The 72,089-nt window shown below is 37.1% G+C and overlaps 4 protein-coding genes across 7 annotated transcripts; 3 read left to right on the top strand and 1 right to left on the bottom strand.

The window, feature by feature from the left end:
* Positions 1-13,145: 13,145 nt before the first annotated feature.
* On the top strand, positions 13,146-23,301 carry LOC104111318 (ras-related protein RABC1). The gene is made up of 7 exons (XM_009620994.4): positions 13,146-13,284; positions 13,406-13,594; positions 17,734-17,802; positions 19,145-19,210; positions 19,997-20,118; positions 20,830-20,958; positions 22,946-23,301. Exons 2-7 carry the CDS (start codon positions 13,459-13,461, stop codon positions 23,051-23,053), a joined length of 630 nt encoding a protein of 209 aa, XP_009619289.1. The 5' UTR covers positions 13,146-13,284; positions 13,406-13,458; the 3' UTR covers positions 23,054-23,301.
* Positions 23,302-30,460: 7,159 nt separating this feature from the next.
* LOC104093287 (probable protein phosphatase 2C 11) lies at positions 30,461-40,632 on the bottom strand. Of its 2 annotated transcripts, none has more exons than XM_009599015.4 (9): positions 40,258-40,632; positions 38,704-38,846; positions 38,432-38,530; positions 38,179-38,337; positions 34,753-34,839; positions 34,070-34,161; positions 31,902-31,973; positions 30,967-31,107; positions 30,461-30,820 (listed from the first exon to the last, which is right to left on the bottom strand). In XM_009599015.4, exons 1-8 carry the CDS (start codon positions 40,467-40,469, stop codon positions 30,979-30,981), a joined length of 993 nt encoding a protein of 330 aa, XP_009597310.1. In that variant the 5' UTR covers positions 40,470-40,632; the 3' UTR covers positions 30,461-30,820; positions 30,967-30,978. The 2 variants fall into 2 exon arrangements, with proteins under 2 accessions (XP_009597310.1, XP_009597311.1); XM_009599016.4 differs by having other exon boundaries at positions 30,962-31,107; positions 40,258-40,535.
* A 1,348-nt stretch (positions 40,633-41,980) lies between these two features.
* LOC104093288 (probable galacturonosyltransferase 10) lies at positions 41,981-47,417 on the top strand. Its single transcript, XM_009599017.4, has 2 exons — positions 41,981-42,424; positions 45,733-47,417. The coding sequence occupies exons 1-2, from the start codon at positions 42,272-42,274 to the stop codon at positions 47,182-47,184; spliced, it is 1,605 nt and encodes a 534-aa protein (XP_009597312.1). The 5' UTR covers positions 41,981-42,271; the 3' UTR covers positions 47,185-47,417.
* A 980-nt stretch (positions 47,418-48,397) lies between these two features.
* On the top strand, positions 48,398-53,101 carry LOC104093289 (F-box only protein 8-like). 3 transcript variants are annotated; one of them, XM_009599019.4, is made up of 3 exons: positions 48,406-48,550; positions 49,996-50,050; positions 51,482-53,101. In XM_009599019.4, the coding sequence occupies exon 3, from the start codon at positions 51,514-51,516 to the stop codon at positions 52,708-52,710; it is 1,197 nt and encodes a 398-aa protein (XP_009597314.1). In that variant the 5' UTR covers positions 48,406-48,550; positions 49,996-50,050; positions 51,482-51,513; the 3' UTR covers positions 52,711-53,101. The 3 variants fall into 3 exon arrangements, with proteins under 3 accessions (XP_009597313.1, XP_009597314.1, XP_070056070.1); XM_070199969.1 differs by having other exon boundaries at positions 48,418-48,550; positions 49,278-50,050; XM_009599018.3 differs by lacking the exon at positions 49,996-50,050 and having other exon boundaries at positions 48,398-48,550.
* The last annotated feature ends 18,988 nt before the right edge of the window (positions 53,102-72,089 follow it).

Below are 72,089 nucleotides of genomic sequence, written 5' to 3'. Positions count from 1 at the left end.
TTTGAATGGAATATTGAAGCAACTACGTTGCTAAGATGATAAGCAACTTTGGTTGAATTCTTATTAAAGATTCGCTGCTAAACATATGCACTTCCCTTTTCCATTTAATGATTGAATGGAGGTTATTTCTTTGTCAAATTGAGTGGGCCCCACGTTTTGGATTACTTGGCCAAACAATTCTCAAATCTTTCCCCCTAACTTTCAAGACTTGGCTTTGTCATTATTTAATCCTTACTTGCTGCCACGTTTTTGTCTCTTAGGCTTATCTAATCCAAGATCCTAATTAAGTATTCACTAATTATTAATCTCCCACTAAAATTAATAATTATCCGATTATCTACATAATTAAGAATTATCTCAAATTATATAAAATACTACTTACTTTTACTACACTTTATACACCTTACTACCATAGCCGTATGGTACTAGTCCATAAATACTGGGTATTTTAGTTCGGGCCGTATTTTATCCCAATATATCAAACTTCAATGAAATTTATTTTCTTCGATTTGCTTACCCTCTCACCTTCACGAATTTACTCATCACTTGTTTGAAATAGCGTAATACTTATAATCCCAAAATAATTTCATTCCCGAACTTACGTCGATTAACTTACGACGAAACTTTAACGTACAAAAATGCGGGATGTAACATCTCATTTCCGAACTTTCATCAATTTATTTATGGCGTACTTTCACGTACGAAAACATGGGGTGTAACATCATCCCCCCTCCCCCGGAATATTCATCCTCGAATGTTGACTGATGCACTTATCATTGTCGTAATCCATAGCTCTTGCGAATACTTTAATACTTTTCTTTCCATTTAGGCAACTGTTCTTTGAATAAATTCAAAGGCCAGGGCATTCCCCCTTTAGGCCCCTTTCTCACACCACGGTCTGTGGTCAGAATTCTTCCAATCTCGTAACTCTTGCTACCTTTTGTCATGCAGCATGTACGACTTTTTTCTTGTGTGTGCGCCTATGCGACTCTTCTCTCTTTTTTCCTCCAGTTTTTAGTCAATATCTAGGCCTCACTTTATAAGCATATACAGAGCTTGATGAGATGTCTCTCTGGCATCTATAGGTATACTGAAGTTCTTTGCTCCATACTTTGTTGAACTTACGAATATTGCTATATCTTATTTCGTAGACCCGGTTATCCATTCGTATGACTTTACTGCATCTAGGTAGGTCATACTATACCATAACTCTTACTTAGATTTATCATTACTGAGGTCTGCTACCGAACTCCAGGTTACTTTCGTTGCTTATCCCATATGTATAGATCTAAGTCATTTAATGCTTCCTCATTACTGTTCATCTTAAGAATGACAGCCTAATCTCTTCTCATACTTTGTGACTTTTGTCCATCCACTGTTGATTCACCTCAATATTGATCTACAATATACCACTGATAACTTGAAACTTCTTACGTAATACCTTACCACTAGGGCTTACATTGCATCGTGGAACATTTGAAGTAATTAGACTGATCCACCTAGGGGCGATACTATACTTTAATAACCGTATTTCATAGCATCCCAATGTGATTCACCTTACGTGGGTATTTTAATCATGTACAATTCATGAAATCATTACTCAATCGAAGGCCCAAATGCCATCCTTCATCTGTCATAATTACACCCTCATTCTACTACCAGGGCAGTATTCCATTTCTTCTAAATTCTACTAGTCTTAGACTCCTTTGAGTTCATTCAGGCTATACTAAGCTTTCTATGACTTAGAGAAACCATAAGCTCTCTTGTTTTCATGGGCTTAATCCGGAGGACTTATCCATTCTCGTCACCTTCTCACTCGCCCTTTTTTATCCGTATTCCTGTCTTCCTAAAACCTTGTCGCTTTACCATACTTTAGATTGCGACCTACATATATTCGTTTATACTACTCGCAACCTTCCTTCAACTTGCTTGCACCACAGATTTTCTTATGTTATTCTGGAACATCAAGTGAGATATCACATCGTCTCTAACTCTTCTTTACTCTCTTAATTAAACTTCTCGATACCTAGAAACCATAGACTGGAAGGTATGCCACTGACGACACTGCTATCATTCCTGGATACTGAATCCTAGCACTTCTAGCCTTGTATCGTAAGTATGGACTATTCACAACCTTCCTTTACCTTACTTGCATTAAAATCTCGCATCATATCTTTTATCTCTTTCATAACCTTCCTTCCACATAGCTATAATTCACATCCACAACTTGAAGCTCTATTATAATACTTGCACCTTTGGTGCATATCCAATCCAGTGAGAGTTTCATACTGACTTCTTATGAGGCCGGTACTCTTCTGACTTGCTTTATCATAGAGCCGTTATGGAATATGGCTATTGTACTATCTCTCTTGTACCTCTGATATTTAAGAGTGATCCTGCAATGTTCTCAATCGAGAGGTCTATAATTTTCTCGGTCCAATAATCAGACTCCTGATTTACTTAGTTGATGTAACTCTTTAGTTTCCTCTTCCTTCTGATCATCCTTCATGTAGGCTTAAGCTATCTTTCGATATGCGGCTCCTGGTATTAGTTATTACTTTAGCCTTTCATGGGAGCTATGAAATATCCATGACACAATCTTCTAACAATTCAATCCTTTGTCTATGCCCTGGCTCAATTCTTCTTTTAACTTATATCAGAGTCTTCTACGGTTGTATGATTGTCAACATATATGCTGCATGGATAATACTCCGAAATCTTAAGTGTGTTTATAACGTAACTAACTCTGGATCATTGATTGAATAATTCCTTTTGTTCCTTCTCAACTTTCTTTAAACGTAAGCTATTACTTCTCCTGGTTGTTCTGCCACTTATTGCGTGTATACTTAGCTTATCTTAGTTCTCATACATGTCTAAATTTTGTGCAATTCATATGGTCTCGAATATTACTTTTGATATTTTTTTTACTCCTTGTTCATTAGCCACGGTAGGTACCACTTCCTTATGGAGAGCATATAATGTTGTTGTGAGACTGTTGTTACAAGACTATTTCCTCCTTAGGTTACTGGGCTTAGATTGAAGCCTTCTTCCTTACTTCCTCTTCTAGTCTTTCATTGTAGTATTTAGGGAGGACCCTCTGACTCTTGTAAAGCTGCGAGCTTATTACGTCGTATACTCGACGGAATTTTTTATGTCCTTCCTCGCCTATAATTATCCGTAGTTACTTACCTCCACGCCCTAGTACTTGTAGGGTTACTTCTGAACTAATATTTCGACTATATTCCTAGTGGCATTCTCTTTTATTTCCATAACCCTCATACGGTACCTTTACTACCATCCATTCTATCTTAATATTTCTCAAGGTTACGATGTCATATCTGCGAGATTGAATGCCTCATGTTGGGGTTCACTATGTTTATCTTGCACGATCTGTTGATTTGTCTGTATCCTCTTGTCTAGCCATAACTAGGCTTTTCCTGAATCAACTACTAACTACTCGTTGGCCCATTCTCATATCAATATCCCGAGTAACCTTTCTTGGGTTATTTCCTTTGTCTTAACTTACATCTTGCGTTGGCTATTTATTTATCAATATCCTGGCCGGAATCCTTGCTTCTTCTCCTTGGCGTCGTGCTTGCTTAATGCTCTGGAATCGTAGTATATACGTAGGATTTGAATATGTGCAATTTCATCCCTTTCTCATTTTTATCGCATTCTTCCTTTACCATTCCATAGTTACTAGAACCACTCAATTCTGACTTAATGCCAAATCACACCATATTCCCCCATTTAGGGGATCACTAAGATTTAGTGCTACGATGACCTACATATAGATGTTTTACCTCTTCATCTTTGGCGTCTTTTCACATCATCGATGATCCTTACTCGCATTGCGGTAATCCTTCTGTACCAAGGATAACAAATTTCCTTACTCGCGAGGGTGACACTTAGTATAACTGGCACATACAGTCCCTTAAGCTTAACTTTGCTCACATTGCTTGCTTTAGGGAAACGTCTTCCTGAATGATCATTTTCTGAATTTCTGATGAATCTTCTTCTGTTGTCTATTCTATTATCACCGGAAAAAAATCTAAAATTCTTATGATGTCTACCATTCTCAAATCACTCAGTCCCTAATTCATGTTTAGTTTATCTTGTTCACCAACCCATACTGATTTCTATTACTCTGGGGTCTAACTTTCCTTCAGGCAGTCGCGTTGGAATCACGAACTTATTTCTCGAAATGAGGATATGACTTTATGACCTATACTCTTTATTGTCTCAAGGTCTGTCACATCTCGTCTCTTCCTTCACTTAACTATAGACTCTGTAATACTGTCATTTTTTTAATCGTTGTCATCCATGTATCACATCTTACTCGTAATGCTTCATTAACTCTCTTCTTATTTCCCTACTAACATCTATGTCTATCACTTTATTTTGAAAATTCTAACAAGACATTCTTTTGCTTCTAGCTCCCCTTGCTCCATCACCTAGCTCTTCGGGTTGCCTAACATTCTCGCTCTACTAGGGACGGGAGCCACACTAAGGCAATATTTATCCCTTCAAGGCTTCCGGTGCTTATCCTTGCAGTACTCATATCTAGTTGTACTACTTTAGAGTGCACCATCTGGGTGTCTCACAAGGAGATCTATTATCACATTTGTAATATCCTTCGAAAATGTCAACTAACACAAACAATCCATTCACCATTTTGGGTTACTCTAACCCCAGCCGGATCCTGATATCCCTTCATTCTCTTAAACTACACCTGTCAGCTCCCATAGGCATAATTGAGATGGGTGTGGTTAATTGTGTATAACTCCGTTACTATTGAAAGTAACTCAAAATGCTTATATTTCTATGCTTGAATTGTAAAAATTGTTAACCTTCATTAACTGGGTACCTCGTATCCTTCGTCACCTTGTTTCTTTTACTTGCTGAAACTTGTGTCTACCTTTCGATTCTCTTATTCTTTTTTACCGTAAGAGTTGATAGATATTCTTGCCTTAGAGAGCCTTATCAAGAAGCTTACACATCTTAGAATACACATGATCTGCTGAATACCTCATCTTTATCCATCATAAGCATGATGCAAAAATTGAGTTCCTCTGACTCTACTCTTCCACAGCTATATCCCTTATCAATCGTCTTTCTGGATGTAGGCATCGTCGTATTATGAATAAGATAGAGTTTAGGAAATTGAGTTCCTACAACTGAGCTCTACCACACGATCTAGAGTAAAAAGAAAGAGTGACAGTCCTAAATGACATGTAGCCTCCTGCTTATAAGTGTGGTGCACAACACACCCGTAAACAAGACTCTACAAGACACGGCTTGTAGACTCCCTAGGACAGAAATGCTCTGATACCACTTTTGTCACGACCCAAACTGATGGGTCGTGACCGGCACCCGGTACCTTACTCAACCGAGTACCAACATAACGTATCTTTCTTATTACATCATCATATACACGTGACATATGTGCCTAATAAGCCAACATGATCATTTATAAACTCTAAACATAGGCCGGCAAGGCCATACAAGCATTCGTATACATGATATATGTCTACAAGCCTCTAAGAGTATATACTTATCACAAAGGTCGGGGCAGGCCCTCGCCATACCAAACAATACACGTCTAAATCATACTGACCAAACAAGCAACTCTAAAGCAAATGGAGCGCACCAACACCTTCGGCTGATTTGATGGCCTATTTGGAGGACTTTCGACCTGTCTATCGGAACCTATGGGCATGAAACGCAGCGTCCCCAGGCAAAAGGAACGTCAGTACAAATAATGTACCGAGTATGTAAGGCACATAAATAAGTACATAACAGACATGGAAGAAATATAGAGTAAATGACTCAACCTGTAAGTCTGGATAACTCTGTAAATCATGAAATAATTATAGTGTCATGCATATGTGTATAAATGTCATGTCGTGCATAGGTACATGTTTCATAACATCATCAGGCCTCTGAGGGCATCCCATCATATCATCTCGGCCACTGTGTGCAAAATCATCAACGTATACCAGCTGATCAGGTGGTGGTGCATAAATAATGCCATAACCTTTTTTCATATCCCATATACATATAATATATGCGTATATAACGCCATCTGGTCATGGGTCAATTTACATGTATAAATGCATGAAATGCATAAGAAATACTTTAATAAGATTTCTCGAATATCATAAAATCCATATGCCTTTCGGACAAACTTTATCAAATACGTATTTTTTTAAGACCCGTGAACAGAGGATATAATAATAATTCACACGGGGAATCAAGAATATAGACACCCATAGTATTTCTATGAATAGAGTCATTTATGAAAGTTACGTATTTTGCTCGTTTCATTTGTATCATTTGGATCATGCCAAAAAGAAAGAAGGGATAGCCTTAACATACCTGGAGTAGGGAAAAATCCGTATGATATTCTTGAAAAAGGTTGCACCGTACTCCTTTAGAACCGCAAAATTTTACGTTGCTACGATTCTAACAAATTCTCGTTGGAATTGTTTGGTTGCAAAAGGTTGGTTAAAATCTTGTAAGAATTGCTTGAAGATGCTATGAAATCTCCCGTTTTGAATGGAATATTGAAACAACTACGTTGCTAAGATGATAAGCAACTTTGGTTGAATTCTTATTAAAGATTCGCTGCTAAACATATGCACTTCCCGTTTCCATTTAATGATTGAAGGGAGGTTATTTCTTTATCAAATTGAGTGGGCCCCACTTTTTGGATTACTTGGCTAAACAATTCTCAAATCTTTCCACCAAACTTTCAAGACTTGCTTTGTCATTATTTAATCCTTACTTGCTACCACATTTTTGCCTCTTAGGCTTATCCAATCCAAGATCCTAATTAAGTATTCACTAATTATTAATCTTCCACTAAAATTAATAATTACCCAATTATCTATATAATTAGTAATTATCTCAAATTACATAAAATACTACTCACTTTTCCTACACTTTATACACCTTACTACCATAGTCGTATGATACTTTGTATGGTACTAGTCCATAAATACCGGATATTTTAGCTCGGACCGTATTTTATCCCAATATATCAAACTTCGACGAAATTTATTTTCTTCGATTTGCTTACCTTCTCACCTTCACGAATTTACTCACCACTTGTTTGAAATAGCGTAATACTTATAATCCCAAAATAATCTCATTCCCGAACTTACGTCGATTAACTTACGACGAAACTTTAACGTACGAAAATGCGGGTTGTAACATCTCATTTTCGAGCTTCCATCAATTTATTTATGGTGTACTTTCACGTACAAAACCATGGGGTGTAACAGGAAGTAGGAGAGCCTACTTTAAGATATTTCTAGGCAAGCAAAGAGACGAACAACGAAGCGATGTTGCTCAACTTGGAGTTACTCGATGAACGCAGGGAATTGGCACATATAAGAATGGCGGCCCAGATTAAGAGAATGGAAAGATCTTATAATCAAAAAAACCAACCTATGTTATTTTAAATTGTGAGGGTTGGTTCTTAGGAAAGTAACTCAAAACACCCGGGAACTCAACGCAGGGAAGCTAGGTCCAACCTGGGAAGGCCAACTATCGGGTTTCATCTATCACCGGGAAAGGTTCATACGAGTTAGAGAATTAAGATGGAGAAACGTTGCCAAGCAACTGGAATGTGACACACCTCTAGAGATATTATTGCTGAAAAACATCGCCTTTACTGAAAGTATGTGCTGCACTATTTTTTCCTTTGTCCAGTTTTTGTCCCAATTGAGTTTTTTGGCAAGGTTTTGACGAGGCAGCAACGGAAAACATACTACGAAAAAAGTTTCAATGGCAACAATAAAACCTTTAATAGCAAGGCACACAAGCGAAGAACCACTCCGGGGCAGTTAGATAATCTTTGGCTCGATAGCAAAATTCCCACCGAGAAAGTTTGCTATCAATCAAAGGTTACTAGACCGTTCACAAGTGCAAACCACTAGAAGATTGTTAGATAGTCTTTTGCTCGATAGCATAAATTCCTAATGGGAAACGAAGTTTGTTACCGAGTTGAAGATTGTCTAGCAATTCATTAGTGGGATCCTCGAAGGTGAAAGATTTCTAGTGTTTCAATTCACATTCTTCGCATTTGAACACTGGGGGAGGGGGGATGATATGAGAATACGACAATGATGACTGCCACATCAACCGGAGCATGAAAATCGGGAACATAGTTGTATTATCTAGACCGAGGATTACGCGGCCAGCCCCGTAGAAATAAGTTGTACGAATTAGCCACAAGAAATGTCAATTTCTTTTTAGCATAAAGAATGCTTATGTACTTTTTGAAAACAAAAGGAATAAAGTAAAGTCTTTTTATTTTCCATCTTGTTTCTTGTCTGATCGATGAATTGATTTTATCATTTGAAAGTTAAACAAGTACTTCAAATGCTAGTGCCGTAATAAACATGAGACGTCCTATTCAAGAGCAACGTAAACATAAGAGGGACCTCTCTTATAAAAACTTTCACGATAAAGGGTTGATTTCGGAAGGATTTGTGCCTGAAATCCAAATGCTTTCGAAAACAATACACCCAAGACTTTACATAATAAGACGCAAACAATAAAACTTGCGCAAAACTCTTAAGCAAAACGAAAAGGAAAATGCAAAGATTAAAACTTGCATAAATGTTCAAATGAAAGAAAGACTCAAACAATACTTAAGCAAAAAGATGTCTTTATTTACAATAACGTGCCAAAGCGGCACAGATACAAAAGTTGGAAAAAGAAAAGAAAAGCTAAACTGCTGCATCTTCGGAACCCAGAGGAAGAGAAGTGTCCGCACCCCTAGGGGAAGTGGGTAGCTCCGCAGATGGCTCAACATTTTGGCCCTCATCAGTTTGGTCTTCAACATCTTCGCCTTCCGTTTCCTCTTCAGTTCCCGAAGCTTCAGTACCAGAACCGGAAGCATCAGGCTCTTCCGGGAGACCCCATTTAGCAACTAACTCAAGCTCACAGGCCTTAGCGATTTCGGTATCAAAGTCAATGATACCCGCTTTAGCCTTTTCCAAGTTTTTTCTCATGATGTTGTACATAACGTAAGTTTTCTTAACAACAAGGGAAGCCGCTCGGCGCTTAAGTTCTTATTTTAGTTGGGTTACCTCGGCAGAAAGGTTTTCCCGGGTGGATCTAACGGATTTGAGGCTAACATCAAGGTCACAGACAGTTGAGCTAAAGAGCCTATTATGCTCGATAGTTTTCCTATACTTCTCCTCCACTGGGCATGTTTCACCCCCGCAGCAGCAAGTTCTTCAGTTTTGGAGTTCAAGGCTGCCTTTAAGTTGGTCAATGTTTCAACGCAGGAAGCCTCACGGCTGATTGCAGTAAGAACGTCATTATGGACTTCAGCCTATTTGGCCCTGGCTTCGTCAAAATTTACCCTCAGCGGGCTGATCTCTTGGCTAACGGTTACCACTTCTTGCTCGTTTTGTTGCAAATGAGTCTCCAATGCAACGGCCTCAGCAGCTTTGGCTTCCAATTCTGAGAGGCGAGCGATAGTTTGCTCCCGCTCAGCCAAAAGTTGATCCCATGTGGAAGTAAGTTCTTCCTTTTCTCGAATCAACCTTTGGAGGCCCTCGGAAGCAAGAAAGCTAGCCTACAAAGCAAGAAAGGCAAACTCAGGATATTTTCAGAAAAAAGTAGAAGAAATAACAAAGGAAGTAAAGAATGTACCTATGGGGCGTTGTGCATGGTATTTTTCAATAAGCACTCTCCCGAGAGAGCATGTATCTTTTCCCAATCTTTCTCTGAAGCCAAAGGCTTCAGATAGCTAGCAAGTTCCACTGGTCGGAATAGCAAATTGCATCTGGTGGATACCGAGAGAGTAATGCTCCTCCTCCTTTGCGGATCCTCTGAAGGGGGGAGCATAGTTTTGCCCCTAATTCCCATGAGCTAGGGACTGGGGGAGAAAGACACCCTCTTCTCGGGCAGATGCGGCTGGTAGAGATGATGTAGCAGTTGCTGGTGGAAGAGTTGATGAAGGTGGAGATGATGTAGCAGTTGCTGGTCTTTGTGAAGATGGAGATGAAGCTGATGGTGTTGAAGGGTGAGAAGCAACTACGACAAACGCAGTGCTGGTTGTTGGTTGCTCGTCAACCAAGGACGGAAGGGACCCGGTACTCAGCCCCAAAATACTGGGTGCAACGACTAGGACCCGAAAGCGGGAGTTGGTATTTTTCACCATTTCATACTCCCCCCAGAGTGCCGAGACATCATCCTCAGCTGGTGTAACTAGCTCAACGGATTGAGCGGTATGTTGAGTTGAGAAAGGTCATTGTTTTCTATGTAGAGAAGCACCTTCCTCGCTACCAGGCGCATGTACTGGGACCCGGAAGCGGGAGTTGGCATTTTCCACCATTTCATTTTCCCCCCAAAATGCCGAGACATCGTCCTCAGTTGGTGTAACTAACTCAACGGATTGAGCGGTCTGTTGAGTTGAGGAATGTCATTGTCTTCTATGTAGAGAAGCTCTTTCCTCGCTAGCTTCTCCATCGTCGTCAATCATCACGGTATCTATAGCTGGCCCGAATGGAGGGCTCGTTACCATGACTTCCGGAGATGACTCGGGGGCAGCATTCTTCGACCTCTTATTTTTTTTCCCAGATGCAGATGAATGCCTTCTTTTTGGTTGCTTGTTCTCCGGTCGGGGACTCCTAGAAGAAGCATTTGCACCAGAGGGAGGCCCGGGGATGCCTGTCTGTGAAAAAGATTTCTGCAGTAGTCTCGCCGCATCAGTAGAATTAGCCAAAATATCCTCTTCGGGGATAACAACTAAGCCTTGGGGTAGACCTATATTCAACAAAAGGAAGGAGTCACATAACTTTCTCATAATAAAAGGTAAGGACATAATGAGTTAAACTTACCATAATTTTTGGCCTTCCACTTCCACCAGTATTTCAGGGACAACTCTTTCCACAAGCGGGTTTCGGGCGTGGTAACGTCTAAAATCTTCTGAACCCATTTGTCCAGGCCCTCAACCATAGGGGGAACCCACTGAGCCGCTGAGGCAGGAAAAAGAAGTAAAGTTAATAATGACCAGGAAAAGATCTTTAACAAGGAAAGAAACAGATTATATACTCACGAGTATGGTTCCACAGTTCTGGGAAGGAAGAAGCGGAGGCCGTGATGATGTCACTGGTGGCAACTAAAACAAACCGTTCCATTCACCGACGGTCGTTATCATCATCCATGCTAGACAACAATGCATGGTGCCCCGCTTGCTGAAGTTGATCATTCCCCCACGGAAGATCTTGGGGGAATAAAGATTCATGACATGAACTAAAGTTAGCTCCTCTCCCGTTTCATGGCACATGCGCCGAAGACAAGCAATCGTTCTCTACACGGAGGGACTCACCTGTGCCAGACACACTTGATAGCGGATGCAAAACTCCTCGATGACAGAGTCAATCTCTCCACTCAGAGAAAATGTCCCCAACGTGAAGGGATATGCATAGAAGTACGTAAAACCCTTCTTGGGTAAGGTTAGCCGCTCCGCCAGGTTGGGAGCAATAATGTTTAGGTCCTAGCAACGACAGTCTTCTTTCACAGCAGGAATGCTGGAAGGACGGATGGAAGAATGATACCTGCTAACGGCCGATGTACGAGGGCTAACAGAAGAAAATTTCTCTTCGAAGTCTTTTGTTGTAACAAGACTTCTAGGGATGATGGTGCCCACTGTTGGAGGAGCAGCGTCCTCGACTTTGTTCTTGTTCTTTGAGGAGCTGGTATTCTTTAAAGAAAAAGCCATTATATGTTATGGAGGAAGGAAAAGCTTTTTCGTTTGAAGAGAGTTAAATAAAGGTTGAATAACATGATATAAGTTGAATAAAGAGAGTTTGGAGAGTTACGAAGTATGGATGAAGGAAGTTGATGCATATAAGTAAAGGTTTAGGCAGCAAAATTCGTGGCCATTATTACCTCGATAACCGGCAAAAGTTATGCTGAATCATGGGATGACGCGTGTTTGAGGCATTAAATGCGGAGAGATGTGCGTCTAATCAACCGTCAGAGGCTTTTCAGAAGGAATCATAGTAATTCCCGCCAAAAAGAGTGTTTCTACCAACTTTCTGGTGACACAAAGTTATGTCACCGAAAAGCAGGGGGACTATCTGTATAGGGTAAAATATGCTATACTAAGTGGCCGCTTAAGAGAGTGACACGTGGAACCTAAGGCGGGGGATAGTTAAAATCAAAGGCAATTGTCCCGTTTGTCACCGGAAAGAATAACACTCGTAAAGATGCAATAAATACCCTCCGTCCCGATAGCATTTAATGGAGAATATTCCACAGCATTTAGTGCACTGCCCGTTACAGAGAATTTGTCATTTATGCTCACCGTTACACCTTCTTCAATGGCCCTCATAATTGACATTAAAGAAGGGCATGATCCTTGAACCTTGTTCTCTAGGTGCATCTATAAATAGTGAGTTCTGTTATCATTGTAAATGACACGACTTTTCTGGTAAACTTACGCTATAATCGATTCAAAACTTTATACAATTTTATCTTCTTGTTCCTTGATTTCATCACTGTTATGCCCGGAAGCTCTGCTCCCGGAATTACTATTTCTGCGATTTTATCTTCACTTTAAGGCTAAGTATTGCGTATTTCTTCAATTATTTTATTATTTCAGGATCGAATTAATTCACTTGTCTAGAAACTACGTATAAATTCAACTGTATCGTTTTACGGATAAATACATATATCTGTCACTTAATAGTTAATGATACTCAAATTTATATCAAACCAAACAATTTAATTCTAACAGTTAATATTCTAAATTATAGCGAAAATACCTATCAAATGATTTATGGTTTGATATAAATATAGAGTATTTATAACGTTTGAGACCGATCTTTGAATAGTGGAGAAGTAAATTTTATAACGTTTGGGACCGATCTTTGAATAGTGGAGAAGTAAATTTAACCCTTTTCCGATTAATTTATGAAAACGACTTGTTATTATTGTTGTTATTTAAATACGTGATGTTTGTAAATATTTACGTCTTAATTTAAGTTTGTACTATGGCATAACGAAAACAGATCTAAATACTAAATTTTATAATCGCAATCCGAGTCGGCAACATATACAGCAATCCGAGGTAAGCGTACAATTTCTCATGTACATTGTACAAGCACCTCATGCAAATTTGCCTTCAAAAGAAAGCAACTCTTCTCGATCTTCTTTCTCCTTTCTTCAACCTTTACCCGTTTCTCTCCAAATATATAATACATCCATCTCTACACTTTTTATATAACACTTTACCAATTTTCTCCTCCATTCCAGGTACTCTCTCCCTCTCTCTCCATTTTTATTTTTATTTTTTTGGTTTGAAATTTAGCCTTTGAATCTGTGTTTATTGGTTGGTGTTCTAAATTGCGTGTAACTTTTTTTGTTGATCTTTTAGGGTTTATAAGGTTGATTGAGCAAATTTGAGAAATTTGGAGGGGTATTTAAGGAATGGAAGCATCATCGTCATCGCCGGAGTTTGATTACTTGTTCAAGCTGTTGTTGATTGGGGATTCAGGTGTAGGGAAGAGTAGTTTGCTCCTCAGTTTCACTTCTGATGCCTTTGAGGATCTTTCTCCAACCATTGGTAAGTATGTTGTTAATTATTTGCATTGTGCTAATATCCTGGCTTAAATTTAGTTTTTTCCTGATGTACATTAATTTTACAGAGAATATACTGTTATAATGATGCATGTTGCTGTTTTTGGTGAAAAGTTGTTATAGAGACCTAAAATATAACATAAATATTCGACTTCAAAGAAAAATTGCTTGTTGTTGTAGAGGGTGGATGTTATAGAGTGATATTAGGTAATGATTAATTTGTGAAAAGGGTGGTTTTGACGGATAGAATGAGTGAAATGGTTTTTGTGTTTGGTGGGTGGAAATTAGTTAAATTAGTTAATGGTGGGCTCTTTTAACTGTTTATGCACCAATAGCTGTGTATTGGTCAATGGTTCTATTACTTTTTAAATGTTTCTTAATAGTCTGGCTAAATGGATTTGATAATCTCCAGTTGCATTAATTGAAAAAGAGTTAAAAGGGTTTCTTTGAAATGATTATGTGCCTATATCAGGAGTAAACCATGCAGTTGAGTTAACTCAATATGAGTAGGCGAAGTGGTATTGCATTGCTATAACTAGATTATGGAATGTTACTACATACTTGGTGTTGATTTAGTGCCGCATAATCAGCAACAAAAGAAACAACAATAACAACAAACCCAGTGTAATCCCACAAGTGGGGTCTGGGGAGGGTAGAGTGTACGCAGACCTTCAACAACAAACACACCAATCAGAAAACCGAAGCAAAAATACAAAACTAACAGCAGGTATTGTAATCAGAAAGTCGAAACCCAGCAACAAAAGAAAAAAAAAAGAATATTTGGAATTTAGCTGGCAGTGGGAACAATTCATCAGTCTATCAACAATAACATCAACAACAACAACAACATACCTAGTGTAGTCCCACAATTGGGGTATGAGGAGGATAGAGTGTACGCAGACTTTACCCCTACCTTGTGCAGGTGGAGAGGTTATTTCCAATAGATCCTCGACTCAAGGTAATCATAATTCCAACAGTTTATAAAAGACAGTGGCGTACGCAGGATTTTTCATAAGCGATGTCACTATTTAACATAGTGAACAATTGAATAAATTACTGTAATAAGAAAACCGAAGCAGAAAAAAGAAGAAAGAAATACAAGAATAATACTAGTACTACGGTTAGGAAATGAGATACACTTGACTACCTACTGACCTTCTACACTAATTCTCGACCTCCACACCCTCTTATCAAGGGTCATGTCCTCGACAAATTGAAGATGAGTCATGTCCTACTAAATCACCTTTCCCCAATACTTCTTCGGCCTCCTTCTACCTCTCCTTAGACTCACAAACACCATCCTTTCACACCTCCTCACTGGGGCATCTACTTATCTTCTCTTCACATGCCCGAGCCATCTTAACCTTGCTTTCCTCATCTTGTCTATCACGGAGGCCACTCCCACCTTGTCCCGAATATCTTCATTCTTGACCATATCTCTTCTGGTTTGCCCACAGTCTATCTCATTATTCTTATTTCCGCTATTCTCATCTTTTGGACATGGGAGTTCTTGACTGGCCAATACTTTACGCCATGCAACATCGCCGGTCTAACCACCACTTTGTAAAACTTACCTTTAAGTCTTGATGGCGCATGCTTATCATACAGGACATCGGATGTGAGCCTCTATTTTATCCACCTCGCTCTAATACGATGTGTGGCATCATTGTCAATCTCTCCAGGAGTTTGTAAAACTTACCTTTAAGTCTTGATGGTGCATGCTTATCATACAGGACATCAGATGTGAGCCTCTATTTTATCCACCTCGCTCTAATACGATGTGTGGCATCATTGTCAATCTCTCCAGGAGTTTGGCATGACTCGTAGTGAAACTGATCACTCTGTATTTTATCGGTATTCTGTTTCAAATCTCTGTATTTGTTTGGTCGTTTATGTTGACGATATTGTTATTACCGGCAATGATTATGATGATATTACTAAGTTGAAGCAATATCTCTTTCAGCACTTTCAAACTAAGTAACTGGGCAGATTAAAGTATTTTCTGGTAAATTAAATTACCTCACAGTGACTAGACCTGACATTTCCTTTCTTGTGAGTGTTGTGAGTCAGCTTATGGATTCTCCCTGTGATAGTCATTGTGATGCAGTTGTTCGTATTTTTCGGTATATAAAATCAGCTGAAGGCAAAGAATTATTGTTTGAGGATCGAGGCCATGAGCAGATCATTGGATACTTAGATGCTGATTGGGCAAGATCACCTTATGATAGACGTTCTACATCTGGATATTGTGTCTTACTAGAAGGTAATTTGGTGTCTTGGAAGAGCAAAAAACAGAATGTGGTTGCTCGGTCTAGTGCAGAAGTAGAATATCGAGCAATGACTGTGTCAACGCGTGAGCTAATTTGGATCGAAGCTGCTCAAAGAGTTGAAATTTGGTGAGATTAGCCAGATGGAACTTGTGTGTGAAATCAAACTGCTCTTCATATTGCATCAAATGCAGTGTTTCATGAGAAAACTAAACACATTGAGATTGACTGTCACTTTGTTAGAGAAAAGATACTCTTAAGAGATAGTGTTACAAAGTTTGTGAAGTCAAATGTTCGGCTTGCAGACATTTTCATCAAGCCCCTCACCGGTCATCGTATTAGTTACATATGTAACAAGGTTGATACATATGATTTGTATGCACCAACTTGAGGGGGCTGTTAGATAGTTATATAGTTAATATGTAATTAGTCTGAGTCCCATATTGAATAAGAATAGGATATGTATTATGTACAGTTATAAATAGGTCTCATTGTATTATAATTAATACATCAATAATATATTTTTCTCCCGTGCTTTCTCACAGACACACTCCTCACCCTCATCTCCACCATCCTCTCCTAAACTTTCATAGTGCGGCTTAAAACTTGATACACCTATTTTTGTTGCAATTTTGAATATCACTCTTGTTCTTGTATAACAGAATCATTATACTCCACCTCCATTCTTTGGGCATACTTGCCGTCCTAAAAATGACATTAAACAACCCAGCTAGCCACTCCAAACCTGCCTTGCCCACGCACTTCCAGAATTCTACCGGGATCTCGTCTGGATCGATCGTTTTTCCCTTGCTCATCTTACGCATAGCCCCCTCAACCTCCTAAGCCTTTATACACTTACAATACTCAAAATCTCGATGTCTCTCGGAGTTATGGAAGTACGTCTGGCATCTTCGTCTAATATGTGCCTCGTCCACCAATATTTTGCCTTCCTCGTCTTTGATGTACTTCACTTGGTCCAGGTCACGAGCCTTCCTTTCCCTCACCTTGGCTAGCTTGTATAACTTGTCCTCGCCTTTGTCCCCAAGTTCCTCATACATGCGTTCAAGCGCTTTTGTTTTCGCAGCCGTAACCGCTAACTTTGCCTCCTTCTAAGCCGTCTTATACCACTTCCTATTCGTCCTCCTCTCCTCATCATCTTCACTCTCCACTAACTTCAAATATGCCGCCTTCTTGGCTTCTTCTTTCCCATGGACCTCTCCATTCCATCACTAGTCCCCTCTGTATCCGCCAGAGTCACCCTTCGAGACCCCTAAAACCTCTCTAGTTGTGTCACTAATGCAATTCGCTGTCCTGGTCCACATACTACTCGCGTTCGCATTACTCCTCCGGCCCCCTTATCCAACAACTTCTCCCCCAACTTCTGAGATTTGTCCTTAGTCAAGGCTCCCCACTTGATCTTTGGTTGACCATACATGACCCCATTTTTCTCTTCCTCTTAATCTCTAAGTCCATTACCAAAAGCCTATGTTGGGTCATGAGATTCTCAACCGGGATAACCTTGCAGTCCGTGCATAAGCCTCTATCACACTTCCTAAAGAGTAAGGCTTTTCCATACCCAAGCTATCCTATTTTATAAAAGGCTTTTCCATAACGTGGGGTCGGAATTGACATATATATTCCAGAGTGGAAATGCTATATCTTTATGTGTTAAGTCACGTGTACATGAGAAATAGTGAATACATCTGAAGAAAGAAATCCTGGGTAAACTCTAGTGGCTTCTGAATTGCATGTTGCGGTATTCCGCTGTGCACTTGATATGCCATAAAATGTAATGTGGTGTTGTTTATTGCCTGGAAAATGAGTTATAGATTTGTTTTTTTGTCTCTCATATTCTCAGGTGTGGACTTCAAGGTAAAACATGTTACCCTTGGGGGGAAGAAGTTGAAGCTTGCAATATGGGATACAGGTAATCCTGTTATTTTGTGTCCTATCTTCAACAAAGTCATGTTGTAGTTTACCTGCTTAGTGGCATAGCTTTTTTATTAAGTAGCATTCTTTCAAACCCCTTAAAACAATTCGTATGCAAATATATAATATGTGACACCAAATGGAGGTTTGTGATTGTTTACGTCTGAAGTTGGATATGATACTACATGGTTTACCAAATTATTTCTCGTGATTTTCCATCTCAAAACTAAAATGTTTTCAATCTATGAAGCACATTTTTCATCTCAATTAGAATGATGAAATTGAAATTTATGTACCCCTTAAATCATTTGATATAACAACTTACTTGACAGAAATTCGCCCTGCCAGGCGCCAGCTGTTGGTCAGAACACAGACAAGTATATGTGATTGCACGCCTAATATAGGAACATTGAGTACGAAGACTAGAACAGCTTTGGTTTTTAAAGGCAATCAAACTCGACTTAAGAGACCAAACTAAGCATGGATTAAATTAATGACAAGCTAAAAGCGAGTAGAATCTTGTGCAACTCCTGGATGTTAAAGAGTTTTGAACTTTATGCTATTCAACTTTAATCAAACCTTAGATTCTCTTTTGTAAGTTCAATCACAGGTTCCCAGTTAGATGAATCAAATACAGTACACAATAAATAGCCCATCATACATGAAAAACTAGGAAGTAGAGTGCAAATAAGTTGAGTTACATGTTGGGTTCAATCATAGTCCTACAATAACGAAATTTGGTCATAGTGGGTTTCTCCCCCTTTTTGATCTTCAATTCCTCGCCTAAAAGTTTATTGCCCAAAACCCTCCTTGAAATTTTCTACATATATGTGAGCAAAATGAGCACCTGTGAATGCATAGCAGCACTTAGGTGCAAGGCTGGATTGCCTAGGCACTGTCGATAAATTCAGAGAGTGATGCCTGTTGTACAGTGCAGGCTCGGGGTTGTGGCTTAAGCACTCTCCAACTTAAGTAAATTCCATTGTTCTATAAGAACTTTAACTTGAATGTTTGACCTCCAAGATTTCTTCTTCTGCAAAATATATTACACCAAGTGAGAAGAACCTATAGTGCCTTGAAACTTGGCAAATCTTAAGTTATGAATGTTGGATAATTGTCTATATAGTTAAAGCCAACTCATCACCGACTAAACCACCTCTCCTCCTTTGGAAATAAGTTGGTGGCAGAGGATGCAGCTGATCGGCCAATACATTGCTTCCTTGAATATTTATGTCAACTTAATTCGAAAGTTGAATTCAGCGTGCTTTTCTCAATGTGCCAGTGGGAAGTTTTCTCTAGCAAAATTATTAATTATAATATAATGACTTTCTTGTTTGCAGCTGGACAGGAAAGATTTAGGACTTTAACTAGTTCATACTACCGAGGAGCTCAAGGAATAATCATGGGTAATCTGTTGTCTCTTTTTTCTGACTTTGCTATTTGATTTGATGAATATCCATGTTATATAATCATCATGCTACACCTACTTAAATCGCTTGCTAAGAGACTGCAATGGTCACTGACGTCACGGCTAACATTAAGCTGGCGCAGTTTGTATCTGGCTTATATATGTCATTATACTGCCTTATGTGTTAGTTCAGATGCTTGTTGTAGCTTTAGGAGTCGTTTCGTACATGAGATAAGAATAATAATCCGGGGATAAAGTTTGGGATTAACTTATCCCATGTTTGATTTGAGTATTAGCTAATCCCGGGACACTTTTTATTCTAAAATGGTGGGATTAGCTATCCCATATAGAAGGTGGGATAACTAATCCCATGGAATATCCTGGGATATCCCACCATTGTACCAAACGACCCCTTAGAGTATTGATGAGTAGTAGTCCAACACTTTGAAAGATAGATCTAAGCAATGAAAAATGGAGGAACAAGATTGTCTTAACTTTTTAGAAATGCTTCTTAGGAGAAGTACTCGTCCGTTCTTGTATTGTTAAGGGAATATAAATGGGAGTGAAAGAGAAAAATTGTGGTGGTGCATAAGACAGTTTTTTTTAGATATGCTCGAGTATGTTAATTTGTAAGTACCATTTGGAAGTATGCTTTCTTACTGGTTTCTTGTTCTAGGAACAGGTTCTATTTATTCTTCTTGGAGCAAATTCTATCACCCAACTTCCTTCCCCCAAGAAATTTTTGACATAGTGCTTGTGGACTAATCTATCTTTGATTCAACAGTTTATGATGTAACAAGGCGAGACACATTTACTAATTTATCTGATATATGGGCCAAAGAAATTGACCTATACTCAACAAATCAAGACTGCATCAAGATGCTTGTTGGAAACAAAGTTGATAAGGTATCTTCCTTTTGAGATTCTTCTAGTAAGAGAAATTGGTCTACGGTATTCGCTTTAGGAAAACTAAAGTTGCCATTCAATGTTGTCAAAGGTGAAAAAAGTGTCTGTTGGGGGTTTTAAGCTCAAAGTGCACTTAAGGCGCGCACTTTAGTGAAGAAAGACACACACGACAAAAATGCGCACACACACACACGCACCTTAAACCGTGAACAACTATAATATGGACCGAGGAGTTGGAAAACTGCAACAGTGAAACATATGGAGTAAAACCATGTCAATCAAATTACTAATCATTTCGATTTATGATTAAGATGTGAAGATGCAGTTTTAAATTTCCAAATCAAATAGGTAACTCATTTTCTTTTACTAAAGTTAATTCCTCATTCAGTCCTTAATGTACTCATCTACTATTATATTTTCGCAACAGTTAAGAACATAGCTCACGAACTACATTTATCTTGTAATACCGCCCTCATCGAGCCACCTAAGCAAGGAACAATCCTGCTTTGCACCTAGATTTAAGACTTAAGCGTAGCTCAATCGAGCCTTCAATAACACTGGTCACTGTAGGATTTCCTCAAACACAATCATATACCCCCTAATCCCCTTATTGAGCAGGTGCATTTGTTGTTTTGAGTCGATATTGTTGGTGCATGATGATGCTTGTGAATTCTCAAGGGATGTTTGACATATATATGAACTTCTCTGCAGGAGAGTGAAAGGGTTGTCAGCAAAAAAGAGGGAATTGATTTTGCCAGGCAATATGGATGTCTTTTTATTGAATGTAGTGCAAAGACAAGGGTTAATGTGGAACAATGCTTTGAGGAGCTTGTGCTGAAGGTATGAAACATCCGAGGATCTTCCTCATATTTCTTCATGTTATAAAATTTTGAATGGGTAGGCCATGTGTTGTTTAAATAAATGGAGTTGCAATGAAACTTTGTATTACTAGTGATATCATATTCTTTGTATTACTAGTGATATCATATCATATTAAGCTCTATGAGTAAGGAAGCTTGGTTGTTGCCTAATAGCGCTTGATAGTGCTCACTAGAAGAGTTATTATTTGGGATGGTATGGATAGTTTACATATTCATAGCTATCTATAGCTAGAAAAACTGGAAATGATAGCTGAAGCAAATGTATACCAACATGACAGTGTAGCTTCTTTTGTGGTTTAGTTTGATAGATTGAAATTTACTTTCACCACTTTAGTGGAACACCATTTTATTAGGTCTAGTGGGGCTGATATCACATCAATAGTTATTTAGTTGATATCGACTCTTTAAATCTAAGACATGTTCAATGTCACGTATTGAGTTTGGCTTAACAATAGGTTTATCACGTGCTATGAGATCTCCACCTTCATTTTACATACTAACCGTTCTTGAAGGTATTTCGTGGGGATCTCCTTGGTAAACAACTGGTGGTTTTACTTAGAGGTGGCAAATGGGCGGTTTGGGCTAAACTTGGGCGGGTCAAAATGGATTGAGTCAATAAATGGGCCATTGCCCAACCCTGCCCAAAGTTTACATGGGTTAAGGTGGGCTGGGTCAAGATGGGCTAAATAATGGGTGATAACCCAACCCGCTCAACTTGACCCAACTTTTGTTCTTTCATACATATTACCAAAAGTTATAAAATTTTCTAAAATTGCAGCCACAAATTTTTGAAATCCTAAATTATCGCTAATTAAGCATAATTACTTTCTACTTATATTACAGATTCATGCCAATGTTTCATCATAAACTTTTCCTATTACAACAGTTGTTAAATTAATGCTAATCACGAATAGTTAACAAAATTCTCTCGTAATCAATATCAACTGAGTGTGGCTCAGAAGTAGAATTAAATTTAACAAACAACAATTGGAATTATACATATTTTCCTTTCCCACTAGTTACAGCCTCCACCAAAAAAAGAATAAAAATTATTGAGGAATGCAAATATTATGAATTTGTAACTGCGGATATTTAAAAATGGATTTTTCAATAGTATATCTTTTTCAGTGATTGTTTCTTCTCGAATATTTTGCTGTACCATATATTTTAGACTCTTTTTTGTCTTGATTAGTTTTATTTTAAGTTTCAACCACTAAATGATTGTTGGTGGGACAAAAGGTTACTCCTACTTTGTAGCAGAAACGGTAATCCAGCAGAATCTTCATTTCGTATTGACGGGTTAGCTTTGGGCCATTTAACGGGTTAACTTTGGGCCAACTTTTGTCACGGGTCTAGATGGGCTATGCCCAAATCAACCCATCAAGAAAAACGTTTCAAGCCCAACCTATTATATGTTTGGCGGGTTACATGGGTTTGGACTGTTTTTGCCATCCCTAGTTTTACTTGGCACTTGGGGCAAGATTAAACTGGACATGGGAACTTTTTAATTTTACGCTAGAAGAAAGGTTTTCCTCTGGGGAAGGTGGGTTTGGGGTGAACCGGACATTTATCCACCAGTAGTTGGTTACTGGAATACACTCCTTTTCTGTTTTTGGGTTTTGGGGTGGGTGGGGTGGGGGTGGGGGTGTCGTTGTCCAACAGCCTTGCTAGCAAATATTTATCTCAATGAACTGTGGTTTATGGTTTTATTATTGCTTCCTGGAGCATCCTCCATGCCGTATGAAGTTCAGTTTTATTTTGTCTCAGCTGTCATGTCTTTGCGCTATAGTTTGCCCAACTTTAACATGGATTTCAATATAAATGAAGCCTGTTTCAATTTATAAGATGGGAGTCCCTTTTACTCCCTCTCTATCAAAGAGAAAAGAGAAAGGGAAATAAAGGATGTCTTGTCGTGGTTGTGAGCATCATAAATTTTGGTTTTGCAGATAGTGGACACTCCAAGTCTCTTGGCTGAAGGTTCAGCTGGTGTCAGGAAAAATATATTTAAACAGAAACCTCCAGAAACTGATGCATCAACAAGTGGCTGCTGTTGAGATGACTGTTTTCCTTGATTTCTTCATGCTTTCACATCTTTGGTTTCCCTTTCTTTGTAAAAGAAGATGATGTAATTACTGGGAGTGGCAAACTGTGTTTCTCTCCTTCACGCTAGTAGTTTTTCTGATTGAATAGTCTTCTGTTGTTCTCGTCTTTAATTTGATATGTGAAGAAGATGAAGGTGAAAATTGAAGTTTCCAGAATGACTGAGATAATGAAGCTCTTAACTTTTTTAATTTTGATTTAATCCTGTCTTGAAATATGTTTGACGGAGTATTTTGAAATTGTCATAAGACTCATTTTTTCAAGCCATAACAACAGATATTGAAAAACATAGGTGTGTGATTAAAGTGTTATTCAACATAAGTTTCTGGAAGCCGAAGACTTTTCATCCTCGTTTTGATATGTTCATTTGTTTTAAATTAGAGTACCGTGAGAAAATGATAAGCACCTTACGCATTTTTCGTCGAAATAGGTAACTTTTGCCTTGTATTGTTGTAGCACTTTATCTGGTGAATTATTGCGAACTTGTGTAGTTTGCATGATCAAATTTATTCAGTAAAATTTGATGGAAATAATAGATATTCCGTTAAGCTATACAGTAAGCAACCTCTGCTTGCGACAAAGGGATGTGAGTTAAATCATGTACGTAGGCAAAATACTCCAAACCAAACAGCGACATAATGCTAATTTTGACCTCTTTTGCTTTCTTATTTTCCATTTTTTCTTCTCTCCTCTTTCTTTCTCCTGTCTTTCTAGAGAAATAGCAATGTGAATTCATGGATGTGTGTAAACTCAATTTTTGAGTCTGGAAAATAATCAAAACAAGAAAAGTGTTAAGAATTGTAATATTCGATTTCAAAGACACAATGAATGTTACAATCTCTATAATCTCCTTATTCTTCTCAACAAAAAATATTAGCTATCTTGAGCTTGGCATTGATTCAAAGGGCTTGAAAAGATTGATTTTGAATCTTCGTCTTGAATTTATATTTGAATTATTCGCCATGAACACTTGGGTGAATATTGCATTTGGATTTCACGCTATGAACAAACGAACTTCAGCTAAGCCGCACTTGGAATCTTGATTTGTAGTATCTTTCGCTTTGGATGCTTGTAGAGTAATCCTTTGAACTACTATCCTTCAGAGCTCTCTTCTAACTTGCTAATGTTTCTGGTCTGCTTCTAGCCTTATGGAGATCTCCATAAATAGTTGTCGAAAGTGAAGTAGTTTTGAGTATGTAGACTCTGTCGAGTAATTTGATTAGTCAATTGAATTACCAACCAATCACATGATGACAAGCTTGTTTTTAGGCCAAAATATGTAACCTGTGTACGTGGCATGTTCTCGTTGGTTTTTTTTTCTTTCTTATTTGACTTAACATGGGCATGATTTCATTGACCGTTTCATTTGAATTGGGCCACATAAATTGACATGTGATATTGGCCTGAGCTAATCAAAAAGTTGAGGAATAAACATAATTAGTAAAGGGATTTTTTCATTCCTATACAATATTTGAAACTTATTTACTAAAATTATCATAATTTTGTATATTACCCACCCTAAACAAGGATTACTTACAAATTATATACATTACACCTTAAAAGGCTCCAAATTTATTATTAGTGCCTTAAATTAGGGAATTCTTTACTTGAAAAAAGGCATAACTGAAGGGAACAATTGTGTTAACCATGTTTGAGTATCTGATGGTGGCAATAGCAGCTCCCGTCATCGGAAAAGTGTAGGCCCGAAGTATACAATCCTAGATCGTACTGAGTTGTTGGAATAGCTTGAGTGATTGGCAAGATTGGCTTGAACATCAAGTGGGTTATGAGCCTCGGGACGATAAATTTTAGCTACAAAATGCCTGAACCAGTCACAAATTAAATTTGGTATTGAACTCTTTGAAGGTGATTGGCTTTTCCATTGAATGACTCTGTTGAAGCATTGTACTACTGTCCAAAGTTGGATGAAATGAGTTGGATGAAAATCCTCCTCGACGATGAGCAGTAAAGAGTTTTTAGTATTCAGGTGTTTGATTCTCCACCATTGACAGACATTAAAAAGCTTTGAAACTTTGAATTCAAATTTGGGTTTTCAAAAACCATTATTTGTTTGGATTGAGTGTTGCTACAAATAATTGGGAATATTGTTTGGAGTTTATATCTCAATTTTGAGAGTGTTTGGTGAAGATTAAACTTGATTTTGGCTGAATTTCAGATTGAAACTCGAAGAAGAAGAAGAAGAAGAAGAACACATGACATACAATATACTTACGAAATTGTAGTAAAGTTGTAGTATAATTGTATGTAAATTATATTCATATATATATTTGAATATTGTATGAAAGTTGAAAAATAGTTGTATTATGTATGAATCGTTGTATAAAATTTGTATTTAAGTTATCAATACTATCTTTTTACATAAAGTTGTAGATATGTATCAACATTTGTCCAAAGATTTTACGAGATTAATAACTATCGTGCAGGGCTAGTAAAGTATTCTGCTTCACTTGATTGGTTAACTTACCTAATACACTAATCTATCACAAATTAACGAAACCTATTTAAATCATCACTAAAATGGATACATCGTACTTACAATTAATATTATACAATTTGATGGTACAATAACATACAAATTTAAAAATAAAATTCGTACAGATTTAATACAAATTGATATATCTAAAACAACATACATACTAAAAATAAATTTTATACAACTAATTATATAGTATACACTTATTTACAACTTATCTACAACTTTCATACATTATTTTTACCTAGTTAAAATGCATCTACAACATCATACAACTTAAATACAATTTTCATACAAATTTTATACAATATGTCTTTTTGTATGTTTTGTATCTAATTTGTATATATTTTGTATGTGGTGTGTGTTTCTTCCTCTCTAAAATTCCAATCAAAACTTTCTCTCTTAATACAATTTTGATACATATCAATAACTTTATGTAAAAAGATTGTATTGATAACTTAAATACAAATTTTATACAACGATTCATATATTATACAACTATTTTTCAACTTTCATATAACATTCAAATAAAAAAATATATATAACTACAATAGAATAAAATTTACATACACTTATACTATAACTTTACTATAATTTCGTAAGTATATTGTATGTCATGTGTTCTTCTTCTTCTTCTTCGAGTTTCAATATGAAATTCAGCCAAAATCAAGTATAATCTTAACCAAACATCCTCAAAATTGAGATATAAACTCCAAGCAATATTCTCAATTGTTTGGAACATCACCTAATCCAAACAAATAATGGTTTTTGAAAATTCAAATTCGAATTCAAAGCTTCAAAGCTTTTTAATGGCTGTTAATAATGGTGGAGAGTCAAACACCTTCAAAATTTATTGATTGACAATTTCAATTTGAACACCAATTATTCAACATGAAAGAAAATTGCTAAGTTAAAACTCTATAGTAAAACGATTGAAATCCATTGATGAATTCTATTAAAAATATATACAACATGAAAGGATAAAAAATAGAGGACAACAAAGGAAGAAAAATTGGAGAAAGAACAAAGAATAAGAGATTGAGAGAGAGAGAGAGAGAGAGAGAGAGAGCGCAAGAGGGAGAGAGGAGAAGGATGATAAATAATTGATTCCTTATTCAATTTCTAATATAAATGGATACTCATTTTATTCATAAAGTGTATATAATTAATAAATTGTATATGCCTATGTAATTAGAAACTTGAGTAGGGAGGGTAATAGAGTTTCAAATAGTGTATAGGAAGGTAAAAATCCCATTAGTCAATATTCAAGAAAAATCTCAAAATCTTAACAGAGTAAGTAATTAACAAAATTGGTAGCTAATTAACTACATTCCTAACATAAACACAATCAATTATCAATGGACCTCTCAATCCTTCCCATGTTCCGTTGCTTATTTTTAGCGGAAGTCTTAAAAATGCCAAAAGGTAATTAATGTGGTAAGTTACTGCATTTAGTTGATTTATAGGGAACAAGACTGCACAACCATTAGACCACATTATTGTTCATTTTCTATTGCCTTTTTTCTTTTTCCTTTTTGGTTTTCCCGTTATCTTTCTTTTTTTTTAAATGAAAAAGAACATAGATTTTTAAATATGGGAACGTGATGGGAGGTTTTCTTTACATGTTTATTTTTATTGTTATATTTGATTCCTTTTATACTCCTAAAAATAATAAGTATAGTTTATCTAGTATATCATTGTTGTATAAATAACATATATAATATTTGAAGTATATTATAGTTGTATAAATATTATAGTATACTACTTGTATATTACTATTATATTAAATACAACGTATATATAACTAATATATAATATAATTATGTTATTTTATTAGATACGAGGTATATATTATAACTAATATATAATATAATTTTGTGGATATGTGCAGTGATATATGATGTTTTTTGGGCATATAATTAATTTTATGATTTAGTATGCTATATATTTATCGTATAAATATTACATATATAGAATATTATATATATATATATATATATATATATATATATATATATATATATATATATATATATATATATATATATATATATATATATATATATATATATTGGTATATTAGAATATGAAAACAGGCATATAAATGATTTATATATATTATACTCCTAAAAATAATAAGTATAGTTTATCTAGTATATAATAGTTGTATCAATAATATATATAATATTTGAAATATATTATAGTTGTATAAATATTATTATATAGTATACTACTTGTATATTACTATTATATTACACACGACGTATATATAACTAATATATAATATAATTATGTGGATATGCATAGTGATATATGACTTTTTTGAGCATATAATTAATTTTATGATTTAGTATGCTATATATTTATCGTATAAATATTACATATATAGAATATATTATTGTTTCATAAATATTATATATGTAACATGCACTGGTATATTACTATATATATATATATATAAACAATACTATGGTCTGCACATGATCTTACTTCTATTCTTTATTAGTTCCCTTTCCCTTCATCTTCATTTACGATGCAATTGCGAAAATTACTAATACTAGTTCTCACGACCACCAATATTTCCTTCAATCAAACTGAAGGAGTATTGGTTTTTGGGTTTGGTATGTTTCACAAGTCGGAAGTAATTTTGGTTTCAACAGAGCGGAAAAATTTGTGCGGATTAGTGTTTGGGTTCGCAAACGAATTGATTTTCAGAGACTCGAGAGATTTTGAGAGAACCTAGTTCAAAGATACTGGCAAAAGAGGCGATAAATTTCAAGGGGAAATGGATAGTTTCAATATATTATATATAATTAGAATATATTTAAAATACATTTTGAGTGAAAATGAAGAAAATAAGAGGAGATAGACAGTGAAATTTAGGATAAAACATAAAGAGGAGAGAGAGTGTAATAGATTCCATGATTTGTGACTCCTTAATTGTGTGCATAATTTGTACAATATATTAATCTTTGGAATTTATGCAGTGAGAGTAAGGCTGCGTACAATAGACCCTTGTGGTTAGGTTTTTTTTCGGACCCCGCGCATAGCGGGAGCTTAGTGCACTGGGTTGCCATTTATTAATAATGTAAAAAAATCTTTGGAATAAACAACAAATGATATTATTTTCTTAAATACTTTTTAAAAAAATGCTTAGCTGTGTAGTTTTCTCCAGGAAATTACACCTAATGACCTTAAAAATGAACGGTCTTGACTTTTTGACCCCCGCTTGCCCCATTCGCAAAATTGTAAGGTCAAAAGTGTTGCTCATCGGGCAAACGAGGGGCAACACTTGTTAAACTTAAAGTTCTGCCCATGGGACAAGTGGGGTTAAAAAATCAAGGGAGTACTAACTAACAGGTGAGTCCTCCCCGAACCGCCCCTTCGTCGAACCTTTCCTTTAATGGTTGGGGAAAGCATTCCCTTATCTGAACTTGGTGGGCATTCTTTCCGGGCTTAGTAAAATAGGGGGTGGGTTTGACTTGAACGCCCTCGGTCGGGATGGTCCTGTCGAAGAACTTGTTTTTTCTTTAGATAAAGCGGAAGCTCGTTCCTGGCCTCTTTGGCAGTAGCTAATCTGAATTCGCAACCCGCCATCTTTGGGCAGGAGTCGTTAGATCTTGCCCAGGCAATGGAGCGATCGACACTCGCTCGCAAGTTTTAAGAAGTGGTAAGCGCAAGGACAATTTGATTCAGAAAGGGGAGGAGGAGTAGCCTAGCCTGGTTCTTGTTTGTTTTCCTTAGCGGTATAGTACGACACATGGGAAATCACAATCAGAGAGAAGTAACGATACGATAGATCCGCAGGAAATAGCGAAGTACATGAATTCTCTATCTCTTTCCTTAGCTGAGAGAGAGGGAGCGAACTCTCGACATGCAGGCATATCTCGTTGAATCAGTCTTTTTCGCCACATTCCGTATAACGGGAATCGAACACCCTCCGCTGCTGGCGGACAGATGTATAATGTACTACTTTGATCCAGCAACTTGTTAGGAGTAGATTTTGGCTTGGGAAAAACCTGTGGATGAGCGAGAATATACGAATATTTTTGTTAGATGGTTTCCCCTTACAGTCTTTTTTGTTAAAATGAATGCGGATGGGTATCTGCTTTCTTTGAGAATTTGGATTGTACAACCAAGAATGTGGCTGAATTCGCTATCGCTTGTAATGGTCGACAGTATTCCCGCCATACCATAATTCCAATTATTTAGGGCTAGAAGCTTCGCTAGAAGCAAGCAAGATGAGAAAATTTTGTGCAAATCACCGTGAGCTAATAGCCATTTGGACATTAGACTATTGAAATGGGCTCATCTTTTGAGCCCAACCGAATGTAGCCCAAAATCCCAAGTTGAACTTTAATTTAAATCCATATTAGACTTAAATAATTTATCAAAATTTAATAGGATTTTAATGCCATTAAGAAACCCAAACCGATCAGGTTCATTAGAGCTATAGCTCTAGGGATGTTACTTGTTTGTAATTAGGAGTTTAGCTCCCAAAGTTGGCAAAAATAAGGTTGAGTATTCGAGATCTTTTGCCAGTCGCTGATAGACCAAACATATAGCTTTACATGATACATCTGCCCAAGTTGAACAACCAGCCAGCTGTGTAAATTTTTCTGAATCCAAATAAGTTGTTATAGCTTTCAACTGTTCAGATACTGTTTCCCTGTGAATGTTCCATAACTTCTTAGTCTGCATCCTAAATCACAAGTTCCTGACAAATCTAATGGCAACCAAAACTTGATCTCCTTCCACATAATATTTTAGAAAATGCCATTAATTCCTGAGAGAGATTCACCACTCAGAGTAATGCAGGTAGAAATCCAAGACATTAACCAATACAATCTTAGCAGAAAACCATAAGTAGAGAATATCTAATTTCTGTTTTCCACTGAAAATATTACGTGAATACAATGTCAGAAAGCATTCGATTAAGAATTCTATGTAGGCCAAGTGGAACAGAGAATGCCTATCATGATAGCTATATGTGAAAGAGAGAGAGAAAAAAAAACTAAAAGTATACCAGCGTGATTTACACTTTGTCATCACACAACAATTGAAAGTAAATTTACAAGTCTATAAGCAGAGACCATTAGTAAAAATCCCCACGACTACAACTCCAAGTGACATGGCCATCCGAGAAGCTTAATCATCACTAGAAGTATGGCGAAGTTGGAAAAATAAGCTAGTTACAAGGCCTACATCCTCCTTCAGAATCTTTTATCTGCAGAGTTAAGTAGCATTATTGACATACATCATTCTTAATGCTGGAGAAAATGAGCAAGTATGTCATAAAACAGAAAAGGAGAAGGTGTTCAGAGTTTGCTTAGTTTATATGTTTGTAAGTGAAGAAAGGTAGGCAGACCTTACCAGGTCCATTATTCATGCGCTCTCAAATCGAACAACTACACAGGTGATGTTGTCAGAACTACCCCTTGAATAAGCTTCTTCTATAAGCTTACGTGATGCTGCTTCAGCATCTTTTATGTCCTGCACGATGGCCACAGCATCCTGTATGTAATGAAGAGAAGTTAGACCCTTGAAAATTCATTACTAGTTGATGCAACTAGAAGAGAGAAGATTAATATGCATGAATATTTTGGACCACTCAGCAAATATCAACATATTAGATACACAACAGCAAAGTTTGCATGTTGAATCACTGCAAAGCTACTGTCATATGCTAACAATCATGAAAATAGAATTACAGAAGAAGCTACTAATTCTAAAGAGAACTTTCCTGGTTTGTTACTTTCTTCTACCTGTATAAACAAGGAATGTGTAAAAGTATTACACAAGGCTCTAGGAATCATCCCTAACCAAACTTGAGCTTGCCTAAGCAAAATAGCTTCCCTTGAATCACCTGTGGATCGAGCTCTAAGCTTAAGAACCAGTTCCATTTTTCCGGAGTATAATAATCTCCATTTTCAAACTCCCTGAATATTGAATATATTAAGAAGTCTTTCCCCCTCAATTTCAAGACCAGGACCAAAATTTTGAGCTTAAGTTTGAATTATAAAATACAGTTCCTGACCACTAATGAGCTTAGCAAAGGTTTTAATAGTAACAGTTTTTTGATATCCCTCCTTTGAAGGACAAGCTCCAGATTCGTCCAAATAAAGACAGAAGAAATAAAAGAAACCCCTCGCAAGATGTATTCAAATTCAATCCTTAAAACCAAGCTCTGAGGTCTCAAGTATACATTTAGCATTATCATCTTACTAAGAGTATGTAAGTTGAGGAAAACTGGTTAGTGTTGAAACACCACGAAAGGTGTATAACACGTTTAGCAAATGAAACCTGACCTTGTTAGACAGGACATTCCAAAGTCCATCACTTGCAATTATTATAAAATCTACACCATCAATTTCTTCTTCCTGAAAAAGGAGATCAAATATCAATGCACTGAACATCAATACAAATCATCAACTTCGGAAGCTAATTATACGAGAGAGAGAGAGAGAGAGAGAGAGAGAGAGAGAGAGAGAGAGAGAGAGAGAGAGAGAGAGAGAGAGAGATGTAAGTAGCAATATTTTGGTTCAGTAAAACAACTGGGTTTCAATATCAGAACAAAACAAGCAAATCAACAACAACAACCAACCCAGTTAATTCCCACAAGTGGGGTCTGGGGAGGGTAATCAAAGGGTCAAGATGTGCTAAGAAAAACACAGCATTAATTCAGGGAAACCAAAAATACTTCAGCTGCTAAATACTACAAAATAAAAGATATAGCTTAATGTCAGTTTCCCCCTGTATGCTTATGTTATAAGTGCAATGTGCCAGCTCAAACTTTTTCTACTGAGATACAGTCTACCAACACTCCTTGCATAGGAACTGCCAAACCTCTATGCAAACGTATCTTTCTTCCATCTATAAGCGTGGGGAAAAATAGCAATGTTTTCTCATGAAATGATTGTAAATTCTGATGGTTATGGTCTCATTAAAACAGTGTGGTGGAATAGGAGAAAAAGGAAGGGCTTGGTATTTCTAGTTTCCTTGCCTTCTTCCCTATTCTAAATTTCATCACAGTTCAGGTCAATATGCTCAATTACTGCTCAATTTTCATACAACAGCTACAATGGAGGGCAATTAATGCATTCCTCCAAAACTTAAAGGCTGGTCTGAGAAACAAATTTGTAGAGGGAAGAAATACGTTCTGACAAAATATTTTAACACGAGCAGCTTGGTCTCGAGTTCTCACTTCACCCTACCATTCCAAGTGTAATTTTAACCAACCCTTTATTATGCAATAGTTAAGTTTAAACATGTTGCATGCAACCTTCATATCAGATTCATAAAAAGGTTTTGGTGAGAGGGCTCATCTAATCGAGTCAATACCCTAGGTCGGACATGTCACACCATGCGGCATTATGGTGAGACGGCTCCTCCAGTCGAGCTGATACCTAGACTGGATAGTTTGAGTTAGTGAGCTTATGCACTCCCTAGGGTTACGATATGAAATGAAAATATTTAAGTTTAAAGTTTCTTACAGGTTGTCAAGTTTTCAAATGCTTTATAATGTTGTGATTATGCATTCACGTTTTCCGTAAGTATCGCTCACCCTTCTGTGAGGGAGACAGTGATACTCATGCAGTACTTTATTATTATACTCACGTCCCTCTGCGGGGGCGTTCACTCATGTTGTGATTGTAAGTGTTGATACTCCGGGCGACTCTACCACCTTCTAGGCTTCTCCTTCACACTCCCAATTTTTGGTGAGCCCACTTTATGCCGTGGGGATTGGTTATTGACTTTTTTTATTTTTTTTTATTTTTGGGTATAGCCGAGGCCTTGTCACCGGTATTCTTTTAGCCAAGGAAAAACAACCACCATCTTGGTTTTGACACTCAAGCGATCCGCCCAACTAAAGAAGATCGATTCAAAGGTTAGATTTCACCACCTCTATCTATCCAACTAGTTCTAGCTTGGTGCTAAAAAATGATCGAAGTAGTTGAATAGGAGGATCACTATGACTATAGCCCTTGGTAAGTTTATCAAAGACGAATATGATTTATTTGAAATTATGTATGACTGGTTACGGAGGTACATAGGCTCCATAGACGTTGTAGGTCTAGTTTATGTCCTTTTGTCATTCTACTGAACTCTCATATTCATGTATCAATAACTATTTAATGTCTTAGGATATTTATGAACTTATGCAAATGTTTATGAAGAGTTTCATGTTTCCTACTCATGCATGATCATGTTTAGAAAGTTGGTTTGCTCGATGGTAAGTTTAAGACATCAAGTGCCAATCCGTCTGTCCAGCTTTTGGGCATGACATAGGAAGTGGTGTTGGTAGGGTAGATGTAGGTTACCATTTGAACCAAAAAAGTTCCATTTAAAGAAGCTAACAACACGATAACTTCCCTTATAATCTCAAACTGCACCATGCTCTTGAGCCTTGACAGATCAAGCAAATAGAGCAGGAAATGAAGACAAACTATTGCTTCAAGAACAAAAGCCAAAATACCTGAATCTCTGGGTCTGCCACAACATATGGCTTTAGCAGTTTATCTCCAAATGCACGAGAAACAGCCAGTACCCCACCTACACGCCATGTACCTGAAGAACAGAGCAGCAGGACACTGCATTGAATTCAACTAAGAGGAAAAAGAGGATGTAACATATTTACATGCGGTAATAAATTTCACTAGGAAGCACCTAAGGCATGCAAGCACGGATATGTAGTATTGCTCATATAAGGCACTGCCAGGAAAAGAAACCACATAAAGCAGTTGCATAATAAAGAAACCACATGAACCAAATTTTAAGAGCACAAGTTTCAAAGTCTTCCTTTCTTTCTTAAACTCCGTGACCATTTAAAATTTGCCACATATTAAATGGAGGGAGTAATATTTAACTAAACAGTTACATAATAAATTCTCCTAGCCCAGCTACAGACAATGATTGAATAGCAATTTTTTGTGAAGCTCAAACTTCACAAATAATGAAGTTTGCAAGGGCTAGACAATGTGGTTTTGGAAGATTCTGTATGGAAATGTACAGAACCCGATAGAAAAAAAGAGAGAATTTGATTACATATAAAAAAGAACGTGGAATAATACAATTCTTCGTGACTTCAGTCTCCGGTACATTTACTGGTCCAATCAAGCACCAAGAAACACATAAAAAGAGACTGCAACAAACTTTTACCTGCCCAGATGATGAAACCGCCAGCCTGTTCTATCCTTTCACGCTCATCAGATCTGTCAGGCTTGTGATCGATGGATAAAGGAATAGCTGCATTTATTGCAACAGTTATGCTTCACAACCAAATAACAAAAAATGAATAATCATTCAACATGATGGAATCACTTCCGGAACTCACTTTCGAAATCTGAGGGAAAAAATAATTAAGTTCAGATATGTTGGAATTACAGAAGAATATATACAGCCGCCATCTAGTTCATCAAGATGCTGTGATATACTAGGGAATAAAGCTCAAGAGTCAAGCCCAATGAGAATGATTGTTTTCTTCCACCCATACCATCATTAAACTAGTTTGCACGCACATACATTGCACACCATAAAAACAGTGAATGAAGAATATTTTTTCTTATAAATTTATAATTTTGTAAGACGGTAAATACATAAGTATATGGGTATAGCGGAATACAAAACTGCTGAAAGTTATTCCATTGATCCTAAGATATATAGCATCATTCGACAAGTGAATGTAAAATATTTCTGGTTGATTTTTAAATGTACACTTGGCAAACCAAATTCTTGAAAAATTAAAAACAGTTGTTTGCCTTCTCAAATAATAAGTACTCCATATATATAAGCTGGGTTAGGAGTGTTTTACTTTTAATTTCTCATTCCAATGAATTTGTCATGTTATTTCACTTCCTTTAGTGTTTCAATTCAAAAACTAACAATTGAAGTAACTGAATCTCTTACACTCGATAAGGAAAAAATAGATACCTAATAATTCTCTATGTGGCGGTTTTTTTAGAACTGATATTTAAATATATAAAACCAAATATATTGTGTAGTTATTATTTTGTAAATTTCCATCAATGAGGAGTATTTTTCTTTATTTATCCACTATATTAGGTCAACAATTTTAGTTTAACTTCCTCATCTTTCCTTTTTGTTTCTCTCCGGCACGATTTACCTCGTGATGGTAAGTTAATTCTATAATTTTTTAAGGAATTACACATGTAATCTTTTTGTTTCACTCGTTCTCTGCTGATAGTAATACCACTAAAAAATCTTAATGAACACCTAAATTGCATAATGATTTCTTCTTAATTTTGCAAATCTAACTTCAAACAGAAATATTCCTCCATTTCAAAATAACCACATTTCATTTTTAGTCGGTACATAAAAAATTATAAGTACATTTCCTTTTCAATCCATACAGCGAAAAATAGGAACTTCACTCAAGTGTCCCAAAAATTTTCACCTTCAATTAAAGGAGATCAAATTAGGTGAACCTTGACGAACAGTTAAAATGTACTCTTTCACATTTTTCGTACAAAGAGTTCTGCAATTTGTAGTACTTAACTACTTTTCATGTAGGTTCCAAATATCTTGAGAAGTTAATCTTAGTCCAAGTTAATCCGAAAATTGATTTAACAACTTACTATACAAATAATACTAACTCAAATATAATTAAGTAAAGCATATGTTCTCAAAGTTTAACTAAATAATAAGCAACTTTAACGGTGTGATGATCTTTTCCTTGTTAAAACTTTATTGAAAGATTTCAACAGACCACCTATTTCAGTTTTTAGTCACCTTAAGTCAAATAATTTATTAGTGGTTTATAAAGTAGATTTAGGAACTTAAATCTTATAATTTACCTTATCCAAAAAAGTAAACTTCAATTCATAATATTGGTACTAAAAGAAAGTTAAATTAGTTTAGCTTTTTCTTTTTTTGGCACATCTGCATGGAATATAATTGCCTAGCAATTATTTGAATATTATTCCATAAAAAACAAATCTAAACTAATTTGTCAGATTGAGGTTTTATTTAGATTAAACATTATTAAGATTATACAATTTTTATTTCTGATGGTGTTTGGTGTGAAAGATTTATCTTATCCGAAAAATGTTTGATTTCACAGCAATGCAATATGACGTAGTAGTTTACGATTTATTTTAAGATAAAGAGAAAATCAAAGAGAATTGAATTCAATGTCTTATACTAATTTATTTTGATTATTTGATTTTTATGCTTGGTGGTATTTGATTGTATATATTATATTTTCTACATTTTTAAATATGCTTTTCCTAAGTTATTGTCCCTCTCTTATTATGGTCTATGGAATACCATATATTAGCCATATTAAACTTTTGGAAACGTAATTAATCAATCAACCATTCAAGCAATACCAAATATTTCCTGAATTTGAAAAGAAAAATGGATGCTCAGTTCCGCTCCAAAATTTTGGAAAGTATAATATGGGGTTGGAAAAACCAAAACACTAAACTCGCAAATCATTGAGACTTTATAGATAGTATAGATAAGAAACATCCAATTATACCTAGTCTTCTTGTTATCAAAATGAGTAAAGAACTTTTATTTGTAACCCATATACAAAAAAGTATAAAAATAACCATGCCAGTTAAGTTTCCTACCTACAAACTGCAGAAATCATTTATACATATCATGAGAACTTCAAACACATAGGAATAAAAAATAATCCTTTTTTAGGTAAAGAATTTATCCTTGTTCATTTTTTCTTCTTGATAGCCGAGAAATCCCGAGGGATGGTGGCACACGGTTTGAAACTCGGTGGATAATGGGTCTGCACCTCTAACCTTCTCCACTTAAATACCGGACTTTTGTCTACAACAGAATTCGAACCATGACGTGCACCTAACCCACATATCATGTGTTGCGCTCGTAACACTAGACCAAAGCCCTAAGACAGAATTTATCCTTATTTTCACTATCAACAATTCAGACCTTTGACTAACATTTGCATTTTCTCTGGCCTTCTTTTTGTTGGTCCTTTTTTCTGCTAATAAGATTATTTGTTACAGCCTCTATGTCAACTTGCAAGACACACCAATTAGGAAAGATGGCCAAAGAAGAAAATCAAAGACTACAACATAAAGAAACGTGGCAGATTACTTAATTATCTTATTTCCCTAGAAAACAGGACAAGCTTTTCACAAATTAGAATTTTTAAAGCTCTTGTGCTCACCTAGAGCAAAAAGATTGCTTGGAAAATCTGAAATGTACCCAGTTATTCTTATTTTGTTTGCTCGGGTTTATATACTTTCTTTAAATGGGTAACACCCACCTTTTTTATCAAATAAAGTAAACTCTCATTGATATGAGAATGAAGAAAGAGCTGAAAGTTGCAAAATGTAGTTCCAGAATCACAATTATATACAGCCCAAAAGAATACTTCTCATAAATCTACTGAAACACTTCCTCCCCTGTGAGTTCTACCACTTTCATATGTACTTTCCTTGATAAAGCATTTATCTATAACAAAGATAAGCCACAAAAGAAAAATAACCAACCTTGCGATAAACCAAACTATATATATGTCTCTCTGAAAACCAAGCCGTGTTTGTGAAAATTTTGCATATAATTATATAGAGACATGCAACAAACCTGAACCATCTCTACAAGCGACGACTCTAGAGTCTCCCACATTTGCAACAACCAATCTATCACCTATAAGAACAGCAGTTGATGCTGTTGAACCAGCATCTTTTTGCTGGCCTTTTTCTTCATTAAGGTAATCGGCGTCGGTCTGCTTAAATGCTTCAACTGCATTCAAGAGCCTTTCCCATTAAATGATACAGAAGACAGAAGATAGGATGAAATTAGAAATTACGCAGAATATGTCCCCTCTGATTCATACCTATAGCTGACTTCGTATCTTTGATAAAATCAGGATGACCACTCAAATTCTTAAAGAGGTTGTTCTTCAGGTATTCTGCTGTTCTTGAACCACCGTGACCTAATAACAAGCAGAATATAAAGGGATAAACAATTATACAGGTCACTAAAAGGTTTTTTTCATGCGTTGATTTTCCTATCTACAACAATTAAGATGACATTAAATGAAGAATTACACTCTGAAAGTAGGAAAGGCCTATCCTGAAACGATATGCAAGAAATACTGAGAGATACCGTCAAAAACACCAAAGAATGCCACCATTTGACCTTCGACTTCTGATATCCTTGTCTCATAAAAGTCCTCCATGGAAGCCCGTTTCCCCTTAAAACTAGCATATCCGTAGCTGAATTTAGCACTTTTGTTTCCAGTCAGAAAGCTTCAAGAAAAGAAAAATAAATCAGTTAGTTTCTTATAAAAGGTCACCCCAAACATATCCTTAGAAATGAATAGCACTGCATTAATTGTTGCTGCCCACAACGAAGATACAGCCATATTGAAAATCTAAAAATCTGAACAAAAGAAAATGCATTTATCAGTCTGAATTTGAATGTTAATATCCTCAACCAAAACAGGCAACCAGGCTGAAGTTCAAGACATAACTTGGCCAGTGACCGGCTCTTTAAGCTACAGAACATACCCCACAGTGGAGTATTTTGATTTCATACCATATGGGTAAGTATTAAACAAAGCACTATTAGGAAACTGGATTTGGAGACACATGATGGAAGATCAGGGTGGAGGAAGGTCAGTGATGAGATATGGAGTCCAAGGAAAGGGAGGACCAATTACATCATATTGCTATATGGAATTGCTCATTCAATGAGAATAACGAAAGGATGGAAGGATATTTATAAGAATATCACTTTCCTATAATCAAAATAGGAAATGGACCCATAATCAATTTATGGAATCTGAGATGGCGCATGGATGCCTCTTTCTGTGGAATTTTTCCATGTCGTTCAGTATATCTAGTCAGTGGATGGCAATAGCGGCCAGGCCAGCAAGAACAGCAGGAGAGTATCTTCTTTAATTTTTATTTTTTGGATAAGTACATCAGGAGGGAGTATTATCAAATCAAAATCTCTCAAAATAGACCTAGGTTTGAAGCAGAAATAGAACATATTTGCGGCTTCGTGTATGGCGCGGAGATAATACTTTGATATGTTAATTCCCCAACAAATTCTCGCTTGCCAACAGTATTAGATCGTAGCTAAGGTTTTAAGGATGAATGGAGACCAAACAGAAGAATGGTTCCTATTGACATTATGAAATGATATATAGATTGAAGAGATAAACTTTATGTATGGAAAAAGCTTGTAATTGAAGTAATTCTCTGCCACGTCTTGTTTCCGCTTGTTTAGTTAGGATATCATAATCTCATGAGGAAATCACTTATCAAAGGCGCCTACTTTATATGTTCATATTACACCTTTGGTAAATACTGCCCCCCAACTTTGTAAATCAAAGAATACTTTGGAAAAAGTTGTAGAAAAAACTAACAAAATCCAACTTTACACCATAATTTCGAGTATAAATAGCAACTGCAAACTCTCATTATCCTTTCTCACACTACAAAAAATAATCAAAATAATCATAAACTCGGAATAATTAACGAGCAGTCCATAATGCAGTAGGAAAAAAAGTGGAAAGCCATTATCATTTCTCGAATCATAAAAAAAAAAAACTAAAAATAACGATGGACAATTTACAGCATTAACAACAACTAACAGCGAATAAATTCAGCAGAAAGAAAGAAAATAAAACAGGAGAGCAATAATGCAGTTAACCTAATACCGCCGCCGCTAAAGAGGGCATTGGGATCAATAGAAGGAATCATGACAGTTGTTGACGGCGACTGTTTCATCTGCGGCGGCGCAGTAGGTTCTTTTGGTGGTTTCCGTGACGGTGTCGCTGCCGGTGCCGGTGGATGGTTCTCCATGGACGGTGGAGAAAGTTCTGGAAGGTTACGATCGGATTCTTTCTTGTCAACGTTCATCATGGTCGCCGCATTCGGTTTTTTTTACTTCTTCTTAATTCTTATGTGCGAAAAAAGAATCAGTTTATTAGATTTAAAAAATAATAATTTGGAATCGAATTATGGACTGCTAAATTCGGTTTTTTTTTTGGAGTTACCTTTCTGCCCCTTAATCCTAACTGCTTTCGCTGTACTCCCTTCGTTTTTTACTTTCCTTTTTTGCTTATAACGAAAACAACTTGTGATAAACTTAGAAGAAGATTCTGCGCCATGGTTTGTTACGATGCATTAGATAAAATAATGCATGTATTAATTTTATGTATTCATAATAAATTATTTGGTATATTTTTTGAATTTATATATTAGTTATATACTATATTTGGTATTATCTTATGCATAACTAATGCATAAGAAACCATGATATTAACAATGCAATGAGTTTTAATGCATGCATTAGTTTAGTTAAAGATAAAATTATCTTTCAAAATTTATGTTTGATTAAAATATGCTATTATATTAATGCAAGTTTGAATTAATCCAAGAAAGTGAGAAATAAAATTATATCCCTAGTAAATAAATAAATACTTAGAATATTTTTTTTTTTTATAAAAAAATATTTAGTTCTATACTAAATATATGTAGACAAATTAAATAATTTTCTTAAAACCTTGTTCATATAAAAACATTCCTCAACATATATTTTTTTAAAAAAAATAAAGTGATGGACTAGTTATGTGGGTATTTCTGTAAGCAAATAATTCTTTTAAAAATTGTGCAATACTTTAATACATCAAACCAAACAATTGATAAGAAATATGTGAGCACAACTAATACTAGTATAACTAATATCAATATTATTATTAACCATATTCAGCATTATTTTTATACACCCTGCCAAACGACTCCAAGAGAGAAAAAATGCAGTTAAACCTAGAAAAAGTTAATGTCTTGGGCGTGGACCATGAAATTTGTTTAAACTGATCATATATTATTCGAGTGATCTAATAATAATCAATTATTAATCTTGAGGGATCTAAAAATGTGAAAAATTACTTATATTGATAATGCATATAATTTTAAACTCTTCAAGATATTATATTTTCATCTTCACTTCATTCAATCCTTTTAGTTGAAGCAACTTTGAATTTTAGCACACAGAAAAAAATATAAATTACGATACAATATTAAATTCAAGAATTGATAATTTTTATAAAATAGTGTGATCAAAAATTATATTCCATATTATTTTAAAGTGTTACATTTAAACAACAATTTTATCTCAAATAATATTTGCAAGTTTTATCATCATTTGGTCTATATAAACAAAGTTTTGGAAATTGATGTTGCAAAATAAAAATAAGGCACCCACAAAGAATTACCGTTTAATAGAAAAAAATTCAAAAAGTAACCCTATACAAGATTACTTTATTTTCATATATTGTGTGTAAAAATAAAATATAAAATATATTTAAAATAACATAAAACTAAAGCTACAAAACCGTATAAATTATCAAAAATGACCTCACAAAACCCCTGTCTCAATCAATTCAATCAAATTTTTGCAGTTATTTTCTCACTCTTTTTCCTGGTTCTCAAGACAAAAATTGAGTAAACAAAAAAAATTATCGAACTCAAAATACCGTTTCATATGTAACATTCGGCGTTCTTGTAGATCTATCTGACATCATTCTTCTCTACCCAAATCTTCAACTTTCACCACTATCTTTGATTTGTTCCCCAAAGTGTACTGTTAGTAAAGCCACTGTTTCGCAGATTTACTCTGAACAAACACTCGAAATTTTGTTTTAGTTAGTAGTCGCCGGAAAATGAGGAGGAGGAACTCGGATTTCCGGCGGCCGGTAAGGCGGCGATTCTCCAATGTGTTTTGGTTAACTGTGTGTGGATTGGCTATATTGCTGCTCATCATTTTGCTCAGCAGAGAAACTCGCGATTCATCGTCTAGATTGGTTTATACTAAGGTAATATTCATTGTTATAGCATTTATAAATTGCTGATTTTTTTCTTCTGTTTTTAAGCTAAGAAATCCTTTTTTTTTTTCCCGTGGAATTACTTAGATGAGTTTGTGTCGGTTATGGAACTTTGAGCTTTCGGTTACTCAGTTTTCCATTTAGAGTTCACAATATTTTGTTTTACATCCTAATTTATATAGATTTTGATTTGTGATCCAAATAGCTCTTTGTTTCAATGTGATCTCTTAGGTGGGCATAGAACCAATTCACCAGATCTAGTTATTATATTGTACCATTATTAGGTGTAATTGTCATTGCAATACTTGGTAAATGATGATTATTTTGGTTGGCTATATAGCAACTAAGGCGGCATGCTGATCTACTGAAACAACAAGGAAAAGCTGGAAATATTGTGAAACTTCTTATGGAAAATGAATTTACCTCTATATCCAAAAATCACTTTATGCTGGTTGGTTTATTTTTGTTTCGTTTTAAAATGTAAATTATGAAGTTTTTATTTCTTCCAAAGGTATATTCCAAGTGCATTTGAAGTAATTTTTTCTTATCGAAGAGCACGCAATTATGTCAGGATATGTATCCCCCCCCCCCCAAAGTCCCTTATCACTGCTGTTTTAGTGCCTGACAACGAATTAGCAGATAATTTTTGTCAACTTTTCTTTTTCCTATTACCTTTTGATATTATTGTCGTGCGACGAAGTGTCAAGAAGTACTGTTGCTCTATATTATGATTTCATTAATCAAAGAGATCATGACTGCCTTTTAGGGTGAGTTTGTAAACCAATTTGGCGTTATTTCAGTTACCATGAGAGTTAGGTATTGATTTTGGCAAAAACTGTAAAGCTGAAAGATATCTTATGTGGTATGGTTAGTGTTTAAAAATATTTGGCTTCTTTGAGGCTTCGAACCGACATATTTGTCTTTCTGGAGTTTAGGCTATCATGAAGGACCTTTGGTACTGATGGATAAAAGCAAATTTGGTCAAAGGACAAAGAAAAGATAGAAGAAGAGGGATTATTCTTGTTTAAGACATTAGGGTACCATAAAGGTCTACCAAATTAATGCTCTCAGCCTCAACCAAATCTGCTTCAAAGATGAGTAAGATGACAAACAAAGGGAAGTAAGTTAAACATCCTACTTTAGGATATGGAAGATTATAGCACTATTTAGTCTCTTTCTACCAAATTGAACCTTTTGGGAACATTGAGATGTCCAAACGTGTTGGCTAGTTCCTAAATTGAAAATACCATATTGTACTCCCCCATTTCTTGAAGAATTAAATGAAACCGTTAGTTGTCCAATTAATATATAATTAATTGCAGCTTTCACAATTTCTTAATTTAGCATTAAACAATATGATACAATTTGATTTTTATTTAAGTGGTTCCTTTATCAAGCTTTGATGATCAGAGACATACGAAGTAGCTTGATTTGAGAAGCTTCTTAGTAAAAGCGTAAATATTCCTAATCGGGGAGAAGAAAGGTAGAAAAACAACAAGAGAATGTGTGTTGACAACATCTGGGAATGTTTTTGGAATTTTCTGATTCTATGGCGACTTCTTTTTGCAAAATTGTTTTCTACACGTGTGGACCTTTGTCCAGAAATTTATGATACTTCTTTGTCCTTTCTTTTCTCTGACCTCCCCGATCTTACTTTTATGAACTTAAAGCTTTTCATTCAACTATAGATATTTATCCATTTGGAGCAACGGTTAAGTTGTCTCTGACTCTGTGTGACCTATAGGTCACAGGTTCGAGCCGTGGAATCATGCTTGCATCAGAGTAGGCTACCTACATCATACCCCCTTGGGTGCGGCCCTTCCCCACACCCTGCGTGAACGCGGGATGTTTTTTGCACCGGACTGCCCCTTTTTAGTGCCTTTTTATTTCCAACATTCTTTGCTGCATTGATTCTAGGCCAAAATGGTATCTGCTTAACTGAAATCAGAGTGGAAAAGGAAAAAAAAGCTGTTGGTGATGCTAGAAACTTGAATAGCTTCCCCGTTAATGCTTAGTATTTTAAAATGTGAAAAATGCACAACGATGCCAAAATCTTGTGGAGCTTCAAGTACAAGAGAGTGACTAAAGAGCAGCTTTAGTGAAAAAACACAAACACGGGGAAAAAAAGAAGAAATATGTATGTTGCGCAAGAAAAACAATTGTCTACCAAAACACACAAAGGAATTGGAAAAACTACAATAAGTGACATATAACAACAACAACAACTACTACTACGTCTCAGTCTCAGACAAGTTGGAGTTGGCTACCAAAACACACAAAGGAATTGGAAAAACTACAATAAGTGACGTTTAACAACAACAACAACTACTACTACGTCTCAGTCTCAGACAAGTTGGAGTTGGCTATATGAATTTTCACTTCATCATTCAAGGTCAATTCATGTCATAATCATACTAAATAAGAAAAAAGTAAAGATCATGTCAATGAAGTTCGAAAACCATTTTAGATCTGTTTCCAGATGCAATACAATGCAATTTTAAGTTTCTATTGAACTTAGTGTTTAGTTTTCCTATAACTAAATTTCTAATTCATAGTCTTAATCACTAACTTATTCGTTTATGATGTTCATATAGCATTTGATATAACACTTTGGCAGGTGTACTCATTGTTTGATGCCACCTTATTTAAGACAGGCCCATGGGCTTTAGAGCTTAAATGCACCTCAAATGATTACAACTATACTATTAATGCTCACTCCTGAGATTCTGTCCCTCTACTCATTTGTGAATGAAAAAACTTGTGGAAATCTGAACAAAAAACCATAGGTTGAGTGCCATTTAGAGATTAGTGATAATTCCAATGCTGATGAGAGATTAATTCTTATGATGTTCTGCCCAATCTGAATAATACTGTGCTGTAACTTGTGTGTAGTGGTACATTGATTAAACAATAGAAATTTGGCGCTGGATTCCTTATTTACCTACCAAGACAGTTACATATCTTTGGAGGAAGAATTTAGTAACTCATTAGCTGAAGCCTGTTGCAATAGAGATTTATTAACTTATTTGATAGCTGCTACAGATCTATTTGTCTGGTTTCTGTGTTGTTACAGATCTTTTGTCTCTGAGCCGAGGGTCTCTCGGAAACAGCCTCTCTACCCCCGGGTAGGGGTAAGGTCTGCGTACACTCTACCCTCCCCAGACCCCACTAGTGGGATTACTACTGGGTTGATGTTGTTGTTGTTGTTGATCGCTGCAATTTGTTTTTCCCTCTGTCAGACAGTCTCTTGTGAGCTTATGGAGAAACCTGAATGTGTCCTCTTATTCCTTTCTTTGCAGAGGCCATATAGACATGATAGAACTGGGGATGGTCTCAACATCACTGAAGAAATGCTGAGGCCTGAATCAATGGCAAGACAACTTAATGATCAGATTTCTCTCGCTAAGGCAATTGTCGTAATTGCAAAAGAAAGCAACAACCTTCAATTTGCATGGGAACTAAGCGCTCAAATCCGCAACTCACAGATGCTTCTTTCTAATGCTGCATCAAGAAGAAGTCCCTTGACAAACAGAGAATCAGAAAATGCAATTCGAGATATGGCACTTCTGCTTTACCAAGCCCAGCAATTTCACTATGACAGTGCAACCATGTTTATGAGACTGAAAGCTAAAATCCAAAGCCTTGAAGAACAGATGAACTCCTTCAGTGAGAAGAGTTCAAAATATGGACAAATAGCTGCTGAAGAAGTCCCTAAAAGTCTGTACTGCCTTGGTGTCCGGTTAACAGCTGAATGGTTCAGAAGTTCTAATTTGCAGAGAAAATTCAAGGAAGAAAAGCAAGTAGCTGCCAAACTTGTGGACACCGGTCTGTATCATTTCTGTGTATTTTCTGACAACATCCTTGCAACTTCAGTTGTGGTGAATTCAACAGCTATGAATTCCAAGAATCCTGATATGGTCGTCTTCCACCTTGTAACTGACGAGGTGAACTACGCTGCAATGAAGGCATGGTTCACCATGAACAGTTTCCGAGGAGTGACTGTTGATGTGCAAAAGTTTGAAGACTTTAGTTGGTTAAATGCTTCATATGTACCTGTTCTCAAACAACTTCAAGACTCTGACACCCAGAACTACTACTTCTCTGGCAACCATGATAACAGCCGAACTCCGATCAAGTTCAGAAACCCTAAATATTTATCTATGCTTAACCATCTGAGATTCTATATTCCAGAAGTTTTTCCTGCACTGAAGAAGGTTGTATTTCTTGATGATGATGTTGTAGTGCAGAAGGATCTTTCAGCTCTGTTCTCCATAGACATGAATGGCAATGTAAATGGTGCAGTGGAGACTTGCATGGAGACATTTCATAGATATCACAAGTACCTAAATTATTCTCACCCACTTATACGTCAACATTTTGATCCTGATGCATGTGGGTGGGCCTTCGGGATGAATGTTTTCGATTTGGTTGAGTGGCGAAAAAGGAATGTTACTGGCATATATCATTACTGGCAGGAAAAGAATGTCGACCGCACTTTGTGGAAGCTTGGCACTTTACCACCTGGACTGCTGACCTTCTATGGATTAACAGAGGCTTTGAATCCTTCATGGCATGTCTTAGGTTTGGGTTACACGAATGTCGATCCCAAATTGATAGAAAAGGGGGCTGTGCTGCATTACAATGGTAACTCAAAACCCTGGTTGAAGATTGGTATTGAAAAGTACAAACCTCTCTGGGAAAAATATGTTGATTATGGTCATCCTTTATTACAACTATGCAACTTTCACTAAGTTGGGATTATTGATTTATTGTAGTTCTAATAGAAGTGGTGCTCATTGTTCTGGAAATCCTTTAGGGGATTCTGTGAGATGGGAAGGTTTTAACTATTTTAATCTCTGTATTTAAACAGAATTCCAGTTTATTGTAGTATAGACTGGCAAACATCAAGGCATCAAAATTGTTATCTTCTCTTGTTATATGATTCTGTTAGTGAGAATGGATATAATTCTGTGCTGTTGTATGATCTGGCCTGTTGGGCTAGTGGTTAGCATTTTAGTTTTGATCAAGTGGCCGGTTGTGCTGCTCTTTGGAAAATGTTTTCATTGATCCAATCACCTTAGTTTTTCCACATAAAAAGAAGTAAGAGAACCCGATTACGGAAAACAAATCCGCAACCTTTTGCCATGCAAGAAAAGGGTTAAATCTAATTTTATAAACATATCAGGAACCTACTATATTTTAATCTGATACGAGTAATTTAAACAACACGATTATAAAAAATTTCACTGTAAGTACATTATTTTTTTTCTCTAGAAACGTGCCTTACACGTGTCAATAGTTACAAAATTTATATCCAAAAAAGTAGTAATAAATTGCATATATATTCTATCTCTTGGGCTACGACAAATGCAGTTTGAGACGTAAAATAAAGAATTATTGATTCCCAAAAAGCTCAAATCTTTAGATGCAAATAAGTTATAGTTTCAATGAAGGATATCCGTAGAAAATTTCCTTTGCATTTTGTGGTTGAATTTTCATCACTTCGTTCAAGAAACACTTATGAGTTTGTCGCAGCTACATTGCTTTTTCCCTATGAATCTTGAAATCTGATTTTGTTGGTGAATTAACACAATTATTAAAGGCATTCATTATATCCCCAAGAAATTCGTAGGAAGCGGATCTAACTGTAAGGAAAGATATGCTACTTTTCTTTTTGTGTCTAACTCTACCTCACTTTTACAAATATATGACAAGCATACGCTATAGTACATCAGAAATGCTTCCGTTTTTCATTAAATTTATGATTAAAAAAAATTAACATAAAATTATACTACTTGGGAAGATGTAAACTAAATATTTTCCTTAATTATTCACATCCCTTTATTTCTTACAGCTTTTTATATATCTTATTTGGTGCATCATTTTGAATTAATATAAGAAAGAGATTCTTTTTTTATTTTTATGGATAAGAGAGAGAGAGAGTCAAAGCATTAGTATTACACATTTTTAATAAAACTGACAAAAAGCATTAAATAAAGGGACAAGCTTTTGCTTTTCTTCACTACTGTGTCCTCTGTTCTTTCTCATATCTAATTTTGCATTTTTCTGTATCTTTTCCTTCTTAGAGTCACCAATTCTTGTTCATCAGCTCATAAGGTTAGATTTCTAATTCTTTCTAAGTACTTCTAATATAGGGTATTGCCGCTAATTTGTTTCTGTTATCTTCTTTATGGTTATGTATTAATGGTAATGCTTTTGCTTTTGCTTTTTGATTCGATACGTACCCTCCCTCACTTAGGTCATTCATTCTTTTTGCATCTTTCAAGTCCCAATTGTTAGAATCATTTGCAAGTTGTTTTAAGAAACAAGTACTTGTTCGCTTTCTGTTTAATGTTCATGGTTCTTAAATTATGTTATTACCTGCAAAATTGATGTTTGTGCTAAGTTGAGATGTAGAAATTGAAATCTACTTTGGCCATATATTTTGGTCAGGGGTTCATGACACTGTATATAAGGACTAAGGTTAAGCTTTTGTTTGATTCCCGCAAGCTGCAAAACTTTTCCTTTCTATTCCTTTGAGCTTTAAGGGGTCGTTTGGTTCACTTCTAGGATATCCCATGGGATTTTTTATCCTATTGAATGTTAGCTAATACCAAACGTGGGATACCTATAACCCCAATTTTATACCGGGATTAATATTTTGACCAGTAAATTGAAGGTGTTTTAGTACTAAAAATTTATGTACCCAAGGCAGAAAATGGCCATAGGCTTTACTGCTTGAATTTTTTCTTTACTTTTCACTATTAAAATGATTATTATATAATAAAAATACTTATTATTTTTTAATTGAAGTACTTATTATGTGTGTCTTTATGTGTATCAGTAATACACAGAGGCGGACCTATGTTGGGAGGTGGGGTCACCGGAACCTGTTAACCTCGGCAAAAATACAGTATATATATTTTATATCTATATGTATATACAGTGAGGACCCCTTAAATATTTTAAGTGTGCCCCTAAACACAAAAGCTGGACAGAAGCATTGATTTAAGAAAGTGCTCAAAGTGCCTTCACTTCCTTGATGTCCCAAGTTGAAATCCTGTCTCCTACAACTTTTATAATTCTATTTTACTTTTACTTTTTTTTTTTAAATTCAATTATTGTTTAATTACTTAGTAGTCAACCGGATATATTTTTATAACTTTTTCTGAATTCAATTATAATTTGATACTTCTACATAATAATAAACTTAAAACTTAATTAACCTTTTTTTCAAATCCCCAACTCATTCAAAACTCTGAATATTCATTAGCCCCCCCTCCACAAATAGAGTAGCAAACTCTTCTGCCTCCCTTCAATTTATTTAATTCTTTTTCAGTTCACTGCATCTCTTCTAAATCCGATAGCCCTATTAGGTGACGACAACGATGGCTGAATTTGAATCTTTTCTTCTTTGATTTTATTTGAGTCAGTTTTTTTCTTTTAAAAATATTACCTTAGCAAAATAATGTGCTACAAACTTTTTCTTTTCCGAAAAGATTCTTAGAGCTAGAAAGATATTATAAACATTTGCTTTTTCGATTTATGTAAATTATACCCAGATTAGCAGTTGACTCTTGCATCACTTTGAGGAGAAAACGTTAAATTATATTTCAGGTATGTAATATAATACTCTATTAGTTAAGGAGAAAATGTTTTTATTGATTCAATATTAATTTAGTCATATTGCTTACATATGAATGGTCAATTGGAGCTGCAGATTATTGAAAATAGTCTACCTAAAAAGCGAAAATAGAAGAAAGATCCTTCTTTGATTGAGAAGGAAGGATTCTTCTGTGATTGAGAAGAAAGATCCTTCGGTGATTGAAGAAAATGTTATTTTGTTTGGAATCGTTATTTTTAGGAAGTTCTTGTTCTTGTGAATTTAGATGACGCATTCTTGGCGAAGTTTAATTCTTTTCAATCTAGTTCTAGTTTTAAGAGACAATGCCTCTCAATTTATAGATGAGTTTGATGTGGAATCACATAATCCCGACCCTGATATGAGTGGACGATGTACTTATGTTATATTAGTACCAAATTAATGATATTTGATAATATCGAAGTTTGTATTTTGATGATAGTTATCATAATCATTAAGTTTTTATAGACTTGAACACCGAACTTTATCGCTTGCTAGTACTTGGTATACTAAAGATGGTGCCCCCGCTATGTTCAAGTCCCGGGCCCGCCTCTGGTAATACAAGCATTCTCCAGAGCAACTATTTTATTTTTATACTTTTAATTAGGGTTTGTTTTACTTATAAGTTATTTTTGCAATCATCTTTAGTTCATTTTTGTTTATTATATTATGATTATTTTTTCCTTTTCTTCTTTTAAATGCCTTTTGCACTAGCGTTTAATTTTTTTTTTGAAAAAAAAAAGATTACTTCAAAATAACGTACCACTGTTTTAGTTTTGATCTAACATATTGTTAATTTGATTTATAACGATAGGTTAGTTTACATTTAATTTCAAAATAATTTGATGAACCTGTTTGGCGTTACATTTGAATCTTTTTTTTGATGAACCCGTTTAAAGAAAAATTTTACTATTCACTTTTAAAAATGTTGAATTTCCTTGCTCAAAATCCTGAATCCGCCACTGGTAGTTGCTGTATATTGTGTTCTAGATATAAAGCCCAAGCTGACTTGCATGTAAAATAGTCAAGAATTACATTAGAGATGAGAAACCCTTGGTTTATTTCTAATTTTTCATGTGGGGTGTTGCAGCTGCAACGTGCACTTTTATTTCTTCTTTTCCCCGTTATGAGGTTTCATTTTTCTTGATCTAGTCTTTCCCCTTCTCCAAGCAGGGAAAATACTACCAAATCGTAGCCATTTTTGAATTCTTTTGTGTCCATTTTTCTATTTGTTTTTGTCTTTTCAGTTTTCCTAAGTTTGATAATTTGATCACATGATAATACTGCTGCTTGATTTTTTTGTAATTGCACTTTGTGTTGTATTATTGCCTGTTTTCGTGATTCTCTTTCAATACATGTTTTGTCATTGTGTTTCTTATATACCAGAGATTTGCTTATATTTCTAGGAGATAAATTGGGGAAGCAAACGACCACCAGTATGGATGGTTGTCGTCCTTTACCAGAAGATCTATTAGTGGAAATTCTATTGAGGTTGCCTGTGGAATCACTCTTGCGTTTCAAATGTGTGTGCAAGCATTGGTATGCTCTCATCAGAAATCCAAGTTTCATAGAAAAGCATTTTCATTACAAGAACAATCGTGCCCGTCTCCTCATTTGTAACTTAATAATATCAAATTTATCGAAGTCCGTTACTTTTTCCTTGCTCCCTGGCCAAATAGTTCCAGGTGTGACCCCTGAACAAAAAACTCTCTATCAGTTTCAGAGGACTGATTTCATGTCCATTACTGGCCCGGTTGATGGCTTATTCTTAGTGCAGAAACCGTTTTATGACGACAATGTTTGCTTGGCTTTGTGGAATCCTTCCACCAGAGAGTTCTGGCCTCTGCCTCCTGTGTCTTTTGAGCTTCAGTCAGAGGATTATGATGAACAATTTGCACTGGGGTATGACCCGTCGTCTCGAGATTATAAGGTTGTATGTATTCGAAGATTTTGGGATAACATTGGACAAGGCGCTTTCACTCGAGTCTTTGTCAGTGTCTATTCATTACGCAACAACTCATGGAAGAACCTGAGATCTGAAATCCCTTCCTGTTGTCACTTAAATGAGCCCATTGGTGCCACTTATCTCAACGGGGTATATTATTGGCTCTCAGGGGGCCTAGACAAAATCTGCAGGATACGCTCATTTGACATGGGCAGTGAACAGTTTGGGGAGATGCACGTACTAGATATTCCAAAAGCACGGTGGGGAGCACTTATGTTGCGTGGTGCCTCACTTGCTATCTTAGTTTGTGACCACCCTGGTAAGGCTATGACATCCATATATGAAGTGTGGGTAATGAAACAAGAGGGTAGTTGGACCAAAGTTCTTACTGTTCAACCTCTTATAGATGCTCATTGGCCTCACGGCATCTGGGAGGATGATAAGATGATTTTCAAAATCACTGAAACTTCACAGCTGGTGCTATATGATCCTACAACAAGAGAAGTTACAGAGCTTGGATTTCAGCTGGACCGAACTTGGGGTCACTGTTGGGTTTTCAATTACAAGGAGAGCCTAGTTCCAATAAAGAGAGGAAACGACAACCACTGCCAGGACAATGCAGTCGAGCAAATTGACCACTTCTTCAATATAGATTACGAAGAAGATCCGGCCTTGTTGGTTGTTACATAAAATCTAACACTGCATTTTATCTTAATTTGGAACAGAATGTCCATAGGAAATAGAACTAATCTAGTTTCCCCAAGCTGTATTTTCCATATTAGTAATATGTCTGTAAAGCCCCTCAAGTATGGTGCTAATTGAAGAGTAGCAATATTTTGCAGACGAAGAGTTGACAGAAAAACTATAGGAGTTCAGAAATTCCTATGGGTTGGTCTTGGTTCTGTAATGGCTTTAAGGTTAAATTGACAAGGGTGTATGTGATGATACATGCATGTAGGATGCTGCATTTATAGTATGGGGTTAGTCCAGTTGATGTTAGTTTTGATTGGTCCTTGGCTAATGTCGCTCCTATGTTACTTAAACTGAGCTTTTGGAATTCAACACATCACTTCTTCAATTATGTTTAGAACGTGCCAGGTTGGGGTATTACACCCACACTTGTGTGGCCTATTTTAGAATTCTTGTTCTTTTGTATAGTCGGGCTGCTGTCCGAGTACATCGATGGATTCTTTTGGCACTCGTAAAGGCTCTTGATTATTCCTAATGGGTTATGCACAATGTTCTGGCTAGATAATGGTTTCATGTCCCTCTCCGCAGACCTATATGATTATGTTTGATGCTTGGGGACCTTTATATAATTTCATGCTCGCGTTATCGATTGTGTATTATGTTGCATGATGGTATGCGTTAGCCCCTCGGCTTCATTGATCGAACATGGCATGGGCGTGACGAGGGATTTATATGATGGACCTCGGCATGACCCTATGATGGTTGTGGCATCATGTTTGATGTTTTAACTTCAATACCACACAAGAGGGGGGTGATTTATGTGGTGTCCAATTTTTCGCGTACACAGATTATAGAAGGACCTAATTCTTATGTGTGTTCCTTATACTACTATTGCGGAATAATAAATGCAGAAATTAAAGAACACAAGGATTTTTATGTGAAAAACACCTGGCTCAAAAGGTGAAAAAATCACGACCTACTTTCCAGTATGATTTTTCCAAACTCTCCACTAAATCACTGAGCCAAAAACTGCATTTACAAAACATTTTTGTTAACCTAGGATTAACTCTAATCCCGTTGTGGCAACCAACCTCTAACTGCTGCGACAACTTCAAGTTAACTCTAACTTGAATACTCTGAGTACCTATTACAATTGCCTATAGATAAAGCTGAAAGGTACAATATAAAAACACCTACTACAATTGAACTAGAATAAAAGACAGACACTTAAAACTGGTTCTTCTATCTGGTTCATGTAGCTTCAAGTTCGCACACTTGAATCACACACGAACTGCTTGCAAAATGCCTTGCTATTTTGCTCTCAATTCACGTTTAACTTCTGCTTTTGTGCGATTCATGTAGAATGAGAACATCCTGCGATTTATAGAGTTAGTAGAGTAGAGAATAACTAGAGTTCTAATACTACTCTTCCTTGGCGGAAGAGTTCTAGTTAATCTCAACTCCTAACTCCTTCCTTATCTTGGATAATGTTCTCGTTGAGTAAGGAGTTCTTCTCCTTATTAATTATGCAATCTTTTCGATCATGAGATATTTATTATTATGCCAGATTTCATTTATCTCCTGCATGTGTATCTCACGTGCTTTGAATCTGCCCGTGTCTATGCCTACCAGTGATGGACCTGGTTCATCCCTGAGTTCCTTTGTCAATCTTCAAAACTATTCTTTACTTGGGCCAACAAATTCTCCCTTTTTGATGATGACAAACTCTGTGCTTCCATAAGCTTAGGCCCTGTTTCAATTTAGCTCAACATCAACACAATGCTAGAAATATTTTTTCTTTTTATCACTTATCATCAAGGACCAGGTTCATTAGGTTATAAACATCACTGTTCAAAGCACAACATTTCCCCCCCCCCCTTTCCCCCCCTTTTGGCATCATCGAAAAGTTGCATAAAAAATGTGAGATAACCAGATTCTAAAACTTACTCATGGCCACTGGGGCTACTTCAAATGCAATCATGGATTAATCATCATAGATCAAGCTAAGAATTTTAACCATCAAAGAAATATAAACAAACAATTAGAGGAAAAACAATGAATTTCATTGATGATTGATAAGATTCAACCATAAAGTATAAGAAGAAATAAAAATACTGAAAACATGAGCAAACAAAAAAAATCCCATACTGGGTCACTGAAAGGTCTACACTGGGCTAGGAGTTTAAGGTTTGGAAGAACTAGGTGCTTGGTTTTTGGCTTGGAGGAGTTTCAGCATATCCTGAAGAATGCCATCATTCTTCTCCTTCTCTCTTGCCAGCTCAGTTCTGAGAGCATCTCTCTCAGTCTCCACCTCAGCCAACCTCTTCTTCAACCTCTCAATCTCAGCATCCTTAGCCCCACTTTCTTGTACTAAGGCTCGCACCTTGCTATTCACTGGTACCTTCTTAGATGAACCAGGTTCTTTAGGAGTGAATGGACTTCATAGTCACAAAGCAGGCAGCGTATTTGCCCCTAAATGATCCTTGCTTGTACCAACCTCCCTTTCTTCTTTGGATTATAACTTTCAGTCACTCTTTTTAGTAGGTCTGCGAGGGTTTCCTGTTCAGATGAAACAGGTTCATCTATATTTTTCGCAAGTTGAACCAGCCCTTCAGTGGCTTCGCCAGACCCACTTCCCCCTGTTTTCTTTACACTTTCCTCTGCTCCAGCAGATTTTTCTCCCCAAACAACCATTGCACCTGTGTCTTTGGTTAAACTCACAGGAGTAGGTGAAGAATCAACCACTCTTTTACCCTTTTCCCTCACAGCACTTCGAACACCCTTGCTCTCTTTTCTTTTTCTTTTTCTATTTTTATTTTTACCACCAATTCCTCCAGACTCTGTAGTTTCAACACCTGCTTTAGACTCTACTAGTACAAACTTATTCTCCAAATTTGTTCTCTCCCCGCAACAACCTTGCGAGCAAGCATCTTTACTTTTTTCTTAGAGGTTGGGGTGGTGGAAGGGATGATAGTGGGTGTGGAAGTCTAATCAAAACTGAATTTTAGTTTTGAAAAGACTTTGGAGTGTATCCCTAGAATCTAGGTACTTCAATTCGGTTGGAACTCTTTTGAACAGAACTGGTTCACTTGTAACGGATAAGTCCAAAAGGAGTTTGGAATTAAGTAGGACTCTGCTCATGATCCAAATATTATTATTTTAAATTATGCAGAGTGTAGATAACATATCGTGTTATCTTGATAAACCAGGTTCTTCACGGAGAATACTCTTATGTAAGTCTAAATTTGCCAAAATAGAGAAAATATCATTAAAGATTAATGAGTCATTTTAACACTTGGCACAAGAGTATACTATTGAAAGTATGAGACTGAGCAAAAATTAATCTAATTATGTACACAATTTTCAGATTTTCTAACCAATTTTTTTTCGTTGTGTACTCTGAACTGGTCCTTTTAGGTGATCTTAATCATCCCTAATTCTGACCTGTTCCTTTCAAAGTGATCTCTACTTAGGGCTTTTGTGAAGATGTCAGCTATTTGCTTGTCAGTAGCACAAAATTCTATAGTGATCAACCCCTTTTCATAGTTATCCCTTAAAAAGTGATGCCTAACATCTATGTGCTTAGTTCTCTTGTGGTGAACCGGGTTCTTGGTCATACTAATAGCACTAGTGTTATCATAAAAAATGAGAATACAACCAACATCAATTCTAAAGTCCTTTAATTGTTGTTTGATCCACAACAATTGAGCACAACAAGAAGCAGCAACAATATACTCAGCTTCAGCAGTAGATAAGACCACTGAATTTTGCTTTTTGGTGGCCCAAGACCAAGACATGAGCCAATAAAGTGTGCCATACCTGAGGTGCTCTTTCTATCCACAAGAAAACCTACATAATCAGCATCAGCATATCCCACAAGATTGAAATTACTACCTTTTGGATACCAAAGACAAAGATCAATGGTGCCTTTTAGCTATCTCAAAATTCTTTTGACAGCAGTCAAGTGAGACTCCTTCGGATTTGCCTGAAATCTTGCACAAAGGCCTATACTGAAAACAATTTCATGTCTACTAGCAGTGAGATACAACAATGAGCCAATCATTCCCCTATACAACTTCTGATCGACAGATGAACCAGGTTCATCCATATCCAACTTTGTAGCTATTGCAATAGGAGTGTCAATTTCTTTGGAATCTTCCATTTTAAACCTTTTAAGCAACTCTTTTACATACTTCTGCTGATGGATCATAGTTCCATTTGAAATTTGTTTAATTTGTAAGCCTAAAAAGAAATTAAGCTTGTCACGCCCCGACCTGGAAGCGAGATTGGCACCCAATGCCTCAACTAACCTAGTGTACCAAATTGTGACTAAGAGACTCTGAACATATAATGTCATAAATTGGCCAAGGGGCCACCTTGCAAGACAATTTGTGAAGCAAAATATAAAACTGAATGTAAACTAGCGCTGACTAAATATCAATATAAAGTTGGGCCGACAAGGCCGTCATAACTACTATAACTGACAAACCACCAAAATATACATACCAGGCCTACAAGCCCAACATAATGCACTAACTGACAGGATATGTCTACAAGCCTCTACTGATAGATATATTGTGATCGGAACAGGGCCCCGACCTACCCATAATATATATACATACATATAGAAGATGTACACGAAAACCTAGACCTGATAACTCCGAAGGATGTGGAGCTTACCGATCAAGCTGAACTCTAGAAACACCTACTGAAGAGGTATACCCGTCTGTCTATCTGAACCTGCATGCATGAAATGCAGCGTCCCCAAAAAAGGGACGTCAGTACAAAATAATGTACCGAGTATATAAGGCAATAACATAACTGAAAGTTGAAAATAAACTGATAATATAATAACTTAAAGTAATTGGGAGTCAAAGATGATCTGGAGATATACTTACCTGTTGATACTGAATCAACTCCTTCAATATAGTAAGTAAAATAATTGTCCGGCCTTATAAGGCTCGGTATATATAACTGCTTTGCCGTAGTAGGCTCGCTCATAGGCACTCGGCCATACTAGGCTATGTATCTCGACCATGCTGGGCTCGCTCATAGGCTCTCGGCCACAGTAGGCTCGGTATATAACTTTCCATCTGATCAGAGGTTGCCCAATAGGGCCTGCCCATCGATTATAGCTCGATGGTAATGAAAATACTGTAATACTGTATATATAGGCTTGCTGCTCTCTTGACTGGAAGAAGACAATACTAAATTGAATATAGAGTCTCGATAAGGAATAATATTATAACTTATGAGACTAGAATAATGTGAATAAATTCATGAATACGAACTTCTCTTTATGTCTCATTACTAACACATGTAGCTACGAGATCATGCTAAAATGAAGGAAGGCTTAGCCTTAACATACCTTATCACACTCTTTTCAACCACCAAGTTGAAATCGCCTCTTCTCACCTTAATTTACAACAACGATAATAATACTATCATTAAGTTATGAAACGTATAACTATCGCACAACGACCGACATACTTATTTTGTATTAAAACGGACAACATTTCCCCTATAACCCTTACTTCCTCCAAATTCAAGATAACACCAACAACACCAAAAATAACAATAACAACATATATACATTATTTTCCAACCTTATGCACACCACACAATACTACAAAACAGCCCAACACACCCCAATCTCTTCATACACAAAATGACCACCGTAGTAGTGTCAACAACCCGAAAATGTTATGATGAACGACCAGCCCAACATCCTGCATTTATGTGGTGTTTCTCCACACCCTTCCTCATCCAAAACTCCACAAAATATTAGTAAAACACGCAGCCCAACAGCAATACAAAACAGTCCACAAAATAGTCCATAAAACAGTCCGCTACAAGTGAATAACTCGAACTCACGTCTTCCGATCACCGTCCCGTGAGTTCTTACAAATATAGAACGACTTACTATACATCTACAACAGAAAAAAATGGATGAAAGAAAGCAGTAAACTTACCTTATTTGTTGGATAACTCGGATCCTATCTTGGTTCTTCAAACTCTAGGCTTTACCTCCGATTAGAACTTGAAAGGGGGAGAAAATCAATTGGGGTTTGGGGGAAATATTTGGGAGGAGTTTTGCAGAGAATGAGTCTAGTTATTTTTCCCTATTATCATCCTAATATATGAAGGGTATAGGACTTTAAAAAGGCCTCTTTGAACGACCCGAACTGGCCCATTTTTGGACGACCCGAACATGCCTAGTTTTGGATTCTCGTTTAAGCAAGTAGGTGACAGTCTGCGCAGTCTCACAAAAGTGCCCATATCTCTCTACTCAGATATCGTATTAACAAACGGGTTAATGAGTTGAAAAGTAGACTCATAGATATTTAATTTGATGGGTGGAACACCCGATAACTCTAAGTATATTGGGAGAAAATTGCAGTTACATTTGACCCAAAGTTTCAGTAAAACTTATGAACGTTACTTGTGATGACTTTCATCGACTTTTGTTCCACCACTCGCTTGACTTCAAAACATAATACACGACTATCATACGAATAACATAACTCGTAACATAACCTCCTTATCATGTAAAACACCCTGGTCTCATCCCAAAAGTACATGCTATACAATTCCCAATTTGTCGGCTTTCGACGAAACATTAGTATCTTCAATTCCTTTAGCCTCTAAACCTTCCAACCCTCTTTGTAGTTGTTGTTCATGATCTTCAATATTTGTAACTTCCAAGGTAACATGATTAACTTGTTTTATATATTTTCAAAGATGATCTTATTTCTTTGGGTCCTACATTAGTTTGCTCATGACGCAGTTTTATTTACGAAAATATAGGGTGTAACCTCATCCCCCCCGGGAACATTCGTCCTCGAATGTTTACTTCTAGAGACTTCAAAAATTTTTTGCCAGAGTTTCCTCTGTACACCAGACTATAACCAACTTGTATGCAGCCAGAAAACATACTATGCATGCCACACATGGCCAATGTCTATAAATAACAACACTTTGCCTCAAAGAGTCGTAAATCATAAATACTGAAAGTCAGAAAATAAGAGCTTACCTGATGACCTACTAGCCTGAATAGAGTTGTGCTGTAGCATCCCATCTCGAGTCATATCTTCAGTTTGAAATAGGTGGGGGTATTTATACTTCATTTCTTCCTCCGCTTCCCATGTCATCTCTTCCACATTATTGCTTCTCCATAAAACCTTCACTGAGGCTACCTCCTTATTTCGTAGCTTGCGAATTTGTCGGTCTAAGATGGCAACTGGAATTTCCTTGTATGACAAGTCCTCCGTAATTTGTACATCATCTGTGGACACCACTCTGGTAGGATCGCCAATGCACTTCCGTAGCATAGATACGCGAAAAACTGGATGGACTGACTCCAATTCTGAGGGAAATTCTAACTCATAAGCTACCTGGCCCACTCTCCGAATAATCCTGTAAAGCCCAATATACTGTGGGCTAAGCTTGCCATTCTTTCCAAACCTCATCACGCCCTTCATAGGGGATACCTTTAAGAATACCCAGTCATTAACCTCGAACTCTAAGTCTCGTCGCCGCACGTTAGAATATGACTTCTGGTGACTCTGAGCTGTCAACAGTCGCTCCCGGATAACCTTTACTTTCTCTATGGCCTGCTGAACTAGGTCTGGCCCATGTAACCCAGATTCTCCAACATCAAACCACCCTATAGGAGATCTGCACTTACGCCCATACAAAGCCTCGTACGGAGCCATCTGGATACTGGAGTGGTAACTATTATTATATGCAAACTCGATAAGAGGTAGATGTTCATCCCAACTTCTTTTAAAATCCAACACACATGCTCGTAACATATCCCCGAGCGTCTGAATTGTGCGCTCGGCTTGCCCATCAGTCTGTGGATGAAAAGCTGTGCTGAGATTCACCTGAGTCCCTAGACCTCTCTGAAATGATCTCCAAAAATATGCTGTAAATTGAGCCCCACGGTCAGATATAATAGATACTGGTACTCCGTGTAGCCGCACTATCTCCTTAATATATAACTTTGCATAATCTTCTGCTGTATATGTAGATCTGACCGGTAGAAAATGAGCTGATTTAGTGAGCCTATCGACTATCACCCATATAGAATCGAACTTACGATGAGAACGAGGTAAACCCATAACAAAGTCCATATTTATCGCCTCCCATTTCCATGTCGGGATCTCTATAGTCTGCATTAGCCCTCCGGGCTTCTGATGCTCTATTTTCACCTGCTGGCAACTAGGACACTGGGCGACAAACTCAGTAATGTTCTTCTTCATATCGTTCCACCAGTACACATCCTTAATGTCATGATACATCTTCGTCGACCCAGGATGAATGGAGTACCACGAATAATGTGCCTCTGACATAATCCTGTCTCGTAGCCCTGATACATCTGGAACACATAAACGACCCCTATATCTGCTGCGGAACTTGCTCTCTCAACTCGACCAACTCTGGGTCATCGTACTGCCTTTCCTTGACTTCATCCATGAGAGATGATTTTGCAGTGTTTTGGAGTACAACTCCACCACCGTCGGAATTTACTAACCGAACCCCCAAACAAGCCAATTGATGAATCTCTCTAGTTAATTGTCTTTTCTCGGCCTTTACATGTGCTAAGCTACCCATAGATCGGCGACTTAAGGTGTCTGCTACAACATTAGCTTTCCCTGGATGGTAGAGAATATTAACATCATAATCTTTCAATAACTCAAGCCATCGCCTCTGTCGCAAATTCAACTCTTTTTGCTTGAATATATATTGCAGACTTTTATGATCGGTAAATACATCAACATGAACACCATATAAATAATGCCTCCATATCTTAAGTGCATGGACAACCGCAGCTAACTCAAGATCGTGGGTTGGATAATTCTTCTCGTGCTTCCTTAACTGCCTTGAAGCATAAGCAATTACCTTCCCATGTTGCATCAGGACACATCCTAACCCAACACCCGAGGCATCAAAATACACGACATAACCCTCTGTACCCTCTGGAAGTGTTAGAACTGGCGCTGAGGTCAACCTGTTCTTAAGCTCTTGGAAACTCTGCTCGCAAGCCTCCGTCCACTGAAACTTAGTTGATTTCTGCGTCAACTTCGTCAATGGTGCCGAAAGGGAAGAAAAACCCTCTACGAACCTCCGGTAGTATCCTGCTAAGCCTAGAAAGCTACGAACCTCTGTCGGAGTGGTAGGTCTAGTCCAAGATTTCACGGCCTCAATCTTTTGAGTGTCTACCTTTATACCTTCATCGGATACAATATGCCCCAAGAATACTACAGACTTCAACCAGAACTCACATTTAGAAAACTTATCGTACAACTTACGATCACGGAGGGTTTGGAGTACCGCTCGCAAGTGGTCCACATGCTCATCCTCTGAACTTGAATAGACCAGAATATCATCAATAAATACTATCACGAACAGATCTAAAAATGGACGGAATAGGCTATTCATCAAGTCCATAAATACGGCGGGAGCATTCGTCAACCCGAAGGACATGACAAGGAACTCGAAGTGGCCATATCGGGTCCTGAAGGCTGTCTTCGGAATATCTTTCTCCCGAACTCTGACCTGGTGGTATCCCGATCTCAAATCTATCTTTGAAAAGAATCTAGCCCCCTGCAACTGATCAAACAAGTCATCAATCCTTGGAAGTGGATACTTATTCTTAATAGTTACCTTGTTCAGCTGCCTATAATCGATACACATCCTCAACGAGCCGTGTTTCTTCCGTACAAAGAGTACCGGTGCACCCCAAGGTGAGGTACTGGGCCTGATGAAACCTTTCTCCAGCAAATCTTTTAACTGCTCCTTCAACTCCTTTAATTCGGCAGGTGCCATTCTATACGGAGGGATGGATATTGGTTGAGTTCCTGGAAGCAAATCGATGCTAAAATCAATCTCTCGCTCTGGAGGAATACCTGGAAGTTCATCTGGAAACACATCTGCATACTCATTGACTACGAGAATAGACTGAAGTGTAGATATCTCAGCATATGTATCTCTAACTCGCACAATATGATAAATGCACCCTTTTGCAATCATTTTCCTCGCCTTCAGATAGGAAATAAACCTACCTCTGGGTGCCGCTGTATTACCTACCCATTCAAGGATTGCTTCACCTGGAAAATGAAATCTGGCTGCCTTTGCTCGGCAATCAACTATAGCATAGCATGCTGACAACCAGTCTATGCGCATGATAGCATCAAAATCCATCATCTCTAACTCAACTAGGTCGGCTGAGGTCTGACGACTACAAACTGTCACCGTACAACCTCGGTAAACCCGTTTAGCAATAATCAATTCTCCGACCGGTGTAGATACCGCAAAAGGTTCACTTAGTATTTCAGGCACTATACCAAATTTCCCCGCGACAAATGGCGTAATATATGATAAAGTAGATCCTGGATCTATCAAGGCATAAGCATCGTGAGAGCAAATGGTCAATATACCTGTCACAACATCTGGTGAAGACTCCTGGTCCTGTCGACCCGCTAAAGCATAAATACGGTTCTGATTAACACCTAAACTGGAACCTCTACCTCTGCCTCTACCTCTACCAGCAGAAGATTGAGACTCGCGCCCAGAAGGATGCACAGACCTAGATGATCCTGTCGCTGAACTTGTTGGTTGTGCCATAACCCCAGAATCTCTATTTGGGCAATCTCGCATCATATGCCCCGGACGCCCACATGTATAACAAGCATCAGAACCTGCTCGGCATCGGCCCAAGTGTCCTCTACCATAGATGTCACACCGCGGCGGAAATGACTATGTTTGCCTTAATCCTCGTTGTCGTTGCAAAACCGATGCCCGTGAGCTCTCACCTGGTCCTGACTGAGTATAGCGGTCATAACTGTAACCCTGTAACTGAGGTGGCGGAGGCCTAGGTGGCCGTCCGAAGTACTGGGGCCTATAACTACCCTGAGACTGCTCCTGAGACCTAGGAAATCTCATCCTCTTACGCTGCCCTTGCTCAGTCCTCTCTATACCCTGCTGTCGACACCTAACCCTTTCTATATTCTGAGCGAATGCCTGAATCCGGGAGGTATCCATATTATCATGCAATGCAGCGGTGGCATATGCCTCGGTGAACTCTGGGGCTAACCCTGCTATAAACCTGTAGATCCTGTCACGCATAGTAGGACCTATGGATGGTGCATATCTGGCTAATGAGTCAAAATGGAGACTATACTCTCGAACACTCATATTCCCCTGCTTAAGGGCTAGAAACTGATCGACCCGAGCCTGTCGAATCTCCTGCAGTATGTACTGGTCAAGGAAAGCATCCGAAAAATTCTCCCAACTAGATGGAGGTGCATCACGTGCCCTGGACCTCTCCAATCCCTCGTACCAAAGGATGGCTATATCTCAGAGTCGAAACGTTGCTAGTTCAACTGCTTCTTTCTCTGTGGCATGCATAACCCGAAAGATCCTGTGAAGCTGATCTATGAAATCCTGCGGGTCCTCCCTCTGATCTAACCCTGTAAACTCTGGGGGACTCAAAGCAATAAACTCTCGGACCCTTGAACTCCCAGACCCCTCAGAAGATCCTACACTAGCTGATGCCCTAACTTGTTGCTGGGTAGCTACCAATTGTGTCAACAAATGCACCGCACTCCTCAAGTCCTGATCTGGTGGAAGTGGAGGGGGAACTGGATGTGCGGTATCCCTAGGAATCTCCTCAGGTGGTGGAGGAGCCGGTAATGGATGAGTAGGGGTCTCGCCTTGGGCCTCAGACTGGGACCCATCTACTGGGGGTACCCTGCTGGTCCCCTCACCTGTTGTTGTATCTCGCCTCTGGCTAGTCGTAGTCTTCCTAGTCACCGTCATCTGTGTATGCAAACACCAACACATAAGTTTAACTCAAATTTCCTATAACTCAGTTCTACAGCACGATGTAGATTTGAAAGAAGGATAACCAACTCCTAAATGCCCTGTAGCTCCCTGCTTATATAATGTGGTGCACAACACATCTATAAATAGGTTCCTACTAGACACGACTTGTAGACTCCCTAGGACAGAACTGCTCTGATACCAAGTTTGTCACGCCCCGACCTGAAAGCGAGACTGGCACCCAGTGCCTCAACTAACCTAGTGTACCAAATTGTGACTAAGGGACTCTGAACATATAATGTCATAAATTGGCCAAGGGGCCACCTTGCAAGACAATTTGCGAAGCAAAATATAAAACTGAATGTAAACTAGCGCTGACTAAATATCAATATAAAGTTGGGCCGACAAAGCCGTCAAAACTACTATAACTGACAAACCACCAAAATATACATACCAGGCCTACAAGCCCAACATAATGCACTAACTGACAGGATATGTCTACAAGCCTCTACTGATAGATAGCCCTTACTTCCTCCAAATTCAAGATAACACCAACAACACCAAAAATAACAATAATAACATATATACATTATTTTCCAACCTTATGCACACCACACAATACTACAAAACAGCCCAACACACCCCAATCTATTCATACACAAAATGACCATCGTAGTAGTGTCAACAACCCGAAAATGTTACGACGAACGACCAGCCCAACATCCTGCATTTATGTGGTGTTTCTCCACACCCTTCCTCCTCCAAAACTCCACAAAATAGTAGTAAAACATGCAGCCCAGCAGCAATACAAAATAGTCCACAAAACAGTCCACAAAATAGTCCGCTGCAAGTGAATAACTCGAACTCACGTCTTCCTATCACCGTCCCGTGAGTTCTTACAAATATAGAACGACTTACTATACATCTACAACAGAAAAAAATGGATGAAAGAAAGCAGTAAACTTACCTTATTTGTTGGATAACTCGGATCCTATCTTGGTTCTTCAAACTCTAGGCTTTACCTCCGATTAGAACTTGAAAGGGGGAGAAAATTAATTGGGGTTTGTGGGAAATATTTGGGAGGAGTTTTGCAGAGAATGAATCTGGTTATTTTTTCCTATTATCAGCCTAATATATGAAGGGTATAGGAATTTAAAAAGGCCTCTTTGAACGACCCGAACAGGCCCATTTTTGGACGACCCGAACAGGCCCAGTTTTGGATTCTCGTTTAAGCAAGAAGGTGACAGTCTGCGCAGTCTCGCAAAAATGCCCATATCTCTCTACTCAGATATTGTATTAACAAACGGTTTAATGAGTTGGAAAGTAGACTCATATATATTTAATTTGATGGGTGGAACACCCCATAACTCTAAGTATATTGGGATAAAATTGTAGTTACATTTGACCCAAAGTTTCAGTAAAACTTATGAACGTAACTTGTGATGACTTTCATCGACTTTTGTTCCACCACTCGCTTGACTTCAAAACATAACACACGACTATCATACGAATAACATAACTTATAACATAACCTCCTTATCATGTAAAACACCCTGGTCTCATCCCAAAAGTACATGCTATAACATTCCCAATTTGTCGGCTTTCGACGAAACATTATTTTCTTCAATTCCTTTAGCCTCTAAACCTTCCAACCCTCTTTGTAGTTGTTGTTCATGATCTTCAATATTTGTAACTTCCAAGGTAACATGATTAACTTGTTTTATATATTTTCAAAGATGATCTCATTTCTTTGGGTCCTACATTAGTTTGCTCACGACGCAGTTTTATTTACGAAAATATAGGGTGTAACAAAGCTTACCCGTCATGCTCATTTCAAATTCACTCCCCATTAGTTTAGCAAAATCTTTACTTAACTTATCAGTAGTTGCTCCAAAGATTATATTATCAACATATATCTGAACTACCAAAAGATCTTTACCTTTTTCTTTCAAGAACAAAGTATTGTCAATTTTACCTCTCTTGTAGTCATGCTCAAGCAAAAACTTTGATAATCTTTTATACCATGCTCTTGGCACCTGCTTGAGCCCATAAAGTGCTTTGTCAAGTTTGTACACATGATCAGGACTCTCCTTGCTTTCAAACCCTGGAGGTTGCTTGACAAACACTTCTTCCTTTAGATAGCCATTGAGGAAGGTACTCTTGACATCCATCTGGTGGAGGGTGAATTCCATATAAGCAGCAAAGGCTATGAGGAGTCTTATTGCTTCCAACCTTGCAACTAGAGCAAATGTTTTATCATAGTCTATGCCCTCCTCTTGGCTATATCCTTTAACCACCAATCTTGCCTTGTTCCTTGTAACAGTTCCATCTTCATCAAGTTTGTTTCTGAAGACCCATTTTGTGCCAATTACTGATCTGTCCAAGGGTCTTGGCACCAGATGCCAAACTTGACTCCTTTCAAATTGGTTGAGTTTATCTTGCATTGCATTTACCCAGTCTGCATCCTGCAAAGCCTCAGCAACATTTTTAGGTTCAATAAGAGATAAGAAAGCATCAAAAGCACAAAGATTCTTTAATGAAGATCTGGTTTTGATTCCAGAGATTGGATCAGTAATTATGTTCTAAATGGGATGAGAACTTTGATACTTGTAAGGTTTCATAACCAACTGGTTTCCCCTTGATGTTCCTTCAATGCTTTGTTACTGTGGAACAGGTTCATGGACAGGTTCCCTTGAGGTTTGGGAATCATTTCCTCTTTGTTCTATTCCCCCTGTCAGGTTGCCCCGGGTAGAAGGACCTGTTCCATCACCTGTTCCTTCTTCCAGTGCAGCTTCAGTCTGGGTTGTGGTTTCATTTAAGTTTCTTACCAGCCCAATTTCTTCATCATCATATTCCTGTCTCTCAGAAAGAATGTTAGTTTCATCAAAAACCACATGAACGCTTTCTTCAACACACATAGTTCTTTTGTTATATACCTTATATGCTTTACTATGTGAAGAATATCCCAAGAATACTCCCTCATCACTTCTGGGATCAAACTTTCCTAGAGAGTCTTTACCATTATTGTGCACAAAGCACTTTCATCCAAATGCTCTAAGATGGGATATATTTGATTTTCTCCCTTTAAGTAACTCATAGAGAGTTTTCTCAACAAGAGGTCTAGTTATGCACCTATTTATGATGTAGCATGTAGTATTTACAGCTTCTGCCCAGAAGCTATGGGGCAGTTTACTAGAAAGAAGCATAGTCCTAGCCATATCTTCAAGTGTCCTATTCTTTCTTTCAACTACTCCATTTTGCTGTGGAGTCCTAGGAGCAGAAAAATTATGATCTATGCCATGCTCATTACAAAATTCAGCAAATTTAGCATTTTTAAATTCAGTGCCATGATCGGACCTAATTGATGCAAGTTGATTACCCAGTTGTTTCTGAGTTTTTCTAACAAAAGAAGTGAACATGTCAAATGCTTCATCTTTATATGTTAAAAACAATGTCCAAGTAAACCTAGAGTAATCATCAACAAGCACCATCACGTATCTTTTACCACCTCTGCTTAATGTTCTCATTGGACCACAGAGATCCATATGAACCAGTTCCATCGTCCTGGTAGTACTTACCACTTTCTTGCATTTAAAAGAGGATCTTACCTGCTTCCCCCTTGCACAAGCCTCACAAACTTTGTCTTCCTTGAACTTGATGTTAGGCAGTCCTATCACCAAGTCCTTGGAGACTAATTTGTTGAGTTGACTCAGACTTGCATGTCTAAGTCTCTTGTGCCAAAGGAGGGGATCATTGTCCAATACACTTAAGCAAGTGAGTTTATTTTCTAACATTGTGGATAGATCTACAATATATATATATTGTTCACTCTTTTTTCCTGCAAAACAATCTTGTCAGTGATAAAATTAATCACAAAGCATTTATTAGAGGTGAATGCTACCAAGTTACCTCTATCACATAGTTGTGATACACTAATTAGATTATATTTTAGGCCGTCTATCAAATAGACATTCTCAATCGAGTGAGAGTCAGTCGTACCTATCTTACCAACCTCAATGATCTCACCTTTCTTCCCATTTTCAAAGGAGACATTACCTCCTTTGAGGTCCTCAAGTGAAAGGAACTGTTCCTTGCTTCCTGTCATGTGCTTTGAGCAGCAACTATCCATGTACCATATTTGGCTGCTCCCCTTCACTTGGACCTGCAAAAGGAATTCAGGGGTTATAATTAGGAACCCAAACTAGTTTGGGTCCCTTTATATAGGCAAAAGATGAATCAAATTCTTTTTAGCCCAACCTGGCAGCCTATTTTTCCCTTGAACAAACTTTTTATTCTTTTGACTAGCCTTTTCTTTTGCAGTGCATTCACTTTTATAGTGACCAGTCTTACCACAGTGTGTGCATATTTTGTTCTCAGGAAGTGTGAGATATTTGCTTTTGGGATCCCATTTAGGTGGCAGATTCCCAAAGCCAATTCCTCTTCTATTACTACTGTGATGTTCCTGTAGCCATGACAATGCATCGGGGGACCTGTTCCATTTACAAGTTTTGTCTAGTTCATGCTTGACCTTGCCTAGATCCTTTGTCAAAATTCTTACCTGCTCATCCTTCTTATACAACTCATCTTTTAGTTTACCTATATTTTCTTCTAGAGTGAGTTGTGTGCAATCAGTTGTCTTTTTACTTGTTCCTAATTTCAGTTTTAGGTTTTCAGATCTAAGTTCTAGGACATTTGATTCAAATGCATGAACCTAGTTCTTTAGTACAGTATTTTCACTTACAGTCTCACTAACTCTAAGTTTCAGGTTCTTACACTTTGCTTTTAAAATCACACATTCCTTAGACAACTGTTTCTTTTCATTGTTTATATCCTTAGATTCATCAATGAAATCTAGAAGTAACTCAGATAGCCTTTCTTTAGACAAAAACTTAATCTTTTCTTTTAGATGGATTATATTTACTTTAGATTCCTCATCGGATTCTCCAATTGCCATAAGTGCTTGTTCATCTCCATCTTCATTATCTGAGTCCTCATTTGAGCTTTCTTCCTAAGCAGCAACCATAGCCTTTGTTGATCCTCTGTTCTTCTTGGGATGAACCTGCTCTGATACCAATTGATATTTTAACTTCAATACCACACGGGGGAGGGGGGGTATTTGTGTGGTGTCTAATTTTTTGTGTGCACATATTATAGAAGGACCTAGTTATTCTATGTGTTCCTTATACTACTGTTGCGGAATAATAAATGCAGAAATTAAAGAACACAAGGATTTTTACGTGGAAAACACCTGGCTCAAAAGGTGAAAAAACCACGACCTACTTCCCAGTAGGATTTTTCCAAACTCTCCACTAAATCACTGAGCAAAAAACTACATTTACAAAATACTTTTGTAAACCTAGGATTAACTCTAATCCCGTTGTGGCAACCAACCTTTAACTGTTGCGACTACTTCAAGTTAACTCTAACTTGAATACTCTGAGTACCTATTACAATTGCCTCTAGATAAAGCTGAAAGGTACAATATGAAAACACCTACTACAATTGAACTAGAATAAAAGACAGACACTTGAAACTGGTTCTTCTATCTGGTTCATGTAGCTTCAAGTTCTCACACTTGAATCACACACGAATTGCTTGCAAAATGCCTTGCTATTTTGCTCTCAATTCACGTTTAACTTTTGCTTTTGTGCGATCCATGTAGAATGAGAGCATCCTGCGATTTATAGAGTTAGTAGAGTAGAGAATAAATAGAGTTCTAATGCTACTCTTCCTTGATGGAAGAGTTCTAGTTAATCTCAACTCCTAACTCCTTCCTTATCTTGGATAATATTCTCGTTGAGTAAGGAGTCCTTCTCCTTATTAATTATGCAATCTTTTCGATCATGAGATATCTATTATTATGCCAAATTTTGTTTATCTCCTGTACGTGCATCTCACGTGCTTTGAATCTGCCCGTGTCTATGCCTACCAGTGATGGACCTGGTTCATCCCTGAGTTCCTTTGTCAATCTTCAAAACTATTCTTTACTTGGGCCAACAATGTTGAAAAGACTGTCCGACATAGGCAGGTATTGATGGGCATGGATGTGGCATGACGACATGTGGCTTAGGTGCCAAGACATAACAAGACCATGGCAAGACAAAGGCAACGAGCATAAAAAATATAGCAAGGGCTAGAAAACCTAAGGCAGGACGCGGGAAGGCAGATGGCCGCAGGCAAGGTAGTGTCATGGGCGAGCTGGGCATGTGGCATTAGCAGACATACGCGCAAAGCATGCTGCACATTGGCATGGTGCGAAGGCATGGCAAGACTTGGCTTGTTGGCGCCAAAATTTGAAGGTTGCGCACATGCATGCAGTTGGGCAGTTTCCTATTTTTCAGCAATAGTGGCTATGTGGGTCTTGGGCAGTTGTCTTTTGAAATTTGAATATTTGAAATCCTTTGTAGTTGGGGATGTTAACTGCTAGTTTAGGATAAGGTAGATGTGCTAAAAACGTGTGCCTACATATTTAAGCATGGCAGACTTGTTAAAGGCAGAGTTGGCTGTCTTGTGGCTATCTTTTTGTGAGGCTGTTTTCATGTGTTCTTTATAGCACGAGTTTAATACAAAGTTGAGAAGAGATTCCTATAACTGTGTGCCTTGTCTGATTTTTGTATGCTATTATATTCTAAGTGACAAACCAAAACGTGAGGGAAAAAGAAAGAGGGCTGAGTCATTGTGTGTGATTGCCGTACAATGTCAAAACGAAAAAAATTGACCCTATTACAACTGGTATCAGAGCAACATCAGGAGATCTTGAAATAATCATAGTTGAAAATGCAGAACTTAGTGAAAGACTTCAGAAGTTGGAGGCGCTGGTGGGAATAACTGATGACACTGTGGATCTGGTGGATATTCTGACGCAGATCCATGGTGTAAACACAGAACTTCAACACGTTCGGGAGAGTATTGATACCCAACTAGTGGAATTACTGGTTTTTCACGAAACTACTGAAGAGCGGTTGGAAAATTTACAAAAGAAAAATAAGGATCTTAAGACGGAGATTCAGATCATTCGACGGGTTGTTGCAAAGAAGAGTTCCAATAAAGAGAGGAAATGACAACCACGACCAAGACAATGCAGTCGAGCAAATTGACCACTTCTTGAATATAGCTTACGAAGAAGATACGGGCCTGTTGGTTGTTATATAAAATCTAACACATCATTTTATCTTAGTTTGGAACAGAATGTCCATAGGAAATAGAACTAATCTAGTTTCCCCAAGCTGTATTTCCCATATTAGTAATATGTCTGTAAAGCCCCGCAAGTATGGTGCTAATTGAAGAGTAGCAATATTTTGCAAATGAAGAATTGACAGAAAAACTATAGTAGTTCAGAAATTCCTATGGGTTGGTATTGGTTCTATAATGGCTTGAAGGTTAAAATGACAAGGGTGTGTGTGATGATATATGCATTTATAGTAGCTAAAGGGCGGGCATGCTTGACTGAAAGGAGAGGAAAGCTTTTTCACTTTCGGCATGAGCGTCGAATCCGCGATCTCTCGGTTGCCGAGGTTCCTTTTCTTCCACCTCTTAAGATCCGCTATCTCTAT

Source organism: Nicotiana tomentosiformis, chromosome 4 (genome assembly GCF_000390325.3).
Source record: "Nicotiana tomentosiformis chromosome 4, ASM39032v3, whole genome shotgun sequence".
Taxonomy (NCBI): Eukaryota; Viridiplantae; Streptophyta; class Magnoliopsida; order Solanales; family Solanaceae; genus Nicotiana; species Nicotiana tomentosiformis.
Note: the sequence above shows the minus strand (reverse complement) of the source record. Positions and strands in the feature narration are given on the sequence as shown.

Bases quoted from the DNA above. Each gene is read 5' to 3' on its own strand.
- LOC104111318 (XM_009620994.4), top strand. From the start codon at position 13,459: ATGGAAGCATCATCGTCATCGCCGGAGTTTGATTACTTGTTCAAGCTG. The intron at 13,595-17,733 runs GTAAGTATGTTG...TCATATTCTCAG, and splicing joins GGATCTTTCTCCAACCATTG to GTGTGGACTTCAAGGTAAAA. The intron at 20,119-20,829 runs GTATCTTCCTTT...ACTTCTCTGCAG, and splicing joins TTGGAAACAAAGTTGATAAG to GAGAGTGAAAGGGTTGTCAG.
- LOC104093287 (XM_009599015.4), bottom strand. From the start codon at position 40,469: ATGATGAACGTTGACAAGAAAGAATCCGATCGTAACCTTCCAGAACTT. The intron at 34,840-38,178 runs GTTTGTTGCATG...CAATAAATGCAG, and splicing joins CGCTTGTAGAGATGGTTCAG to CTATTCCTTTATCCATCGAT. The intron at 31,974-34,069 runs GTATTTTGGCTT...CTCCTTTTTCAG, and splicing joins TGGCAGACCCAGAGATTCAG to GAAGAAGAAATTGATGGTGT.
- LOC104093288 (XM_009599017.4), top strand. From the start codon at position 42,272: ATGAGGAGGAGGAACTCGGATTTCCGGCGGCCGGTAAGGCGGCGATTC. The intron at 42,425-45,732 runs GTAATATTCATT...CTTTCTTTGCAG, and splicing joins CTAGATTGGTTTATACTAAG to AGGCCATATAGACATGATAG.
- LOC104093289 (XM_009599018.3), top strand. From the start codon at position 51,514: ATGGATGGTTGTCGTCCTTTACCAGAAGATCTATTAGTGGAAATTCTA.